The 70,750-nt window shown below is 41.2% G+C and overlaps 6 protein-coding genes across 7 annotated transcripts; 2 read left to right on the top strand and 4 right to left on the bottom strand.

The window, feature by feature from the left end:
- Positions 1-11,463: 11,463 nt before the first annotated feature.
- On the bottom strand, positions 11,464-16,188 carry LOC149380638 (uncharacterized). The gene is made up of 5 exons (XM_089630435.1): positions 16,132-16,188; positions 15,562-16,041; positions 14,998-15,186; positions 14,740-14,805; positions 11,464-11,511 (listed from the first exon to the last, which is right to left on the bottom strand). The coding sequence occupies exons 1-5, from the start codon at positions 16,186-16,188 to the stop codon at positions 11,464-11,466; spliced, it is 840 nt and encodes a 279-aa protein (XP_089486561.1).
- Positions 16,189-16,618: 430 nt separating this feature from the next.
- On the bottom strand, positions 16,619-17,101 carry LOC149380639 (uncharacterized). The gene has a single exon (XM_089630436.1). The coding sequence runs from the start codon at positions 17,099-17,101 to the stop codon at positions 16,619-16,621; it is 483 nt and encodes a 160-aa protein (XP_089486562.1).
- A 14,018-nt stretch (positions 17,102-31,119) lies between these two features.
- On the top strand, positions 31,120-34,929 carry ABCG11 (white-brown complex-like protein). The gene is made up of 9 exons (XM_089601016.1): positions 31,120-31,930; positions 32,424-32,885; positions 32,967-33,089; positions 33,185-33,313; positions 33,391-33,585; positions 33,749-33,835; positions 33,913-34,185; positions 34,273-34,380; positions 34,467-34,929. Exons 1-9 carry the CDS (start codon positions 31,499-31,501, stop codon positions 34,791-34,793), a joined length of 2,136 nt encoding a protein of 711 aa, XP_089457142.1. The 5' UTR covers positions 31,120-31,498; the 3' UTR covers positions 34,794-34,929.
- Positions 34,930-34,978: 49 nt separating this feature from the next.
- On the bottom strand, positions 34,979-43,515 carry LOC149380641 (phospholipase D zeta 2-like). The gene is made up of 21 exons (XM_089630437.1): positions 43,458-43,515; positions 42,983-43,212; positions 42,784-42,885; positions 42,597-42,712; positions 42,370-42,499; positions 42,126-42,296; positions 41,757-41,921; positions 41,428-41,670; positions 41,238-41,354; positions 40,951-41,090; positions 40,711-40,860; positions 40,482-40,638; positions 39,956-40,399; positions 39,752-39,862; positions 39,526-39,672; positions 39,241-39,438; positions 39,052-39,153; positions 38,772-38,903; positions 38,555-38,620; positions 37,819-37,880; positions 34,979-35,944 (listed from the first exon to the last, which is right to left on the bottom strand). The coding sequence occupies exons 1-21, from the start codon at positions 43,513-43,515 to the stop codon at positions 35,692-35,694; spliced, it is 3,294 nt and encodes a 1,097-aa protein (XP_089486563.1). The 3' UTR covers positions 34,979-35,691.
- Positions 43,516-48,403: 4,888 nt separating this feature from the next.
- Positions 48,404-50,310, bottom strand: LOC149380642 (Tetratricopeptide repeat (TPR)-like superfamily protein). Of its 2 annotated transcripts, none has more exons than XM_089600922.1 (8): positions 49,964-50,310; positions 49,826-49,892; positions 49,716-49,755; positions 49,485-49,617; positions 49,307-49,378; positions 49,074-49,154; positions 48,803-48,864; positions 48,404-48,700 (listed from the first exon to the last, which is right to left on the bottom strand). In XM_089600922.1, the coding sequence occupies exons 1-8, from the start codon at positions 50,240-50,242 to the stop codon at positions 48,634-48,636; spliced, it is 801 nt and encodes a 266-aa protein (XP_089457048.1). In that variant the 5' UTR covers positions 50,243-50,310; the 3' UTR covers positions 48,404-48,633. The 2 variants fall into 2 exon arrangements, 1 of the variants encoding a protein (XP_089457048.1); XR_016293792.1 differs by having other exon boundaries at positions 48,621-48,700; positions 48,803-48,981.
- A 16,424-nt stretch (positions 50,311-66,734) lies between these two features.
- LOC149380643 (F-box protein PP2-B15-like) lies at positions 66,735-69,161 on the top strand. Its single transcript, XM_089601694.1, has 3 exons — positions 66,735-66,989; positions 68,166-68,284; positions 68,596-69,161. Exons 1-3 carry the CDS (start codon positions 66,735-66,737, stop codon positions 69,071-69,073), a joined length of 852 nt encoding a protein of 283 aa, XP_089457820.1. The 3' UTR covers positions 69,074-69,161.
- The last annotated feature ends 1,589 nt before the right edge of the window (positions 69,162-70,750 follow it).

Genomic DNA, 70,750 nt, shown 5'->3' on the forward strand with positions numbered 1-70,750 from the left:
CATGTCTCATTTCAGGATTAAGGTAAGCATGATGCAATTCATACATAGTGACTTCGAGACATAAGAGGTTAAATGGTTTGTTCTTATATTGTCTCTAGAAGTGCACTGGTCAATTCAGTACCTTCGGAAGATACCTAGAAGAACTATAGAGTCCCCAACTCTCAATGCCTCATAACCAGACATCATAGATTCTTCTAACAATCATACTGAGGTCAATAGTCCTTTGACCCTAAGATTGCGAATATATCGTTTTAAGCAAACTACGAAGAGTTTGTTCATGCAAATCTACATTTGTCTCTTCGTAAGTTGTTAAGTTTGTTTATGGACTAAAAGACTAAGGTTTTATCATAAAGCTTCAAACAAAGAAAGAATGAATGAACGTTTCAACTTTATTAATAATGAATAAGCAATTACAATCAAGAGTCTTCGTAAGACTATATGACATCAAATGTACATAAATAGATACTACTACTCTTCTTGTGGGCACCATTGACAACAAACTCCCACTTGACTCAAAGAAGATGTGAGTAGTCCTACATGCCTAATCCCTCACGATGTTGGTCGAAGACCTTGATCGCTAGGGCCTTGGTGAATGGATCTGGCAGAGATCTACTTCACCTCCACGTCTCCGCGCTGCGCGATCTCTCGAATCAAATGGTATTTCCTCTCTATATCCTTAGAGCGCTTATGGCTTCGAGGTTCCTTTGAGTTAGCGACAGCCCCACTATTATCACAATAAATGGTCATGGGCTCGTCGACGTTTGGAACAACTTCCAAATACTTAAGGAATTTTCTAAGCCATACAGCCTCTTTGGATGCTCCACAAGCAGCCACATATTCTGCTTCCATTTTGGAGTTAGCAATGCAAGATTGCTTAATACTTCTCCACACAACAGCTCCACCATTTAGGATGAACACAGATCCCGAAGTGGATTTCCTGGAATCCTTATCCGCTTGAAAATCGGAGTCGGTATATCCCGTCATAGTCAGGTCAGTACCTGAGTATGTAAGCATCAAGTTCCTAGTTCTTCGAAGATACTTAAGAACATGCTTAACAGCAATCCAGTGCTCGGGTCCAAGGTTGGATTGGAAACGGCTAACTACGCCAACGGCGAAACATATATCAGGTCTAGTGCAAAGCATAGCATACATGAGAACCTACGGCAGAGGCGTAAGGAATCTTCCTCATGTCTTCAATCTCTTGTGCAGTCTTGGGAGACTGGTCCTTAGAGAGTGAAACTCCATGCCTAAAGGGTGTTTGACCCCTCTTGAAGTCTTGCATGGAGAAGCGATCAATCACCTTATCAATATAAGATGCTTGAGAGAGCGACAGGGTCCGGTTTTTCCTATCTCGAAAGATTTGGATTCCCAGAATGTATGCGGCTTCTCCTAGATCCTTCATATCGAATTGCTTTGCCAGCCAGACCTTAACCTCAGATAACTTACCCACGTCATTACCAATGAGTAGTATATCATCGACATATAGTACCAGAAACACAACTTTGCCTTCGTGTATTAACTTGTAAACACAAGGCTCATCTATTGACTATTCAAAGCCAAAGCTCTTTACAGTTTCATCGAATCTAATATTCCATGACCTAGATGCTTGCTTTAGTCCATAAATGGATTTAAGCAACTCACAAACCTTGGTCTCTTGACCTTTATCCACGAAACCGTCTGGTTGAGCCATGTAAATACGCTCGTCAAGATTGCCATTCAGAAAGGCTGTCTTGACATCCATTTGCCAGATCTCATAGTCGAGAGCTGCAGCTATGGATAAGAGTATGCGGATGGATTTAAGCATCGCGACTGGCGAAAAGGTTTCTTCATAGTCAATCCCTTCTTGTTGGGTATAACCCTTCGCCACAAGTCGTGCTTTGAACGTCTCGACGTTCCCATCAGGACCCCTTTTCTTCTTGTATATCCATTTACACCCTACGGGTTTAATCCCTTCAGGAAGGTCTACAAGTTTCCAGACTTTGTTGACATACATCGAGTGCATTTCAACTTTCATGGCATCAAGCCAAAGGTTTGATTCAGAACAAGCCATCGCTTGGCTATAGGAAACAGGGTCATCCATGTCGGAGACGGCTACAAGAGAGTCTCCATAAGACATGTACCTGTCAGGCTTTTGAGTAGCCCTCCCACTACCTCTAAGTACTACTTGACGAGATTCTGATGAGTTAGGTTGTGTTTCAGTTGGGGTAAGAACAATTCTTACAGATGAGGTAGAAGCTTCCTCACCCAACTTTTCTTCAAGCACAATTTTGCTTCTAGGTTTTGCATCCTTCATAAAGTCCTCCTCAAGGAAACGAGCATTCGTGCTAACGAAAGTCTTATCGTCCTCGGGACTATAGAAAGTAAAACCTTTGGTTTCCTTTGGATATCCCACAAACAAGCATAATTCTGACCTACTAGCCAACTTGCTAGTCTTTTGCCTCAGCACGTGTGCAGGGCAACCCCAAATTCGGATGCGGCCAAGATTCACTTTACGGCCAGTCCATCGTTCATAAGGAGTACCAGGAACCATTTTGGACGGCACTTGGTTCAGAATATAGGCGGCTATTTCAAGGGCATGTCCCCAAAAGGAAAGAGGGAGTGATGAGTAACTCATCATTGATCTAACCATCTCCATAAGAGTTCGGTTTCTTCTCTCTAACACTCCGTTTTGTTGAGGTGTGTGAGGTGCGGTAAGCTGAGAAGAGATACCTTCTTCTTTAAGAAAGTCATCGAACTCTCCAGACATATACTCACCACCTCGATCAGATCGAAGGGTTTTGATCACTTTGCCAGTTTGCTTTTCCACTAAAGCCCTAAAGACCTTAAATACGTTAAAGGTCTCGGATTTGTGTTTGAGCAAATAGACAAAACCATATCGCGAGTAATCATCGGTGAAGGTAACGAAGTATTCGTATCCTCCACGCGCCTGTTGGTTGAGCGGACCACATACATCAGAATGTACTAGTTCCAGCAACTCAGTGGCTCTTTGACCCTTATCGGAGAAAGGTCGCTTAGTCATTTTTCCTTCTATGCAGGATTCACAAGTAGGTAGTGAACCTATTGCAGAGGCTTGGAGTGGACCGTCCCTCACAAGTCTCTTAATCCTATCTAGACTGATATGACCAAGTCTCAAGTGCCAGAGGTATGTTGATTTTGTTAGATCGGAGGATTCTAAAGTTTGATCCTCTTTGGCTCCCTAATTAGATCATTATCTATTTCGGTGTCTAAAAGAGAAGGTTGAGTGGGATAGATGTAAAAAAAAGACCATTCTTCATACATGCATCTGTGACAAAAGAATTATCAGGAAACGAAATACGAATTCCATTCTTAATGAACTTTAAACAATAATCTTGCTCAAGAAGACGAGCAACAGATATTAAGTTCTTCCCAAAGGTAGGAACAAAATAAACATTATTCAAGTTTAAAGTGCAGTCTTCAAAAGACAGCGTCACGGATCCCACAGCCTTCGCAGACACCAGGCTCCCATCACCCCATTTGAAACAGAACTCGCCTTCCTCTAAGCTTTTGGTTTTCTTGAAACCATTCAAGGAACAACAAATATGGTTAGTAGCAGCGGAGTCAAGAATCCACGTTGATACATTATCAGCTACTAAGCATGCTTCAGTGACTAGTACAATACTATGTTCCTTTGCTTTGAGATAGGCAGGACAGTTCTTTTTATCGGCCTTATAAGGTCTCTTCACAGTTCCAGAGGCGGAGGCTTTTTGCTCAGTAGCATGTGCCTCTCCTTGATTCCTCTTTCTCTTAGTGAGACCTTTAGCAGTGTGAAACTCCTTTATAAGCTTGGTAACAGTGTACTCTAGCTTGTTTATGGAGTAGTTCATCTTGGAGGTATCAAGACATGCGGGGAGAGTTTCTAAGATCATATCTATGACATTCTTCCCATCAATCTCAGATCCTAGGATTTCCATTTTATTCAGAAAACTAATGATCAGTATCATAAAGTCTCCAACAGGAGTCCTAGCCTTCATGTGACAGTTCATAAACTGTTGGACTGCTTGTTGCCTTGTTTGACGTCCTTGCCCTCCAAACATCTCAAGGAGATTGTAGAGCATTTCGGTGGCAGTCTCGATGTCACGATGTTGCTCTTTCAGCATATTGTTCATAGATGCCAAGATATAGCACCTCACAATCTCATCGGATCGAAGCCAGGCCGCTAAGGCGTCATTGTCCTCTTGAGTTGAATCATCATTCGTCAGAGGAGGACACGGGGTGGTGAGTACCCATTTGTGCTTGTTAACGGTAGGTATTATGTCGAGGTTACGTTTCGAGTCTATGTAGTTTTCGTTTTCGAGTTTGTTCGAGGAAAGAAAGAAAGAGAGAGAGTTGGGAGACATATTGCCTATAAAAGTTGAAACTAGTTTATGATTAGTCTTTGGTTTAGGATTTAAGTTTGTTTAAGACTTTATAAAATCCAAAGGTGTTATGAACGAAATGACACTTTACTCCTTCGAGGGAAGGCCGCAACGAGTCTCCTTTCATAAGTAAATGACTCATCATTAATGCATAGCCAAGATGTCAATACATCAATTTTGACTAGCCACCTTGTAAATTGGTTTGATCACTCACATCCTTTCGCAGGGCCTCGAGGGAGGATTACTAGGGATTGAGTCTAAGTGTGTAACCAACCACTTAGTCCAAAAGATTGACTTTGAAAAACAATCCGCCGAGCGGAGGTCTTGTCATCATCGTCTCACTCTCGGACGTAGCTCATTGAGCAATGATCAGAGCAAAGCGCCCTTGATTACTCTCATTTAAGAGAGGGCCACGAGGGTGACTCTTAGTCCGGCGACACTTGCACTTTTCATTAGTGTTGGGGATCGTGGGTTACAAACAACAAGTATAACCCTCCCACTTAGTTTTTGGAGTTGGTTCATCGACTCTTTTAAGTTCGGAAACAAATTTCCTAGTTAGAGAGCGACAGAGCGGACAACTAGAAGAGAATCCTAGATCGACATGTTCAGAGCAGTATTAGTGCATAAAGGCACAAGGTACATACTCGATCTTTTCCTATTTTCTATTTCGGGAAAGTGCGTGAGGGAAGTGTGAACTTCAACTCACTCGAACACTTGAAAGTTTGAGATTACACATCTTTTTATTTTTCGGCTTGTCTACAAGGAGACCTCCCACTCAAATTTTCAAGAGCATATAGATTTTGAACATATGTGATATAGATATAGTTTTGAAAACATTTTGAAAACTTATTTGATTTGGGTGACAAAATATTTTCAAGTTTGAAAGTGAAAACGGTTTTTCAAAATTCAAACTACTTTTGTAAAAATTCAATTTCAATTAAACTTTCAAAAATCAAAACATTTTAATCTTTACACATCATGTTTATAATCATATGAAAAACATTTTTGCTCAAGAAAATTTTCTCATTAGAGTTCTATAACTCATGGTAGTGGGGTTTGAAAATCCGGATTTCTAAAAAACTGGAGTTTCAGACAGCCGCGTACCTCGGAGTAAAATCGCCATATCTGGCGGCTCCGATGTCCTTTTGAGCCGAAACCGGTGGCATTGGACAGAGGACAGACAGAGATTTAATTTGATTCAAGAATCATTAAATTTCGATTTCTGAGCAGAGAGTTATGCCACTTTTAATGCGGGTTTACTCCAGCTCGAAGAAAAAGAAATAATTAAAGCTTGGTCCTTTTAAGGTGCGAAAAAGAATCGAGTGTAACGGAACGTTTTATGAATGTTGTTAAAGCTTTTATTTGTGTTTTATTAGCAAGGTAATAACAAGGCATAAAAGAAATAACAACAAGCATAAAACGATTCAAGTAAAAATAAGAAACTAGTAAGATAACAAAACTAGTCACAAAATTTTACTCGAAATTTCTCAAACCTTTAAAACACGTTTTTCAATATAAAAAATTAAAAACTTTTAGAACTGATTCTAATGTGTTTTAAAAACATCTCAAACTCATAGAAAATCAACATGCTTTTTAATTTAAAGACAAGAGCAATAAATTAAAAAAAAATCTAAGATAACAATTCTAACATGTCACAAAATTAGTAAACTTTCGAAAACGATTTTCAAGCTCATATTTTTAAATACATGTACATGCATATCTTTGACCATAGCTCTGATACCATTTGTTGGAATTGATCTAGGGTTTAAGAAAAAGATTAAACGCTTCGGGAAGCGGCGGAATTTTAAAAAATTTCTTTTCAAGTAAAAACAGTTTTTACTAACCTAGACAAAGAGCAAGTACATGTAATTAAAACCTGTTATGAGTATAGAAGTTTACTAACCTTTCTTGAAGCTTGAACTTTGTAGAAGCTTTTGGAAAGTTTGCAACGCTCGTCTCCTCGCAGCACGTCTCTCTTTCTTTCCTCGGCACCTCGAGCAACCACGATAGTTTCTATCACTAAATCACTCGAAATAAAAGGAATCAGTGAGTGGGCACTTTTAAACACTACGACTTAAGAACGAGTCTTGAAGTCGCAGAGCTAAACTCTAGGTCAAATGAGGACCTAGGTGCCAAAACAAAATCGAAAATAAACTAGAGAGAGAGAGAGAGAGGAGTTCGGCCAAAGTTCTAGAGAGAGAGTCTCTCAAATCTCTTAAACTTGGATGAATGAAATGTGAGGAATGAGGCTCCTATTTATAGGAGGAGGATTACCTTCAAAAGGTAGTTTCCTCTTTTCCTATTGCCTTGCACGTCCAACATGCCTCATGAAGGCTTAGGATTTGTTTCCTCATTTGATTTCCTCTTAGTTGGCCGAAAATGCACTTTCCTTCTTAAGGAAATTTGTTTCCCCTTTTTCTTTTGGCAAGTATCTTCATACATCAATGCACAAAATAAACTCTCTTTCCCACTATGGCATGAACGAAATTCAGCCTTATTTTCCTTGGGTTGGACGAAATTTGAGCTTCTAGATGTTTCTTCATTTGTTCATGACAACATAAGAAAAGCCCATTAAGAATTTTCAAGTAAAATTCTATGAAATGAAATTAATCCTCAAGGCCCAATTACACTAATATGGCTGAGTAATATTTATTTCATTTGTCATCATATGACAATGTCAAAAAAATTTATTGACATTCTTTTCGTCCTATGTCCAAAAAGACAAAAATACCCTTTTGACAATTTTCGTAAAACTGTCTCGTTCTTGTTTTGACTTAGCTTCCAGTTTAACTATTCCTATCGATGTGATTCATGACAGTGACCTCATGGACCCAAATGAACAAAGCTTGAGCTAAACACTTGGACTCAAAAGTTCACAAACCTTTTCCAAGTTTAGCTTAATGCCAACTGACTCCACTAAAGAGCTGACACTGAAAATCTCTCGGTTCAAATGAATTTGTTTTCTACTCAAGAATTCGACCTAATTATGATGAGCGGATCCACTGAATATTATCTATGTTTACCCTTCATGAATGTCATCAGCTAGTCGGGATTTACTAAATTACCATTTTACCCTTCTAGCTGTTATTTCCTCAACTCCTTTGTCGCTTGTGAATAAGTTAGAAACAATGTATTGACGAGGAGCTAACAAGTCACATTGTTTCATCCAAAAGAGTCAGGACTCAATTTGGACACTGGCCAGTTCATTTATTCACACTCCAAGGAACAAAGCATGAGGTGACATACATTGCATTTCAGCAATCTTGTACATGAATTCCATATCTATGAGAACTTCACAAAGTTACTCATGACAGACTCACAACTTAGTACTTCACCAATAGGCCTTGTTCGGAATCACATAGTGAGTCAGAACTTTGACTTTCTCAAATGAGAATACTAAGGTGTGAAATGGCATGTCTCATTTCAGGATTAAGGTAAGCATGATGCAATTCATACATAGTGACTTCGAGACATAAGAGGTTAAATGGTTTGTTCTTATATTGTCTCTAGAAGTGCACTGGTCAATTCAGTACCTTCGGAAGATACCTAGAAGAACTATAGAGTCCCCAACTCTCAATGCCTCATAACCAGACATCATAGATTCTTCTAACAATCATACTGAGGTCAATAGTCCTTTGACCCTAAGATTGCGAATATATCGTTTTAAGCAAACTACGAAGAGTTTGTTCATGCAAATCTACATTTGTCTCTTCGTAAGTTGTTAAGTTTGTTTATGGACTAAAAGACTAAGGTTTTATCATAAAGCTTCAAACAAAGAAAGAATGAATGAACGTTTCAACTTTATTAATAATGAATAAGCAATTACAATCAAGAGTCTTCGTAAGACTATATGACATCAAATGTACATAAATAGATACTACTACTCTTCTTGTGGGCACCATTGACAACAAGAACTTCATTCATTTTGGCCTCCATTCGTCCCTCCAATTGCTCAAAACGAGAAATGACCTCTAGTCTCAGCACTTCAATCGCTTGATCTACTTTTGCCTCCGATGTTACCTTCAATTGATCAACTTGAGAAGTAACATGCAACTCTAGTTGTCTAGTTGCTTGAGTAGATGACTCAACGCCCACACCGACTTGTTCTTCTTGTTCATTTGTACCATCTCGCTCGTTACTTTCAGTTTGAAGAAACGTACGTCTTCCAGCAATATCTTCATGTAGTATATCCTCCCAATAAAGCTCAACTCCGGCTTCTAAGAGCGGGGCCCAACAGTCAATTACGTCATCAGATTTGTCAGGAAAAACCACGATATCATGTATGTGCGGTCCTTCATCCCCATCTTTGACCGCGAGAAAGCTTTTTATATCCTATTAATTACATATTTTATTACAAAAATAAGTAAAGAAAAATCAATTAACGTCGATATTGTATTTGAAAAAACTTCATACAATAAACGCTAACCTTTGTGTCTCCGAGTGCTCTTAAGACTCATTCCAATGGAGGAGATTTTTTTTTCTCAGACATCCATCGACAAATTTTAGGCTCAAAATCTGAGACCTCATCTCAAAGCTGTAACAATTCTGGAGAAAGTGATGGAATGCACTCAAAAGGCAATAACTGCATAAAAAAATATATTATTATATAATAAGATCCAATAAATTATCCACATAGCAAATATATAAACATTAATTTTTAATGAAACTTACTGTGAGTGGGAGAATGAAATCCGGTAAATTGCATGTAGCTTGCTCGGCTTTATTGTCAAAAACCGCAGACGATTTACCCTCCAAGTCCATCCTATGTAGATTGTCCATCAAATAGAAAAAAGAAAACGTCCCCCAAGGAAACTTTAAACAAAAATCCAAATCATCAACCATTCTCAAAATATCATCACCAATGTGGGCGCTATCTTTTTCCGGGTGCGCCAAAACTGAAGAGATGAAAAGCAAGACCGTCATCTTCTTTTTTTCCAATTGTAGTGCCGCGGCCCTCTTTTTTCTTGCAGCAGCACTTAGCTTCTTTTTTGGACTTTGACCTTCTTCAGAAATATCACTCAACTCTAACAATCTATCCCTCACATCCCTATACGAAATCACCTTCTTTTTGTCAAAATGCTTCTCCCTAAACGAGTTAGTACCGATCTTTTTCCATCCTTCGGGATATTTTGAACACGCTAAACCCGATATCAACGCATACTCGATCATAGAAAATCGAATTAGTTTACCGTTCACAAGAAACCATACTTCCATTTCCTTTTTTGATTGTATTCGACGACATAACATCATCCACAATGGCGTCAAATTCATGTCCAAGTATGTGGGGACTTCAATCAAGTGCCCAAATTGAGTCTCTTTGAACCAATCTCCTTCATTCTTCTCTTTATCATAAACTGTTTCGAAAACTTTAACGAACTCCTTCAATCGACATTTAGTTGATAATTTACACTTGAAGTTCATCCTCTCTGGAATCAATATCCATTTGGGCCGAGGAGCATCAAAAACCTACAAAAATACACCTAAAGAAAAAAAATTAGTACAATAAAATTGGATGAAAAAGTTACCAAATTTGTATCGTCACGAGTGCCATCACCTTCTCCATCTTGCAATGTTCGATCATTTTGCGGAACTAAATCCGTTTCTACTGATCTATCTCCAGATTCCATATTGCTTCTAGCAAAAAAAATAATAATAATGATAAAATTGCTTTTTAGTCTACTAGATCGGCATAATTTGTGGTTAACCTCTATAATTTCGTCCATGACAACTAGTCGACTATTCTCTAGTTAGCCAAGTTCTCAAGTTATACTTACATGATCTAGACTTCCTTCCCATAAACAAAACTCCTCCAAATTTTCATGCTATTCTATTATTCAGCCTAACCATTACTGGTTTGCGATTTCCGCATGATATTAGAAAGCAGATACAAAAAGTTACATCTGTTTTGACTTTGTGGTTGTATAGAGTTCTTATAAAGTCTCTTTAGTCACTTTTTAAAAAAAGAAAAACTTGTAACCATTCTTTCAAGTCAACATACAGCTTATTGGTCTATTTCTTCTCAAATCAAAACCATGAGTCCTTTTATTTTGATATTTATGAAGCCATCTCTTGCTCGAGTGAGAATTTATGATTCAAACCCTTTGCTTATATTTTAGAAAACAGGAAAAAGAGGCAAAAAGTTTCGAACTTTGCGGTGTATTGAGTTCTTTAAACTTTCAAGTCACTCTTGTCAGTTTTTGAAAAAATTCTCGTAACTATTCCTTTAAGTAAACATACAAGCACGACTTATTGGTCTACTTTCTCAAGTCAAAATAATGAGTTATGTCTCGGTGAAACGGTACTAGAAATCACAGAGGCAAAAAATTCGACTTTGAGTGGGCGAAATGGGACTAATACCCGAAGCTCACAAAAAGCAAGTATTTAGCCTAAGTATTATGTTTCATCTCACAAAAGGAGCTCAAAAACTAAGCATTTTCACTTCTCAAACAACAATAACTGCAGGAGAAATAGAAACAACATCAACCATCAAAACCGACCCAAATTTCATAATCCAATCCCTAGAACTCAGATTCAGATTTTAATAGAGGAAAATTTTGAATCCCGGACCTTATTATTGAAGAACTTGATCGTCCGACGACGACCACCCAATCCTTTCCGACACTCGAGACAGTCGTCCTTCGTGCGTCCAACTTCCGGCCGCTACTTACGCTTCTCCCTCTTCCTTGTTCTTCGCCCGACCGCACGCCTCTCCTCGTCAAAACCTCGCTCTTCTTCTTCCTCGGCCGCCCCTTCTTCCTCTGCACGACTTCGCGACCACGCTCAAGCTCGGTGTTTCTCTTTCTCCGTCTTTTTGGTTTTCCGGCCTCCATTTCCCCTCTCTTCGCTTCTTCTCTCTTTCTCTCTCTCTTTTTTTTCCCGTGTTCTTGGGTTCCTGGTTAAAAGAGGTTTAAAAGAGGAACATATGGATACGGCGGGATGGGAGAGCTGTACTAAAAAACCCAGTAGAAAAAAAAAAGGATAATTTAGTCTTTTTATGTCTTTTGTAATTTAAATCGAATAAATTTAATTGTAAAAGGAAATGAGGTTTATAACCGGTCCTTATACGCAAAGAGCAGTAAGGAGAAGGTTATTGGTGCAAAAAGTTCTCTTCTTCCTTCTTCTCCACGCACGCGACCTGCAAAACAAACGAACAAAGAAAAAAAAAACAACCAACGAGAAAAGCTTCAGCAAAGAACCATCACCACCACCATCCTCTTCTCCATCTTCTTCTTCAATCTTCGGTCTTCTTCTTCTTTGCGCGCCATCACCAGCCGTGACCCATCCTCCACCGCGCGCTTCAGGCCAAGGAAAAGAGACGTCGCCGGGAGTCGCGAGGACGCCGGAGCAAGAGCAACCACCAAGGAAAAAGTGAGTGGTTGCCGGAGAATCTAATTCCACGAAAATAAGGTGAGGAAGTCTCTTTCTCGGATGGATTTTCGAGCTAGGGTTTATAGCTCATAATTTGGGGATTTTGATTCCGGGATGATTTCTAAGCAATTGATTGTGTTTAGTTGATCTTTGGACCCGATTATTGATGTTGAGGACTTGAAATTGGTGATTGGTTTCGGATTTCTTGGTTGTGGTTTGAATTTGGCCGAATTTTTTAAAAAGAAAAACTGTTTGAACTGCCTCTGTAAATCGATGTGGACAGACCGATGTGATCTCAGTTCTTATTTTTGGATATTTTTCATGGATAGTAGACTGTATGAGCTTTCTAAAATGACCAAGAACATGTAAATCTATTGAGTATTGAATGAGTTATGAATTTCCAAAGTTTGTGTTTCGCAGCAGTAACACGGGATTTCCATAATTATAACAGTGAATTACGGGCTATTTTTGAGATAGCTATTCTTGTCGTATATATGCTTGTAATATCTCGTTAGAAAGCTACATGAGTCTACTTTCATTTGCCACTAGAATCAATCGATTTCAAGTTTTGTAGCTCGAGTTATGATGGCTTAAGTGCTAGTTGGTCAGGCTGTCGGGAATTCTTTTGACTTGTTTATGATTATTTATTTTACAGCGTTTAAGAATTTGATTTGATTCGCTTTGGAATTCTCGGTTACTTTTTATTCGGATCAATTTATTTGAGACTCATAAGCATGTTATTGGATTTTATTCCGTATTATTCTCGATACGAAAATAAGCGAGTCTTGAATAAGTTTGACTTCCGAAAAAACCGGAGAATGATAAATTAAATTCTCGAATTCCGAACCGACTCGAATTTAGTCCCGACAACGAGCCTTATCTTTTCAAGTAGTTTCGAATCCAATAAATAACGAGTTTCAACTTCGGATTTTAGTTCTCTCGACGCTTCAGGACGTGCTAAAGGTCTCGGGAAGAGTGTAAAGCAAAGAGATTCTGGAATTCATCTAGTTCTCCGACGAACTATTCCGGGTAAGTGGGATTTAGGTTTGAGGCTCCAAAAGGGGAATGGTGCCTAGTAGAATAATTGTTTATGTTTATTCGTTTGATCCTAAAACCAAGAGAAACCCTCAGTTAGACAAGACGACCGAATAAGGCTTCAGCCACTAACTAATAAGATGATGAAATGATAGGATTAAACGATTAGTGGGTTAAGAACCTTGAAGCCTTTAAACCTATGTTAAGCTTCTGTAATAGGTTTTACCCCTTCGTCCTGATGATGAGGACAACAGGAGGAGGAAAGACGGTATCCTCTGGATTCAATACTGAGGGGAACTGTTCTAGGAAGAGGTCCAGCTTCACGGCTGTTGACAATTCCTTCTAAAATACTTAAAGAGCCATACAGTGAAATTAATAATGTTAATGGCGGGTTTTATCCCGATAAAATCTCCTCATGTGATAAGATAGACAGGTAGGTTGTAGACTGCTCCTGTAAAACGTAATGAACCCTTGTCGGCAATGTAGCGGGTGGCATTTCCAAAGGCCCTTTAATGGGAAGTCGATGGGTGGCTCCAGGTGAGTCGACGAGTGGCTTACCTGTCCTGAGGAAAATATGAACCCTGGAGTAACCAGGGATTGGTGAGGGTTTGCTCCCCTCTACCAAGCACGCATTAAGGCCCTCCTACATGTGCTAGTGGATCCCAGACGTTAGAACTTCGGCCTTCCGATGACTAGGCTCAAGTTCTCGGAATGGTTTACTCATCTCTTATGAACAACTGCGGACTGAAGTGTTGATTGGCCAGTCCACTGATGTAAGGCGCCGGTATGAGTGAGATGGATGAGTTCCTAGGAAATCGGTTGTTAGCCGGATTCCTGTATGATTATGTGTTTGATTGTTTTAGAACCGAGTTCTAAAACTATTTTTGTCTCTGTTGATTGAGTAATCTTTTGCTATGCTGCTTGAATGATTGAACTTCTTTATTCTTCTGAATCTGTCATTTCCGTTCATCATCTGCATCTATGCATCTCATGTAGTAGTAGGTTAAATATCCTACTTACTGAGTCAGTGTGACTCACCCCATAAATCCCTCTCCTTGTAGATAAAGGAAAAGCTCAGGCGAACCAGGAGTGCTAGTCAAGGTAGATCTCATGACGACCTGTGGCATAGGAAGTGTCTTTTTGGGAAATGGGTATCAGGTTTTTGAAAACCGAGCTTGTATGCTCGTGGAACTTTTATATAACTTTTGAAAGAACTTTTATAATATAATAACGTTTAGATGATCGGCCCGAAACTCTTTTTACGTTTTGAAACTCGGTTAGCACGATTATGGGCCCGTGCTTATGAATAGCAAGCTAGGGTAGTCCGCATTTTTGTAACCCTTTTAGAAGCGAAAAATTTTACCGGTTTTTAGCGGACTAGCTCTAGAAACCCTTGTTATTCCTTATATGTAAATTAATTTTATTTCCGCTGTTGTTTAATAAACGTTTTGTAAATGACGTTTGAAAATGTTTTATGTTCATTTCGTTTGAAAATATAAATGATTATGAAAATGTTACGAGAAGGGTCGCGATTCGAGGGCGACGGGTGTCCTGCGGGTCGTGACAAGGTCTCACCATCTTTAGGCTTTGAGAGGAATGGGGGGGAGCTAAAGTAGGCATTCGTCTCGCGGAACGCCTTCTCGCATTCCTCCGTCCACATGAAACCATCAGTATTTTTTAACGCCTTGAAGAATGGTTAGTATTTTTCAGTTGCTTTAGAGTTTAGACACGAATCGCGTCAGGACGGCGATCCCGCATGTCAAGCTCTGTACTCATTTGACCCTTTGTGGCGATCTCATCTCTAAGATTGCCATGATCTTCTCGGGATTGGCTTCGATCCCACGTCGGCTTACCATGTAGCGCAAGAATTTCCCGGACTCAACCCCAAAGCGCACTTGTTGGAGTTGAGCTTCATCTTGTACCACCGCAAGATCGTAAACATCTCCCTAAGGTCTCGAACGTGGTCTTGGGCATTGAGGCTTTTGACCAACATGTCATCCACATAGACCTCCATCATTTTTCCGATCTGGTCAGCAAACATTCAGTTAACCAATCTTTGCTACGTTGCTCCCACGTTTTTTAGGCCAAAAGGCATTATCTTGTAGCAGTAAAGTCTGCGGTTCGTAGTAAAGATGGTCTTGATTCGGTCCGGCTCGTGCATGCGGATCTGATTGTACCCTGAATAGGCGTCCATGAAACTTAGCAGCTCATGACCCACCGTAGCGTCGACGAGTTGCTCGGTTCTAGGGAGAGGGAAGCTATCCTTCGGGCTAGCTTTGTTGAGATCCTTATAGTCGATGCAGATCCAACATTTCCCATTGGGCTTCTTCACTATCACCACATTGGACACCCACTTGGGGTGCTCCGCCTCCCTAATGACGTTGACGGCGAGAAGTTTGTCAGCTTCCTCTCCAATGGCCGGATATCTTTCTCTGCTAAACGCTCACCTTGGTTAGACGTGTTCGATTATCTTCTTGTTGTCGTTGAGGCGGTAGACCATTATCTCGGGGTCGATCCCCGGCATATCGGCGTGTGTCCACGTGAAGACATCCTTGAACTCGCGGAGGAAAGCCACGAGTTGCAGCCGGACCTTAGTCGAGAGTTGGGCGCCAATTTTGACTACCTCTTTTTGGCTTGGCATCGTCCAACACGACGGGAACGAGGTCGTCCGGTGTCTCCACCTTTTGATGCTCGACTTCGTCCCTTTGGTCTAGCTCCCCAAAGGTGCCTCCTTCCTCAAGCTTGCACGAGAATTTTCCTCGAGTTGATAGATGGTACTCACCATCTTTTCCTTCATTTTCCCGTCCACCCCTTGTACGTAGCACATCCTCGCCATTGATTGGTCTCCCAAAATTATGGCAATTCCCTTCTCAGTCGAGAATTTCATCATAAAGTCGTAGGTAGAGGTTATGGCCTTTAGCCGGTTCAGAGTGGGATGGCCCATGATGATGTTGTAGGCGGACGGTTGATCCACCACCAAAAATGATATGATGTAGGTGACCTCGATCCCTCCAGGAGTCCCGAAGGTCACCGGAAGGTCGATGGTACCCTCCGTCATCACCCTTTCCCCGAAGAAGCCAAAGAGCGGGGTCGAGATCCGGGTCGGCCTTAGCCCGATCAGCTTCATCATGTCCAAAGCTGATTCAAAAATGATTTTGACCGAGCTACCGTTGTCAATCAAGATTCTTCGGACGAGGTTGTTAGCGACCGGCACCGAGACGACAATCGCATCGTTGTGCGGGTGCAGCACGCGCACCGCTTCCTAGTTGGTGAAGAACATAGACTTGAAAGGGGTCAGGGATGGCATCTCATAGATGTTGTTGATATGGTGGGATATCTTCCCCTGAGAGACCTCCCGTACGTATTTCTTTCTCTGCGTGCTGGAGTCCCCAAGCTCGGGTCCTCCCATGATCGAGCCCACTATGTGCATTTGCGAGCTCTCAAGTTCGTTGTTCGCTGTGCAGTCGGTACTGTGACCGTTACTTGACCCTTCTTTTCTTGCCGCGTGTATTCTCTGCCTGCCTGGCCGTTCCGATCGTTCGAAGGAGATATTCTTTCAACTTTCCATCCTGGATGAGGACCTCGATCTGACGCTTGAGTTGGTAACATTCTGATGTCAGATGTCTGTGATCATGTTGGTACTCACAGAACTTTCCACAATCCCGCTTTGCGGGATCCTTTGTTAGAGGATCATGGCTTCCTAGCTTGTTGCGGTGCAAAGCTAGGATTCGCTTCGGCGGGGTGTTAAGCGGGGTGAATGCCGATGATTTTCGAAAACTATCGGCCAGCGGTGGCCTCGGCCTGGGAAGGGGCGACCATTAGGGATCTGGCCTCCTTTGTTACTCCTCTTTCGAGGGTCGGGGCGATCTCCGTCTCGGTTGTCTGCCAGCTTTTCGGCCATCTCGGCCGTCGAGGTAGTCCTCGTTCCCCATGTAAGTGCGGGCTCTCACCATGGGCTCCGCCATGTCCCTCGACACCTTGCCAACTATAGACTTGAGGAAGTCGCTCATACAAGCTCCCTCGGTGATGGCCGTGATGGCTTCCTTTTCATCGAACCCCTCAACTTTGTGGGATTCCTCGATGAAACGAGCGAGGTACTGCCTCAGGGTCTCGTCACTCTCTTGTCGGATGGACAAGAGGTATGTCTTCGATTTCTTTGGTCCCACGAGCGTGGTGAATCGAGCGAGGAATGCCTCTCGGAGGGCTCGGAAGGATTGGATGCTTTCCGGCCTCAAAATTCTGAGCCATTTAAACCCGGACCCGGTGAGGGTCAGGCGGAATGCCTGGCACAAGATGGCGTCAGACTGCCATTGCATGGCCATCCACGTCTCGTAGTGTTGGATGTGGAAGTTTGAGTCTGACGCTCGTCATACGGAGGAATCAAGGGCAACTTGAAGTTTCCGATGCATGGTTGTGCCAGGATTTGAGCAGTGAATGACGAGTAAGATTCCTCGACGCCGCCATAAGGTCTTTGGGCCCTCGATTCCCTCATCTCTATGATTTGATTTTGGAGGCTCTGGATCATCGTCACATGTCGAGCCCATTCGCCGGGCTAATGGTCGGGGCCACAGGAGTCACCTGTCGGTGCTCGTTGGATGCTTGGTCCCGGATTAGCCAGAGGTCGGCCCAGTGTGGCGGCAGGCAGCGCGTCCCTTTGCGAGTTGAGCCTTTGGCAGAGGTCCTTGCCTCGGGAGTTCCTCTGAGCCATCAAGTACTCTCTAGGATCCCAGCTTCGCGTTTGGCGGGGTGAGGCGGCCCTTGGTTGGGCCATCCGGTGAACCTCTCGGCTGTCGGCTCTGTCATTGACCAAAGCGGCTCTCTCCTCGGCGAGGGGCCGTGTCCGGCCGCCTCTTGAAACCGAGGGGGTAGGTCCCCAGGAATGGGAACGCGAGCATTAGCGCACCGGTGGGGCCGGACCGGCCATGGGTCTACCTTGATCTCTCATAGTCGGGATCGGAGTCGTCGTGGTTGGAACCGTCCTCGACATCGTAGCCGAGGTGGTTAGCAATGAGCGTGCCATCTACGCCCGGCCGATCTAGGAGGACGGCCTCACCGTCGGTGTCCGGGTCTTGACGCCGGCTCTCATTGTCACAAGGCTGCCCTTCCACATGGTGCACCAAGCTCCTTAGGCCATACCTCGAGCTAGTCGCTCGGGTTCCCGCGGAGGTCGTCGACACATGACTCATCTCTCGAGAGTCTTTGTTGTTGATTGTAGAAAAAAAAAAGGTAGAGAGAATGCGTCGCCAAGGTCGAGGCCTCCCTCCTTCTAGCGCCAAAATGTTGTTGCCATTTTCAGATAACTATTTAATACCCGTAACGGTTCAACCCAAGGCCGAACCAAGTGGTCGAGTTCGGGCTTCGAGCGTCTTAGACTTTGTATCCCAAGTCTACTCTAGCAATGGTGGTGGTGATGTCTGTCATCGTCGTACCTGAAATTAGGGTAAACGATAAGCAATCAAAGGGAAACAGAGGGGTTGCATCTGTTTACCTCTCTGATGCTCAACATTAGTGGGATTGAGATGTATACGAGGATTTAGGTGTTTAGAGGCCAAAGATAAGTGAAACGAGTGAAGTGTGAATTCGACAGCGTTTTGATGGTTTCGAGGCCGAGTGAGCCTGACCGGCCGACGGCCGAGTGAGGTTGGGTCCGCCAACGGCTGAGGGAAAGTGGGCCGGCCAATGGCCGAGGGAAGCTGGGTCAGCCAATCGCCAAGAGAAGACTGGGCCGGCCATTGGCTGGGTTAAGCCTGGGCCGGCCAATGGCCGAGGGAAGCTGGGCCGGCCATTGGCCAGGTGGGACTTAGGCCGGCCAATCGCCGAGAGAAGATTGGGCTAGCCATTGGCCGGGTGAGGCCTAGGCCAGCCAATGGCCAAAGGAAGCCTGGCCGGTCATTGGCCGGACGAGACTTGGGCCGGCCAATGGCCGAGAGAAGACCGGGCCGACCATTGGTTGGGTGAGGCCTGGGCCGGCCAATAGCCGAGGGAAGCTTAGTCGGCCATTGGCCGCGCGAGACTTTGGCTGACCAATGACCGAGAGAAGACCGGGCCAGCCATTGGCCCGGTGAGGCCTGGGCCGGCCAATGGCCTAGGGAAGGTGGGCCAGCCATTGGCTGGGTGAGGCTCGAGCCAAGCACTGGCCGGGCGAGTTTTTTGGCCGATCGATGGCTGAGCGAGGCCCTCGTCGTCGTTGGTTCGTGTCGGGCCGATAACAATCTTCGACGAAAGTTAGACACCCGGACGGATGAGGTGAACATCATACGGGGCCAACAGGCGTCGAGCAAGGCTGCATGTGTCTGGGTAGAGCACGAGCATGACTCTTTAGGAAGGAGGTTGCCCAACTGACTACAGAGAAAGCCATGGCGTATTTCGGTAGCTACACATCTTTTTCGATTGTTTCAACAAGTCTTCTACCTTGATAGGATTTGGCTCCAATTCCCTTAGCAATTTTGTTGGCATGTTTGCCGTTGCGCGGATTTGGCCTAAGACATGCGAACCGTTGTATGGTTCGCGTCCTTGTTCCTTAGTGAACGTGTCTCTTCTTTGGGTTGATTTTTCTCTCGTGCACGTGGAGGAGGATCCAAGTGTTGTCAAGCAGTGGCTCAAGTGGGCGAGGCGGGAGCGACTGCCCCCGTCACTCACCCTATGGAGCGGGATGAGGTGTGTGCAGTTAATTGGCGTTTCGTGGACGAGGGAGCCGATCGGCGTGGTACGCCAGGAGAAGTTGCGCCCCGCTTCGTGATCAACCTGGTTGATGGGGGGCGCGTAACGCGCCAAAGCCTAGCGCGCTGTGCCGAGTGTCCGGCTTGGATGCTTCAGGTGTGTCGGAGGAATGTGTTGATGTCGCTTTGCTGGATTGCTAGAGACAAACTTCCGATGATGGAGCACTGTCCGAGAATGCTGAACGGGGATGAAAAAGATTCTCCGGAGCCTTATCGCGAACGGAGGCAGCAGAGAATCATGTTGCAGAGAGTTGCCACCACGGCCTCGGCTTCTGCGTCAACTTCGTCGTCATCCATGGAGAGGCCTCCTTCGGTGGAGGAACAGGGCTCGAGGACCGGCAACGGAATGGCGAGCTCCTCGAGTAACAAAGCGGAGTGTTGCGATTGAAAGAGAGAAAACAAGAGAATGAGAGACTGAATTGGGAAAGAAAATAAAGAGAAAAACGAGGGTAAAAAATTAATATTTGCCACTTTATTGTTTTTGTGAGAAATGAGAAAAACCTTATTACATTATAGTACTTGTGACATAGTTCCTCATATTTAATAAGGACTTTTCACACCATTTTAGAGAAATTGTCTCAACTACCACCATTTGTTAAGTTTTTTTTTCCAATTTCTCACCTAAAGCATAATTTGGCCAAAAATACTACTAAGTCACTTGTACAAATACAATTTGAGAAATTGCATTAACTACCACCATTTGATAAGTCTTTTCCAATTTTCCGCCAAAACCTTAATTTGCCCAAAAATACTAGTAAACTACTTGTACAAATGCCGAGTTTTGGGTTCTCTGTTTGTTGATAGTGACAAGTCTTTTACAAATACTAGTGAGTCTTTTACAATGATAAGCCTATTGTTGACATCTGTGAGTTTTTGGTTCTCTGTTTGATGACATCTATGACAACAATTAACATCAATTGTTGACATCAATTGTTGAGGATAAAATTGTATCTGTACAAGTGGTTTAGTAGTATTTTTGGCCAAATTAAGCTTTTGGTGGAAAATTGAAAAAACTTATCATATGGTGGTAGTTGAGGCAATTTCTCATATAATTTTACCCTCAACAATTTATATCAATTGTTGGCATAGGTGTCAACAATACATACCAATTGCCGACATATATGTCAACAAACAGAGAACCCGAAACTCACATATGTCAATTAATGACATCTAAGTCAACAATAGATGTCAAATGTTGATATCATGTTGAAAGTAAAATTGTATTTGTGTAAATGATTTACAAGTATTTTTGGCTAAATTAAGCTGTTGGTGGGAAATTAGAAAAAAAAAAAACTTGTCAAAAAATAGTAGTTGAGATAATTTCTCATAATTTTATTGATAAGTTCGATCTGACTTGTGGTAAAGTATACATCTGTATTGACTTAAGCTACAGTATATTCTTCATATCTTGTTTTTTAGGCGATTGCTGACCCCAAATCAACAAGTTTAGTTTTACCCGGAGAAAAAAAAAATTTCCCCTTTCTTCTTTGATACCCAAACAATGGCTGTGAGCAAAAAAAAATATATATCAAAAAAGAAGTTGTAGACAACGGTAAGCATTAAAAAACAATACCGTCAAACAACTCTTTAATAATAATAAACGAAATTAATTCAGTATAAAAGTTGTGCGATAAAATGAAATATAAGTGAGCAAATTATTTCGAGAATTGGTGGTAATAATACTCAATGTTTAGTCAAAATACTACTTATATACTAAAAAAAAAAATATTTCCTTGACGAAAATACCACATATTACGTTATAATAGGTCCCTTACTACACTACTACAAAATTAGTTTTCTGATGCGCAAGACTATCAGATGCGACTAGTCGCATCTAAATAACTTTTAGATCCGACTAAGCGTATCGGATAGTCAATCAGAAGCCCAAAAAATTCGCTCAAATTGTCTTTTGATTTTGGCTATCCGATGCGATTTGTCGCACTTGAAAATATGTTGAAACTTTCATGTGTGACTTTGTAGCATCGGATAGTTTAAATTTTTAGGCGGGCCTTATCTCCCCCTCTTTTATTTCATTAATCTGACATGGCGAATAATTTTTTTTTTAATTATGATTCGGTGCGACTAGTCGCACCGGAAGAGGTATCAGGTGCGACCTAGTCGCACCTGATTATTAGGGTTTGTTTAAAAACTCAGGTCGACTCTTCTTCTCAGTAGCCGCTGAAACTTGTTTGTAAACTCGTTTTTCTCTCTCCTTCTCTGCGAATTTCTCTTCTCCGGTCAAGCTTACTCCGACCACTATCTCGTACGTCCCTCTCTTCTCCGACTCTTCCTTCGCCTGAGAAAACTTCGCCGACCATTCACCAGAAGCGCCTGTCTCAGGTCCTCCGCCTCATCCGGCCACCGGACCACCACAAGCTACCGCCTCAGGTCCGACATCCTCAGTCACCACAGCCACCGTCCTTGCTCCACCAGGTTATCTCTCTCTCTCTCTCTCTCTCTCTCTCTCTCTCTCTCTCTCTCTCTCTCTCTCTTTCACTCTATATCTCTGGCTCTCTCTTTCTCTCACTATTTTTCTCTGTTTCAGCCGTCGGAGCTGCGCCAGCTCCGCCACCGGACCTCACCGTCTCCGCCATCCTTGCTCCATCTCCGACAGCGTGTCAGCCACTGTACCTCACTGTCTCCGCCGGCCCCTGCTCAATCTCCTACGTGCGCAAGGTTAGTCTTATTTTTTTCTGTTTCATAACTATTGTATATATATGTGTAATAATATATGTATATATGTGTATGTTTAGTTTAGGTTTGTTACTAATTAATTTGTATATTGTGTTAAGTAATTTTAATTAGATTAGATTAGTTTTAATGTGTTACTTAATTAGTATTAATTTGATAATTTCACATGTTTAGTAATTTGGTTAAGTTTAATAATTCTATTAGTTTAGGTTAAAAGTTTAAATTGATTGTAAATTAATTACGTTAAAATTAGGTTTTAATTGTTTTTTGACATGTTTTGATATACTTGTGACGTTTTTAAGTTCTTTGCTTTTAATTAATTTAGATTAATCATAAGTAAATTATTACGTAGAAATTGTAATCAGGTTAATAATTACATTTATGTTGCTTAGTTTATAATTAGTTAATTAATTTGTGATAAGTTTGTTTAGTTGATTTAACATGTAATGAAACTATAATTTAAATAAGAAAAATAGTTTTGTTACATGTTTTGATATAGTTTGTGACATGTTTTGATAGTTTGAGATATTTTGTTTATTTCGGTTTTCATTTATAAAATGTTGTGACCGAACCACGGAGGTTCGGTTTAGGGCTGAGCTAATTTGTAGGATAGTTCTGGATGGTTTGTATATGTCTTTAAATAATTTTGCAGGTTTTTGGTTTGTCAGTATAATAGGGGTAACTCTGCCGAAATTTCAATAGAGTTTCGAATCAGTTAGTCTAAAAACTCCAAACTTATTCAATCCGACTTCAAAATAACATACAATTCATAATCTCTCTTTCATTTTGTTCTCCGTCCTTTATCAATAACTCTTCACAATTTTAATTTCCCGCTCTCATTCAGCGAAATGTCCAATCCTAGTGGAGATTGAATCAAGGAGAATAATCGGGTGACATTGCAGTTTAAAATCGAGGTTAACGAGTTTATTCGCGCTGCAAGAAGATTCCCTAACGAAAATGACAAATATCAGTGTCCTTGCCAGCCTTGCAACAACGTGAGATGGAACGACATCGAGGTTGTCAGGAATCATCTGCTGAACAAGGGGTTTACCTCAGGCTACACAAAATGGTATCATCACGGCGAGCTCGAGCGTGTCGTCCTTCCTCATGAAGAAGATTCCATCGGAGGAACAGATCAGAGAGGAATAAGAGGATTGCACGGTGCTGTGGAGGATATCAGGGATCACGAGGATTTCGACGATGCTACGGAGCCGACCCAGAGCGAGGTGCGTATAGAGGGGCAATTGGAAGATCTCTTCGCCAAGTTGGAAGCGGAATTCTACCCTGGATGCAAAGAGTTTTCTTCTTTGTCCTTCTTGGTTTCGTTAATGCACCTCAAATTCATGAACCATTGGACAAACAAGTCGTTCACAGAACTCTTGCAGCTCTTGAGGAAGTCTCATCCAGCTGTTAATCGAATTCCAGAGAAGCATTACGAGGCAAAGGCGAAGCTGAAGCGTTTTGGCATGGGATACGAGATGATCGATGCGTGCATTAACGAATGTGTCCTATTTCGAAAAGATCTCGCGGAAGCCGACGTGTGCCCAGTATGCAACGAGAGCAGATGGAAGCCAACTGGGAAAATGATACCACAAAAGATTTTGCGATATTTTCCCCTGAAAGATCGATTGAAGCGGTTGTACGCGTCTCGACACAAGTCGCTTCTGATGCAGTGGCACGAAAGAGATCGCGTCAAAGAAGTTGGTGTTCTGCGACATCCTGCGGATGGTACGACGTGGAAAAACCTGGACGAGAGATACCCAGGCTTTGCTGCAGAGTCTCGAAACGTGCAGTTTGGACTAGCTGCAGATGGATTCAATCCGTTCGGAGAAATGAGTCTATCATACAGCATGTGGCCTATGGTACTAACTGCGTATAACTTGCCAGCTTGGTTGTGCATGAAGAAAGAGTACCTGATGCTGACGCTTTTGATCCCGGGGCCTCACTCACCAGGAAAAGACATGGACGTGTTCTTGCAGCCAGTTGTTGAAGAGCTGAAAGAACTGTGGGAGACCGGATTCCACGTTCGAGATGGCGCCAACGATGAAGTGTTTCGATTGCGTACCGCGCTACTCTGGACGATAAATGATTTTCTGGTTCGATCGTATTTATCGGGATGGAGTGGCCAAGGGTATCTCGCTTGCCCTACGTGCAACCTTGACACGCCGTCTTTGAAAGTCAGAAACAGGATCGTATACTACGACCATCGTCGATTCTTGCGTACGCGTCACCGATTGAGGAAAAGCACCGATCACTACAAGGATCGCCACGAGAAACGTAGTAAACCCGAGAAGTTGACTCCGCAAGACATACTCGCTCAGTTGGTTAGTGTGTCTTGCACGATAACTGGCAAACATGCTGGCTCCATGGGCAGAAAACGAAAGCGAGCCGAGTGCGAACTAAATTGGGCCAAGAAAAGCATCTTTTACGAGTTGCCGTACTGGTCAGATTTGGAGTTGAAGCATAACATGGACTTCATGCACATAGAGAAGAACGTGTGCGAGAATCTTCTCGGAACCATGCTCAGCTTAGAAAAGAAGAACTACGACACCGATAAGGTGAGGTTTGATTTGATGGACTTGGACATACAGACCGCTCTCCACTTGAAAAAACAAGGGGATTCTTGGTACAGACCACGAGCATCGTACACTGTAACCCTTGATCAGAGGCAGCGATTTACCGAGTTCCTACAATCTGTCAAATTCCCTGATGGACTCGTTGGGAGTTTGAAGAAAAGTGTGACTGCTGACGGAAAACTCACAGGTTTGAAGTCGCACGATTGCCACGTGATCTTGCAGAGGTTGTTGGCAGTTGGTATTCGCCCGTTTGTGCCAAAAGAAATACAGCAGACGATCTCCGAGCTTTGCAATTTTTTCAAGTTGATAAGTTTGAGAACCTTGAGAGTAAAAGATCTTGAAAATGCGCAAGAGTCCATCATCGAGATCTTGTGTAAGCTTGAGATGATAATTCCACCTGCTTTTTTCACGATCATGGTTCACGTGGCGATTCATCTATCAGAGGAAGCGTTGTATGGCGGCCCAGTGCATATGCGGTGGATGTACCCATTTGAGAGATACCTTGGGACGTTAAAATATTTTGTCAAAAATAGAGCTAGACCAGAAGGCTCTATTGCGGAAGCTTATGTTGTAGAAGAAGCTCTAACGTTCGTTGCAAGGTATCTTGAAGATAAAAAAAGTGTCGATGAAGTTCAAGTGCGAGAGCTTTCTGTTTTTCGATCCGAGATGTGTGTGCATTATGGGATGATGAAGCCGATAGTATTAGACGATGAACAGAAAGAGAATGCGGAGTGGTACATCTATACCAACTATCCTGAAGTGGATCCATATTTGACGTAAGTTATCGTTGAGAATGCTTTTCAATTCATTCTTGTATATATTGCTATTTGAGTAATGTTTTTAACAACAGTGAGCATTTGGATCTCTTGAGAGAATCTGGAGTTTGCGATATTGAAGCGGAACATAGAAAGAGGTTCAAAATTTGGTGTGAGAAGAAGGTAATAACTCAATATCAATGCAATTTTTTAATAAATGCACAAGTGCTAATCAATGCTTTCTTTCGTAACCAGATTTTTGATATGAAAGCTAGTGGCTCTGACGTGTCTGACGAGCTCTATTCGCTTTCTATCGGTTCCCTTCAAGTCGCCTATCAATATCTGAGCTGCTTTGTAAACGGCGTGAAGTTCATCACTCGTCGTCGCGATAATCAACGAGTCACTCAAAATAGCGGTGTATGAGTGCTTGGGGATGATTTCACTTACTATGGTCGAATGGAAGACGTCATCGTGGTGAACTATAGGCATAACTATAGTGTTGTATTGTTCAAATGCATTTGGTACGGTGACAAGTATCATGCAAACCGATAGTGGTTTAAAGAGGAGCCGTACGCACTCGCGAATCAAGTGAAACAAGTTTTTTACATCGAAGATCTTGTTAAAGGCGGCGACTGGGAAATCGTCCAGGAATGCAATCATCGAGGGATTTGGGACATTCCTGAAGTTGACCCCTCCAACTCAGCCTCGATCCCATTGACAATAGAATTGTCAAACATCGAGTGTCTGAATCATCGACACGAAACCGATGAAGCTGAGTTAGTGACTATCGTTGACGATGATGAAGAAGACGATGAGGATAATGAGAGACAAGTCATTTTTGAGGGAGAAGATGTTGATGTCGATATAGAAGAGGATATTAACATTATAGGCATAGATGACGATGAATAAGTAATATCTTTTTAGTATGTTTATTTACTAGTATGTAACCACGGTTTTCCTCCACCATATGTGAGGTTTGTTAATAATAAAATCCGTGGTGCCGTCCACGTTTTTTTTAAATAGAAAACTAATATTTATTTACTAATATTGTTTTCATCTTACAGGATGTCAGATGCAAGTGGAGATGAGTCTCCGCTACACCGTTCAGGAGCATGTGGAGATGAGTCTCCGCTAGAGACACCGGGTTCCCAAGGTCCTAAGAAAACATGGAGACCAACGACCGGCTCTACTTCGGCAAAAGCAGCGCATGGGGTACCCGATGTGAAGGTTGTTAGGTGGACCCAATCAACCAAACCTTCTACCAAGATGTAAGGAAAACAATAAAAAAAAAGGTAGGAGTATTCAACAACCGTGTCGGCGCTTTGGTGACAGTCCATATCCCGGTCACAGAGTTTATTCTAATTTGAACGTAAGTTTATTCTAATTTTGTAATATTTATATTGCAATAAATACATTACTCATATTTTGATAAAAACTGCAGAGTAGGGAAGATGGGACTTTGGCCTCGGCGTTAGACACGTGGGAGAAAAAACACCAAGATGATCAAGGCAACTGGACGACAGATTGGGCGAAACAAGCATTTGTAAGTTGCTTGTGTTAATTACTTAATAATCAATATTCGATAATCTTAATAATTTTTTTAACATATGTTTGAAGGCGCGAATTAGAACTCAAGTCGAGGATATTCAGCGACAAGCAGCGGAGTCAGACCAAACGTTTGACATAGACCAGGCGGAGCAGTACGCGATGGATTCGTAAAGAATGGGCACCAAAGAAATTGACAATTAAGAAAAAACTCTTAAAAATCATGAACGAATAATAAAATGTAAAAAATTTATTTTGCATATTGATTACACTTTCATGGGTAAATAAGACTTGCGTTCGCTTTCCAATGAACTATGGAGACACATATAAGGTGGAGGGAAATAAATATCAAAGAGAAAAAAAAGAGAATTTGATAAATGAAATATAAAACTAACATACCCTCAAAATAATGTATGTTATTGATATAATATAATATAATATAGTATCAGTAATTATGATTATAAAATACATAAAATAATTATAAAAAATATATTGACGAGAGAGGGAAAAAAACAATATACATAAAAAAAAATTTACAAAATAGATTGAAAAAAAACTAAAAAAAACGATATAGTATAATTAAGAAAAACCCTTAAAAATCATGAACGAATAATAAAATGTAAAATATTTATTTTGCACATTGATTAGACTTTCATGAGTAAATAAGATGTGCGTTCGCTTTTCAATGAAATATGGAGACACATATAAGGTGAAGGGAAATAAATATCAAAGAGAAAAAGAAATAGAATTTAATAAAGAAAATATAAAACTAACATACAGTCAAAATAATGTATGTTATTGATATAGTATAATATAGTATCAGTAATTATGATTATAAAATACGTAAAATAAATTATACAAAATATATTGATGAGGGATGGAGAAAAAAAACCAATATAAATAAAAAAAAAATTTACAAAATATTAAAAAACTTAAAAAAAACAAAAAACAAAAAACGAAAGACAAAGAAAAAAGAAAAAAAAAACGGGAAAGGCAAAGGCAAAGACAAAGACACAAAAAAAAAAAAAAAAAAAAAAAAAAAAAAAAAAAACCCCTGTAAACGTAAAGGCAAAAAAAAAAAAGCCGCCACGTGTCGCCGCCTGGCGACGCCACGTGACGGCCTTAGGATGAAAAGGGGAGTGAAGTTCCTCTTTATTATCTATGTTATATATATATATATATATATTTATTTATTTTGCACATGCGATCCCAACTTTTTTGTAATACGATATACATTGACATTTACAATGCCTCCTAAACTATTCATCAACTTTGAAAAGAAAAATTATGGTGACTCAATTATGATATTTTAATTTCTATTTTGTTCATGATATTCGATTCACTGAGATAATTACATACTTATAGAACCATTTACCGGCATTAACTCGTATTGTTCAGCCTGTGGTATATTGATGGGACAACAATGCAAGGTAGTGAAATAAAGAGAAGCAAAATACGATACGATTATTTGCTATAACTATGGCATTTCCAGAGACAAACCTTCAAATAAATTTAGAGCTTAATAGTGCATGAAAGGTGATTAATTGACTACTTTATAATTGTAAATTAGTGTAATAAGGCTAACTTCTATAGTTGAGATTCTTGAGAAGATACTACTGACGCAATCTATAAATAAGAACAAAGGAAATGTGAAGTTCATAAAGCTCAAGCGCGAAGATGCAATGAAACAGAAACAAAACAAATAAGTTAGGTTGTGAGTGTTGGGATAGTGGTTGACAGCTGAATTGACCCAAAAATTTAAGCCCGAATTAAAGTATTCTATTTCTCTACAGAAAGAGCCGTATAGTAGTGGTTTCCTTCTTCTCACCCCTTTATGGCATGACTCTCCATCCCTCTCTTTTTTTCCCCTTTAATTTCTCCACCTAATAAGTTGCATTTATTACCATTCATATTTATATGATCTTTCGTTTTCTTTTCTTCTCTTATCCTAATCGTCCTTCTAGACTAGATACTTTATTTTCATTCGCTTTTAACAATGCTCAAATTATCTCCACACACAGAAACACACGCGTCATGTACTGTGACTAATTGGTTGACGATACATGTTCTATTAGTGTAGTAATAGTGCCTAATTAATTAGTATGCATAGATTATAGCTACAGCTACAAGTTACTTATATATATATATATATATATCGGAACTACAAGGCTTTCAAATTTTCAATATCCCCCACACCACCATCAAATTATATATCGAACTCCTTATATCTAAAGGAACTAACTCACCATATGTTTGTGGAAGAATCTAAAAACGTTGGTTAGAGAGAGAAATAGATTTGACATATTTCGAATTGATGGCTGGTTGGAGCGAATATGTGAAGTTTTGTATTATAAATGTTTTCTTTTGTGTGAAAATTATTTGAGCGAAGGTACATATGATGAGTCATATAACATGTTTGTGTGTGTACGATATCTTTTCCATGTTTTATGTAACAGTTGTTGGTGGAAGTAGCATCTCGTGTAGTTGTAGAACTAAATAAGCAAGGCAAGAAATGGATGTTGTAATTAAATATGTTAATCATTGCATTTTGCTTTTCAAGAAAGAAAAAGAAGATAAATCTTTTTTTTTTTTTTTTGAGAAAAAAAAGAAGATAAATCTGAGTACTCACTTTGTCTTATTTACGATATTGTATTAAAAAATATATATTTTATTTCTTTAGGAATGTCTTATCTTATCACTTAATTTATCGCCCCGATTTTGCTTGCTAATGATTTTTTTTTCATCAAAATAATTTGCCATGCAGATATTTATATAAATCTTCACCATCTTCATATTTTATCTCCGATCTAAATATATGCATCGGCCCATCAAGAATATCAATATTACAAATCTTCAAAGAATGTCTTCCAACATATATAACATGATTTTTTTTTTTGTGGGAAAAAAAATTAACCAGACAAATTAATAAAGTCAATACATACGCAAAATAATAATAATACAAACTAAATCAACTAAAAAGGAGTTCAATTTAATTTGAAAATCTTTCGAGATGACAAAGTAATGTAATTTAATTATACGGGTAATTTGTAATATTAGTAATTGGAAAAAATGAAAATATGCACGGTAATTCTCGTCTACACTAAATTCTGCTATTATGGGCGAGAAATATGAGAGCGAGAATTCACGCCAATACCAATAAATCATACCACTACGCGGGAATTCGAGCCTGATTAAAGTGTTTCAGTATGTTTAGACACACATACTACGACTTAATCGGGTCCAAAAATCGCGCCCATTAAAATTTTTGGGTATGTTTTTGATCTTTAGGCATGAAAAAAGTCGCGCCTAAAAATATGATTTGTTATAGTGATAATTAAGCCACTTAATAAACTTTTGTAATTAAATAATAACTACACCAATAACTTCTTCAATGAACATTGATATCATAAAAATGACATAATTAAAAAAATGATAGTAAAATATCGTCAATGATAGAATACCTCAATCATGTATGGACAGTGTTTTTTTTTTAGACTAAGATACTCAATTTTTTGTATTCTAAACTGGTAATATAAACAATCTTATAAAAATTGAAATATAGATACAAAACTGTCACGCAAATTAAAAAAGAAAATTGTTAGCTTTGGTGTTGTTATTTAAAGAAAGGCCAGCGATTTATCTATGCTTTAGTGAATTTGTTGTCTTTTAATGGAATTATATTAAGCCTATGGGGCTCTCTCAAGCACTCGACCTATTTCATTTCATGCTAGATTTGTGCATAATTGTAACGTGATTAATTGTGCCAACATTGTGCATGAAATTAAGGCAATTAATCATCAGCCGAAAATTCTACTCAACAAGCAAATAGCTAGTCTTAACGTGGCATGGGAAGTGGTTGTTCCGGAGTTAAATTGTGTCAACAACCATTCATATATATGAGAGAGAAAGAGAGAGAGTATGTGTGTGTATGTATATGTAAATGCATGTGTCTCTGTAGAAAAACGTTAACAAGGGTCGGTCCGCATATTAAATGCTTCTAACAACGACCACCCGAACCCATTAATTGACACCAAACATAAACCCCAACAAAAAAATACAACAAGTAATATGAAAATAAAATACCCATGAAGAAGAAGAGGAAGATATCATGATGATGATGATGAACATGATCTCTGTTCAACACACACACACACATCACAAAACTCTTCCCTTTTATTAGAAGAAAAAACAACAAAATCCTATATAGCTCAACTTCATGCAAAATCAAAATATTCCGTTAGTCTAACGACCAAGTACTTTATTTCTTCGCAACCCTTTTTGCATGGAACATTAAATCCCTCTCAGTCAAACTCACGCGAACCCCATTTTTTCAAACACTCTCTCTCACTCTTCAACCACATTTTCCTCTAGTTTCACACAAGTCACAGACCCATATATATATACACCACACATATATAGATACATCGTCCGGAATGGGATATAATAACAATCGTCACAACGGAGAAGAGGAGGAGAGAGAGAGAGCTTCACAGGCGGCGATAATGGAGATGGAAGCGGTGAAGCCGTCGGGGAACGGGATCGTGGTGGGACCGGGACTGAGTCCGCTAAGTGAGTCGCTGTGGAAAGAGACGACGAACACGGAGTTCTTCGGGGACGTGTCGGCGAGGCTGACGTGGAAGGATCTGACGGTGACGGTGACGGTGAGCAATGGAGAGACGCAGACGGTGCTGGAGGGGCTGACGGGGTACGCGGAACCCGGGACATTCACGGCTTTGATGGGTCCCTCTGGCTCAGGAAAGTCCACGCTCCTCGACGCGCTCTCTAGCCGATTGGCCACAAACGCCTTCCTCTCCGGGACCATCTTGCTCAACGGAAGGAAAAGGAAGCTCTCTTTTGGCACTGCTGTGAGTACACTTTATTTAACATCTCCTGATTTAGACTTATTATTTATTTAATTAGTGAGCTTTAGCGTCTAGAAAACTACAAAACACTTTCTTTTTTAAGATTCGAGTATAAAGTTGTAGCTGATTTGATTAACTGTTGGACGACTTTCTTCCTTGTACACTTTTTTTAGTAAAAGCTTATCCATATTTTTGTGTAAAAAAAAATGGTATGATAATCTTCATCACTTGATATGTTATGGGCAATATGAAATGATAATCTTCATTTTTTTATATTGATAAGATTTTTTTAATTAAAAACTGATCCATATTTTTGCTATGGGTAATCAGAAATTGTTGATAATAATAATCATCATTTTTGTTATATCGATGTTAGATTGAATGAAATAATATTGAAATTGGGGAGTATTAAATGGTATGAATGAGAGGTTGAATGGTATAGTAAATGATTGGTTGGTTGGTTGGTGGTGGTTTCATAAATGAAATGAAAATGAAGGCGTATGTGACACAAGACGACAACTTGATTGGGACGCTGACGGTGCGGGAGACAATATCGTACTCGGCGCGGCTGAGGCTGCCGGACGGGATGGCGTGGGCGGAGAAGAGGGCGCTGGTGGAGAGCACCATCATCGAGATGGGCCTCCAAGACTGTGCCGACACCGTCGTCGGCAACTGGCACCTCCGCGGCATCAGCGGCGGCGAGAAGCGTCGCGTCAGCATCGCCCTCGAGATCCTAACCCGTCCCCGCCTCCTCTTCCTCGACGAGCCCACCAGCGGCCTCGACAGCGCTTCCGCTTTCTTCGTCACCCAGACACTTCGCGGCCTTTCAAGAGATGGAAGGACGGTTATAGCCTCCATTCACCAGCCCAGCAGCGAAGTCTTTGAGCTCTTTGACCGACTCTACTTGCTCTCTGGGGGCAAAACTGTCTACTTTGGCCAGGCTTCTGATGCCTACGAGGCAAGCAACCAAATCAATTATTTCACCCTCCAACATTATACAAATTAAATGCGCATTAATTCACTGTTTCCTGCTCTGCAGTTCTTTGCCCATGCTGGATTTCCCTGCCCTGCTTTAAGAAACCCCTCTGATCACTTCCTACGTTGCATTAACTCCGACTTCGACAAAGTCAAGGCCACTTTGAAAGGCTCCATGAAACTAAGGGTATATACACTCTACATTGTCCATCTGACCAAAAGGATATATATTTGTGATGGTTTTTAAATCAATTAGTTGATTCTGGATAAAATGATGATCAGTTTGAGGCCAGTGATGATCCACTGGAGAAGATTACCACGGCCGAGGCAATCAGAACTCTCACCGATTCTTATCGAACATCTCAGTTCTCGTATTCAGCTAGACAAAAAGTTGATGACATATCCAAAGTCGTAAGTACTACTACTTATACACTTTAGTATTATGACTAAACTAAAGTGATTCATATTGAGAGGTGTTCAAAAAACAGAAAGGAGACGTGCTTGATTCAGGAGGAAGTCAGGCTAGTTTCTTGATGCAAGCTTGTATGTTGACCAAGCGTTCCTTCGTCAACATGTCCCGAGACTTTGGCTATTACTGGCTCAGGCTTGTCATTTACCTTGTCGTCACAATCTGTATTGGAACCATCTATCTAGACGTTGGCACCGGCTACAACTCCATCTTGGTACATAATCACACTCAATAATGCATCAAAACTAATAGGCAGTTGTCGGAAATCATCCTCGAGAATTTGATATTATGACATTATTGTTTCTGTTTTTGAATTTTGACACATTAGTTAGTATTGTAAATGAAATTTCTCTTCTCAAATCCCACAATCATGACAGGCAAGAGGTTCGTGCGCGTCGTTCGTCTTTGGATTCGTCACATTCATGTCAATCGGCGGTTTTCCCTCGTTTGTAGAGGATATGAAGGTAGCTTAATTTATTCTTTATTTAGAGATTTCTTGGTTTGTAAGTTATTAACCCAACCCGGGTTGTGGTTTTGATAGGTATTCCAAAGAGAGAGGCTGAACGGTCACTACGGGGTGACGGCGTTTGTGATAAGCAACACACTGTCGGCGATGCCGTTCCTGATCTTGATCACATTCCTTTCGGGTACGATCTGCTACTTCATGGTCCACCTGCACCCTGGTTTCACGCACTACCTCTTCTTCGTGCTCTGCCTCTATGCCAGCGTCACTGTCGTCGAGAGCTTGATGATGGCCATTGCTAGTATCATTCCCAACTTCCTCATGGGTATCATCATTGGAGCCGGAATTCAGGTCAAATTAAATTACATTCAACTTAACCTACCTAATTACCAGTTTGTTTCGACGCTAATTAATTTGGAAGGGCTTATTAATTTTCAGGGGATTTTCATGTTGGTGTCTGGATACTTTAGGCTTCCAAACGACATCCCAAAGCCTGTCTGGCGTTACCCAATGTCATATATCAGTTTCCACTTCTGGGCTCTACAGGTAAACAGTCTCTCCTACTTGGTATATTTTATTTGCTTACAACAACTTTTATATGGTAATTTTCTGACGTGTAATTGAAAAAACAGGGACAATACCAAAATGATTTGAAGGGGTTGATGTTCGACAACCAGTCACCGGAGCTGCCAAAGATCTCGGGAGAGTTCATACTGGAGAACATCTTCCAAATCAACGTGGGGCGGTCCAAATGGATAGATCTGAGCGTGCTGTTCAGCATGATAGTGATATACCGAATCATATTCTTCATGATGATCAAGGTCAACGAGGACGTCACGCCTTGGCTAAGGGGCTACTTCGCGAGGCGGGCAATGGAGCAGAAGATCAAGACCGCCGCCTCTCCCTCATCCCTCACTCAGTCTCCTTCCTTGAGGAACTATGTCGCTCACAAGAGATAAGGCACCGCACCACCGTCTTTGTCATTTGTGTGCCCACTTTATATATACTTTTTTTTTTTACTTAATGCCCAAAAAGAAAATCAGTTTGTATGTAATGCTATGATATAGAGTGAAGTGCAAGTTTTTTAATTCTTAATTTTTACCACATTTATTTTACGACACAATTACTATTGCTTTAATTGAGCTTTGACTAGAAATCACGCGGAACTCTTAACATTTTTTTATTACATCCTGCAAGGTTTTATGCCTACCTCTTATACCAGAAGCTTTATCGGACAAAATATTACACGGATGTTTGAAAAAATCTTGCACCACCGTGTTTGTGCGACAGATCGGTAACAGATTTTTCTTTCGAACAAAACATCAGTTTTATCACCCTGCACTAATAGTGTTTTATACTACGCAGCCATCGCTACTCTAATTGATCCTAATTTCTTGAACAAGCGCTCTCGAATACATAGGACTCGATAGACTAGTTAAAGATGCTATTTAAGTTGAATTACTTGCTTATCAGAAAAATAATCAGATTTATTCATCAATTTTTTTTTTATCATTTTTTTTTTTTTTTTCTTTTTTTTGCTTTTAAGATACTACAGAATAATATGTAGTAAAATAATTTCTAAGCTGAAAAATGTATGATAATAAAGAAGATAAAATGTATATTCTTAATAATTCAAAACAATCTTGTACAAGAAATACATCAATGTCAATGTGGCACAACAAGTAAACTTACCTAGCCAATTCTAATAAACACGTATTCCTCTTTGCTATAGTTTATCTTCTCCGATTGTTGCATCAAACTATATACAATTGCAACTACAACAACCAGTTCTTCCTTTTGTTTAATATTATACTAAAAATCAAATTCCCTTCCTCCTTTTCCTTTTTGTAAATATATTTAGTGAAACACTTGGGACGATGTGTAAAACTCGCTTTCATTAAAGCCGGGTCTCAAATCTTCTTGGCACATGAACTGCAAAGGAAAGCAAACGAGATGTCCCTTTACAGGCTTCAATTTCTCCACTGGATCTACTAGCTTTACATTCCGTTCCTCATCAAAATGATCTATCTTCTCAGGAGCCAATCCTAAGTCAATTGTCGTGTGTCCAATTTTCTCTCTCCATTGAAGTATGGATTGTCTAAGAGCAGCTCTGCAATAAATTTGCAGCGATTGAATATGTAATGAGCAGTGATTGTAGATTTATAGTTGCGTATACAATATAATATGTTACGTATTTAGAGTTATTAGTTAGGTAAATTATTAGGAGTTTTCAATTATGATATTAAGGTTTTATATTCTGTAATTAGGTTTTTAAATTCCGAATTTAGAGTAACTAATTAAGGTTACTTATATAACTAGGGATTATGATTTTGGGTCAAACCCATTAGGTTGTAAACTTAGGTTGTAAACTTAGTTCCATTTAAGAGACCCTAAGTTAATAAAAAAAAGCAGCCAATAATCAATCACCAAAAAGTGTAGTCTCTCTCAAAGGAGGGGAGTCTAAGCTCGATGAAAGATTAGCAAAGCTCCCGTTTCAAAATCGAATCCAGGGTTGTAACAATTTTGGTATCAGAATCGCTCGAGATGGGAAAAAGGATGGAAGAACTCATGAAAAAACTCACATCATTCATGGAGCAAATGAATGAGAGACAAGACGCACTCGAACGTAAGTGGGAAGCATGGACTGCCACAGCCACCACCACAGAAATGGTGAACCAAACATCGACGGAAAGACAAGTAAAGAAGACCGTAGGTGAAACCTCGTAGGTACTGTCGGACGTAGGGAAATCTGAGGGCACCCTCGACGATGTAAAGCTCAACACCGAGGATTTGGGCTTCGGTACTTGCAGTGACGGGAGAGTAGGCGACGACCGGAACAAGCAGATCAGCGGCAACCTTCGTTACCACGATCCAGATCGGGATTTTCGAACCCAAATTGAAAACCCTAAATCTGGGTTGCGAGGTCAGGGTTTCTTAGGAGCACACGGCATAGGGATGCATTTCGAGGGGAAATTATCGGCCGTGGAAGAAATCATGGCGGCGTCGAACTTGGGTCCGGAGATTTCCTCCGCGATTCGCGTCCAATAGATCCTCAAGGACAGCAGCGAGGAGGCCCTCCTACCAGAGAGCTTGAGTACGGTAGAGGCAAAGGAGAACCAGTGGAATTCCACGACGACTGGGTGACTTTTGAGAGATATACGAATCCCGAGCGCCGCATTCCTGATCGTTTGAGTTGGGATCCCGACATAACGGAATGACGCTGTCAACGAACTACTAGTCAAAGAGGCGTCCCGGAGTTTGAGCTTGAGGACAAGCTCAAGAGAAAGAGGGGAGTAATGTTACATATTCAGTATCTAGCAGAGTTATTAGTTAGGGAAATTAGGGATTTTCAATTATGAAATCAGGGTTTTATATTTCTGCAATTTGTTTTTAAATTCTGCCCATTTACTATTCCGAATTTAGAGTAATTATTTAAGTTTACTTATGTAACTAGAGTTATAATTTTGGGCCCGACCTATTAGGTTGTAAACTTAGGTCTATTTAAGAGGTCCTAAGTTCATGAAAAAAACAGTCAATAACCAATCACTAAAAGTTTAGTCTGTCTCAAAGGATGGGAGTCTAAGCTCGGTGAAGATTGGCAAAGCTCCCATTTCGAGATCGATCTCAGGTTGTAACAATTTTTGTATCAGAGCCGCTCGAGATGGGAAAAGGGATGGAAGAATTCACGAAAAAAAACACACATCATTCATGGAGCAAATGAATGAGAGACAAGAGGTACTCGAACGGAAGTGAGAAGCGTGGACTGCCACGGCCACAACCACGGCAGTGGCAAACCAGATATCGACGGAAAGACAAGTAAAGAAGACCGAAGGTGAAACCTAGCAAATGAGGGGAATCTAACCTCGGTGAAAGATTGACAAAGCTCCCGTTTCGTGATCGAATCTCGGATTGTAACAATTTTTTCGAGATCGAATCTCGGGTTGAAACACAATCACAGCAAAATGTAAAGTAAATAAAATGTACCTCGAGGGTATAAGGTCATTAGGGATGCATGAAAACACGTCTTGGTAGATAATTGAGTTTTCCTGTGGCAGAGAAATAAAATTTAGACATGGAGAAGATAAAAAAAGGACACAACTAAGCTAACTATGCAAATTTCATAAATGACAACTGTAAAAAATTTATGTCTCTACAGAAAAAAAGGGGAGCTACAACAATAATTCAAATCCCGTGGTTATAAATGTGCTTGCCAGAAAGCTTTAATTGCTATTCTAATGCTGTCCACGACGTAACCGTATATTTTCCCAAAATGCAATGTATAGCCATTAGGGGTTTTAATTAAAAACTTGGTCTATTCAAATATTATTTTAACTTATCCATGTTTATTATTATTATGAATTTAGGGTTTTAAATCAACTAGGGTTTAGTTACTTTATTTCAAAATTTTCCTTAGACTTACGTACAAATGAGTCTCCCTTTACTAGCAAAATAGCCTCCAACCAATTAACTTAAGGATATCTCTCTAAAAACTAGAAGCTATTAGGTTCCGTGGAGATTTGCATTCATAAGTATTTCTTGTTAGCGCTAATTCATCACAACTTCTCATATCACGAGATCAAAATCTTGGGTTCATAACACTGTGATATCCATTTTCTTAAATGATGGGTATAGTGAAAAATGATTCATTTATTAGAAAGTTCAAAAACTTGTGGAAAATAATTCAAACTGATCTAAAAAAATAAAAATAAAATGATCTCACCTTTGCAGTTGCTACCCACAGATCCTTGTATGTTGTGTCTGATACAGGATCACTGATTTGATTTATCTGAGAGGAGTCCAGGTTTTTGGAATGTCAATTTCATTATCTACGACTCTTAAATAGGACCAAATCAAGAGAACTAAACGTTTGTCTGTATAACAGAAAAATAAAATGGTGTTGAATAGCTATGAAGGTTCAATCAATATCAAAAACCAACCTCTCCTGCATGTAGACCCAAGTGTTCAGCCCAAAGGGAACATCGAAGACTATACGCGAATTTCCCTGCCTTCCATGGCTGTCCATTCATCGATGATTCGACGAATTCCTTATCTTCTATTAGCACTCCAATCTGAAAGCAATTTGACAGGTTTCATAATGGAAAAACTAGAAGAAAAATCTCTCCTTGGATCATGATCAGTCCAATGTTATGATATGAACTAGACATTTTTGTCTTCTAAAAAGTGAAGGAACTTTAATTGGAAAACTGGAAAACAGACCTCAGAGTCTCTTGATCCAAGCAAACTTCTGTCATTTATATTTGACGATCCAATCAAAGCAGCCCGGTCATCGATTATCAGTACTTTGCTGTGAACATATACCTGGAACACGATAAAATCGGGAGGAGTCAATGAAGTTCCAATGTCTCATCGAGATAAGAGAAAAGTGATCATATTTGTGAGATATACCTGGCTTGTAGCCATGGGCCCGCCTTCAAAAAGCCTGCCGTGAGATCTTAGACCATAGAAGGAGATATAATCGTGTGTTTTAGGACCAAGACGAGCATTGAGATTGTGCAGTATTGATGTGTTGTCCCAGCTTATGGTTCGATATTGCCAATGCATCAACGCTCTAACAGTCGCTGCACCGCCATCATCTATTCCACCCTTTTAGGTTTGATATACAAAGAAAATAAAAACGTTGTAATGATAACTTGCCGAGCAAGTAAGCAACGGTTTTGTGTCTAAACGTACCTGAAATCCAGGTAAGAGCGGTAGGACAACTACGACACGAAAACACTTTTCTTCTTTGTGTGCTCTTAGGATACGCCTATACAGCGCTTCGAGGACTCGGTTCTGTATGATCTCGTCCCCTTCATGGCCCGATATGAAGAATTGATTCTACCAAAACAAATAAAAAAATAATTATAGTAAACAAAATTTGATTAAAAATTGCAAATTTAAGTAATTTGGTTCTTACTTCAATGTAAATGAAGTGTTCGGCAGTGTCAATGAGAGAACAATAAGCATTGTGAATGCTTTCTTCGGTTTGGCTAGTTCCTGCGGACCACTGGCTCACGCTTCTGATGATCTGAAATCATATCCGACAGAAGAAAAATAATGTACAAAAACGCATGCCGATCAGCTTCGCTGAAAATATCACTGAATTAATTGCTTTACTGACCTGGCAACGACAAGTGCTCCGAGGACCAACTTGTCCGAAATCATCAGCAGCCAAAACATTCTTATTTCTCGCTTCTAGATTTTCCCACCACTCATCGTAACTAGTTGTAACATTCTTCTCTGGAATCAAGGTTTCGAATTCCTGAGAGTTGCCACGTGGCACCACGTTCGGGTGATCAATGTGACTCTTCCCATCGTGCGTTCCGTTCAGCAGGTTTGGATCAGAATCGATCAGGTCAGACTCTTGAGGCAGAAGCAAAGGAATGTCATCTTGTGACGGGGATAATGACGAGAAGGAGTTTTTCCTATCGATATCATTCGGGTCTTCCTCTGATTTGTTGGCCTCAAAGCCGATATCTCTACTTTTTCCCATGTAATGGGGAATTACCATGTGGTGGTGGGGCATGAGAAGAGGGATTGTTTCTTCATTCGGGGCCTTGCTTCTCTGAAAGACGGAAAAAAAATTAAGTCAACTCGGGTAAAAGAATGTTGCTTGAGAAGAGGCCAACGCATCCAAAGAGGTCAACCTTGGCGTGGTTCCAGCGCTGAACAAAATGCCTTGCGACATCACGGCACGGTGGTCCCCACAGAGCACATTGGACATCGTGCCACGGCATACGTGGATACTTCTCACGCTCTAGTTCATCTTTCATTGTCTCTTCCCAAGAATTCGGTTCAGATTCTCTAGCATAAGATTTGACTAGATTACTTGATGAAGAAGAAAACTGCATTGATTACCCGCAAATAAGTCCTTACCTTGGGTTGTAATAGTCCTTGCCCGGCCATGTCTGAGAAGGGAAATCGCCAACTTTGTGCTCGGTCGTATCGTAACGGCCAAAGCACAAATCTAGGCCTCCGATGAAGCAAATCTGGTAATCAATAATGACAAGTTTTTCATGGTGTGACCTGTGTGTTAAACAGCAACAGATTAACACAGAAATATTAACAATCTTCCTTTGTATATTTTGAAGATTTACATGAAAAGTTACTTCATACCACAGATAAACACCAGTGGAGAAATGGTCAGGATAGCGCAAGACCTTCACGTTCTCGTGAATGTCGAGAAGCCTTCTCTTACTGTATGAACTGTTGATTTTCAAAGCCAGAGCAACTTCTTTGTACAATAGAATGTATATCTTGCATATATCATCATAGAGAAACTGATTAGTCTCGCTAATTCAAGAAAATAGACTACAAGACAAAACGATCTTTATATCATCATAGAGAAATTAATTAGTGTCACTCATTCGAGAAAATGGACTATAAGAAAAAACGATCTTCACCTTAACCCCTTGCTTAGCACTGGCTTCAAGCAATTCGTCGAGCCGAGAGGAAATGTTGGTAGCGAAAGGACGTCTTAAATAAAGCTCTGGACAAACCCACCAGCCAGTGATGAAAATCTGCAGCAAATTCAAAATCATTCAAGTCAATATGACGTAAGAAGAAAGATCACTGAGAAGAGAAATTCAAAACCTCTGATTTTGCTTTCTCTATAGCACTAGCAATGGCTTCAAATGCAGCTTGGCCATCGACAAACCATTGTGCTTGACTTCCGTCTTCGGTCAAACCCCTCTGAGAAGCGTAAGAGCCGAATTGGTGGGAGTGACACCAACCTTCAGGAGGCTTAAGGCCAGCCTCGTTGATTGCACTGACCCATTTTTTAGCTTTGGAATTGCTCGTTGTTCTTATCTCTATACACCGATCTCCGCTCGTGACCTATCAAAATTTGACACGAAAAAATTGCTTCATCGGAGGACTAAAATTTTTGCAGGAAGACTTGAAATGAGAGAACTGGTTTTTACCTCAAATGAAGGTGCTCGGTCATTGACTTGATTTGCCAAATAGATTGGAGACCCTCCTTTACCTTGTGCAGATGGAAGTAGATTGAATACAATAATGTCCAATAACTCGGTTTCAAAAGGATCATCGAGTAAGGCTACGAACCCAGGTTTTAAAACGGCCCAAACCTGCACATTATACATTGTTTTGGGTACAAGAAAATAAACAGCGAGTACACAGGCCTAGTTCTGCTACAGTGAATTTGCTAAAGTACAATTTTTATAGCAATCAGATTAATCCGGTATTGAGTAACATAATGCTGAAATAGAGAATTTTTTTAAAAAAAAACCATTAAAAAACTGTAAATGAAATCTGCAGATAAAAAATCAAACCTTGTGCCATTTGTCTTGGCAGCAGCCAAAGCAGCAAAAAGGAAAGCAGTTCAAATTGGAGTCACTGCTTGGAACGTTTGGTAAATGTGTCACCATTACATAACCTTCTTTCAACTTTGTACCGTACTCCTGCAAGAACGACAATCTCGAGACCTCCAAAAATTTGCATACCTGCGGTTGTAAAAGCTACTTAAAGAGGTACTTTCGTAACTCACATAGACTGAAAAAAGGCACTCATCTGCACCTCTCGGGAATTCACGATGTCCAAGTTTCCAAGGAAATGGTTCAAATAGCCTTGCATTGCCTTCTTGGCTTGGTCTTGTCTACCTCGGCTCGGGCGAATGATGGGCAATGCAGCGATGGAAGGGACATTTCTGCATTACTAATCTCATTTTAGATCATTTTTCTGGTGGGGTTTAAAGTACGATACGTAGGAGGGTATAACTGGAATATATAGATAAATAAACCAACCTATTTTTGACAATGTCTTCATGATGTAAGGGAAGAGCTCCGTCTTCCGGTTCATCGGCGTCTTGCACAACTGCCGTCTGATCCATGATTCCGATGCTGTGAAGCCATTCTTTGACCTTTCCACAAATTTGCATATCAACTTACCTTGAATAAATATATAAATTATTGCCGAAGCCAGAATCCTCACCTGCTCTTGTTTCTCGTGAAATTCCTCAATAATTGCGCGTTTCTTTAGAGCAAAATGCAGGTAAAGAACTTGTGACGCCTTCTTTACTAATCGCCACTTGAACTGTTTATAGAAAGGCCAACCGACAAAAAATTCACACGAGTACATTTTGGACGATTCTGATTAATCAAAGAGAATGGAAAACGTTGAATAAAAATGCCTGTTTGTAGTGAAACTCAATGGTGTAGGAGAGAAGGATGGTTCTGAAATCTCCTGTGTCGGGACGCAAAACCGAGACGATTGAGGCCGTTGGAAGATCTTCGAAGATCCGGCCCCGTTCGTTCCGGTACGGGAATGACTGACACGCCCCTGAAACTCCCCACCATTGTGGGACCTCCTCGCTGATCAGCCTCTCTGTCTCTGATGACATTTTCCAACGATTATTTCGATCTAATTTCAACAGCCAAAGATGTGAAATGAAAGTAGTCAAAACATATCAGAGACAGGTATTAAAAATAAATGGTACAGAGAGAGCCGGAGAGTCTTGTTTAGCTTCAGAGAAGGAAAATTTTGAGAAAATATTGGGAGAGGACGTTGGAGTTTTTATAGTACTTTTTTTTCATTCGTTCATCTGAAATACCGGTTTTTCAGGTTTTATTAAACCGGGAAATGAGAGGCCTGGGCACTCAAGTTACAGGCAGTGACCATAGGCTTTTTGCCACTGTCAAATAGTATACCGCCACGTGTAGTCATATTTACACGTGGCACAAGAAAAATGTGGTTTTACGGATTTTGTGATGGTCTGGTGTGTACGATATTAGGATGCTGGACACGAATAGCTTTTTTTTATTATTATTATTTTTTTAATAAACACGAATTGTTTAATCGAGTGTTTTTTTTATTTTTTAAATTATGGTATATGCTAATATACCTCAATGATTTTCTTGGAGAGAGAGAGAGAGGGAAAGTTGTTTATGTTAGATTAATTATTATTTTTAGTCTCGTGTAGAGTTTCGAATATTTTCTTATATACGTAAACGGTTATTCTTTTTTAAGAATATCTGATTTGCCATCACCAGCTTCTTCACTAGCCGAATAATTATGAACCATCAATAATTGACTTGGGATTTGATGTTCTTCTTCATATCTAAACCAAAGGTTGCAAGGTTTCTGGTGGTTGGTAGATAAAACTAACCTAAATTATACCTTTAATTTTATTTTTTTACCTCACACATTTCAATATTAGTTTCCAGAAATAATATAATCTACCGCGGTACCGCTGAAAGAATGTCTTAAGAGCAGGCCACATTGTATTTTGCTGTATTAGGCTCACTACTAGATTATCTGATTGATTGAATTTCAAAGGAATCGTGGAGTATTTGGTGAAATAGACTTGAGTATGTATAGGGTTGAAAGAGACTTCAAACTTGGTATATGCTATAATCGGATCATTGAAAACGAATATTCATATTTTATGTGCTGTTACAACTGAGAATATGCTAAAACTTCACATTATTGGCTCGGTTCAATGGTATCCATAGACATTTTAGTACATATAATTTTGAGAACTTCATAGCATATGATTATGATTATAATATGACGTACTCGCAATGATATCAGTGTATTTGTTGTTTATGGACATTTGTCTTATAAGGAAAAGCATTTTGGCTTACGTCACATAACCACTTATTTGTTGGCCAAATGAAAGGAGTGAAAAAGAGAGGCATTTCTTATGGGATAATCATTTTACTCTGTTGCTATTAGACGTTGTTCCTAACTGGTTTGGCATATTCATACATATTTTCACTTTGCTTGGAAGTTTGTTCCTCCTTTTAAGACGGTTTATAACAAGTCAGTTTTAGCATATGCTTTAAGCTAACTAACATTTATAAGAACCGTGTACCAATATCATTAGTAAAAGGGAAGATAAAAAAAAAAACCGTCATGTAACCTTGTGTGGGTTCAAAAGGCACATCTATCACAACATTTCACCTGAATTTAGACAGTTATGACGCATGAAATTCAAAAATGAAAAAAAATAAAAAAATCTAAAATTATGCTAGATGGTTGTTCAACTATGTGAAAAGGCTGAAACAGAGCGCGCTCGAATGTGTTCATCACCGTGGCGTGGTGACATTCAACGTGCCGCGGTGACTTAAAGCACTCGAACACTAGCGCCTGTAAATCAACAAAAATTCATTTTCCAACCCGTTTCACTCATTTTAAATACTAAAATCCTTTTCTTCCAAGTGTAATTCTCTAATGTTGAACGAAAATCTTCATCAAAATCACTCCTTTTTGTAGTGATTTTCCAAAAAAAATCTAAAAATCAAATATTCGGAGGGATTTAAAGCCCGCTTAAAATTTTCAAACTTTTAGGTGCGACAAAGTCGCACCTAATATCCTTTCGCACCAGAAAACTTAATTTGTAGTAGTGATTGTAGTCGTATTTGCTGGAGATTTCTTTGTACTATTATGATGGTTGAGTGTCTTAGGGATGTTTAACATCTTTGTGAGTGAGAACATTTCAAATTTTTAGCTTGATTCTTTGAAATTTGGCATGCTCACTAAGTCTTCGTTAAAATTCTCGAGAGAGAGAGATTGATTTGATGTTTCTCGATTTTTGCGCGTGTTTTGGCTTATTTTGGACAAAATTGTGTAGTATAGGGTTCCTTGATAGTTTGTCTTGGAGATGTTTGGTTGTGGTAGTGATTATTTAACACGTTTAGAATCTTTGGGTATATTATCGAGTTTATTCCCGAACCTTGTTTGTTGTCTAACGTATATTTCAAGTGTGCATAGGAACGGCACTAAAGAAAATGAAGAGGTCATCTAGTTCCACCGTGTTGTCCATGCTTGCCTTACCCGATGCAACATACAAGACAAAATGAAACAAGTACTCGAGCCTCAACGATTCAAAGGGGCGTTCGATCAAGATGGTGAACAAGTTCTCCAAAGCGTACGTGCACTTCATCAACGCATCTATTCTCCCGAGCCATCATCTGCACGATATCACATTTAGTCGGCTCACCCTCATCTATTGCATTTTCACCGGACGATGTATCAACCTCGGGCAAATTCTCCATGACCATCTCTTCCACACCGCGATGAGAGGCAAGAAATGCCTACTCGAGGATGAGAGCTTGATCACATCGATGTGCCTCGATGCGGGGGTCAAGCTTCTCCCTAATGAGCCCATGGTCGAATTGAAAGACGTCATCAATCAGGCGGCATCACGAGACTTAAACAGTGGGAATGAGGTGACACAGAACCAAATGGGTGGGGTTTCATCATCCTCCGCCATGACGTGAACATGGTTGTTGAGCCGGAGCCCGAGGAAGGTGGAGAAGACAAAGAGAGCGACGATGACTACCAACTACACAAGGGAGCTGACTACTCCGAGTTATTAGATATGGTGGCCAACTTGGGCACGACTGAGACTGAGCTGAGAGACGAAGTGCGGTCGATTCGACATGTTTGGAGCGCGGGACACGACGTCGATGCGGCGTTCCAAGTCGAGGTCCACCACAACATCAATGTGATCGGGATGGGGCCAGAGCTCGGCCATGGTGTTCCAAGAAGCCTACAAACAAAGATGCAACGAAGAAGCCAACTACCAACGAAGCGTTTATGAGGCATGGACCGTGCATCCGGACCCGCCCCCACAACCAGGCGCATATCCGAGCGTTCCATTCTACCCCGTGAATTGCGTCTGCGGGGGTGCATTTGTAGAAGATTCTACAACGCTGGATTCTACAACTGTTTTTAAGCATTGTAAGATCTCAGTTTTGTAGTAGTGATGAGGTCAAATGGAGGAATTTCAAGAACCTTTTTAGGATCTTGAATTGTTTGGGGGTATTGATTATGGATCTCAAGGTGGCCACTTTACTTGGTCCAAGGCGAGGTGTTGGTGCTCGTATTCGGGAAAGACTTGATCGAGCCATAGTGAGTGGATAATTGCTGAGGATGTTCAAAAGTGCGGGGGTCCGTGTGCTTCCTTGGTACTCGCCAGATCATTAACCGATTCTTTTGGATTCATTTCTCCATTATGCAAAAGGAAAGAAATTATTCCGATTTTTTGTAAGGCGTGGGTGATTTTCTGGCATATAGCTAGGTGGTGGATAGAGTATGGAAGAAGACCAATATTGGTGTGGATGTGCTTATAAAGCTACAAAATGAGGGAATCTCGTGGGGGATATTCAAATGGAGGAAAATTTTCCAGTCGAGACTACGAATTTGTGGGGTGTGGTGGAGCATGTTTGGCGGAAAAAATCTACAGAGCTTGTGGCTCAAATCAGGGGGTACAAATTCCCAATTTTTTCAGTGCCACTATTATTCTTCAAAAGAAGAACTATATTGGATCGATTAAAAATGATCGGGGACTTTGGTAAGAAGGCCAGGAGGAAGTAGGTGGATACTTGATTTTCCTAGCGATCTTGAGGGCCTTACCAGATAGGTGTCTTTTAAAAAAAAAAAAAAAAAAAATTAGTACCAACTTTCATTCATAACTTCCTTTACAAAGGATCTTCCTTACAACACCAGGAGAAGCACAAAGGGTAAGAAAAGCAGCAGATTGAGTACATTCATTCCCAGTATGTGGAATCCAACAAAAGAAATACAAGTAAAAACTCTAACACTACTCAGGATGAGATGCCCGGTGTTGAATGATCTAAGACAACAAAGATCTAGTGAGATATCGGGTGGAGCGGAAGTAACGAAAAGGTGTGTGCAATGAACGAGCTCAAAGCACTCAGTCCCGATGGGCTACAAGGTATCTTTTATAAAAAAATATTGAGATATTATGGGGACCGTCCTTAATTATCTTTGTGAAAGACTACTTTTATATGGAAAGTTGAGTCGTCTATTTTGCACACTCCGTATATGTGGTACCGGGACAAGGCGCTGTGAGATCAATACGGCTGCGGATTTCAAGAACAGATTAGCAACAGTTGGGGTGATTGCACGGAACAACGACTAGGTTACCATCTCGATTTGGCGCGGCAGAGAGTTAATACCAAGTCTGCAATGGAGACTCTGCTGGTAGCTCGTTTCAGGAATTCGGGGGAGGTAGATACTGAAGAGAATAACAAGTGCATTCTAGATAGTCTGAACTCTGAAGTACGGTGATTATTCCGAATCGGATAGGAATTTCTCTTGGAACCGTAGAACTTTCATTGTTGTTGCTCATGCTCTCTGTCAACAGGCCATTAGGAGTGTTGATTCTGGATTCTGGATTCTGTGGCTTGAATGAGGTATTGGCCTCTGTCCAGGGCGTGATTCGAATGAGTCTGGAGTAGAATGAAAATACAAACATTCCTTTCAAATAAAATAAAATAAAAAATAAATCGAATAAGGTTGTCCATAAAATTGTTCTATTTTGTGGCATGAAATAGATTAGTCTTTTTCACGTTAGATGGTGTCGTGTTAGATCTAGCTTCTCTAAGCATAATCTTTTACTCTAGCCATGAGTGTGACCTTTACTTCAAAGCCATAAAAGTCTTCCAGTAGATCTGAATTCATAAAAAAAAAATAAAAAAAAAATAAAAAAATCCGAGTCTTTTATTCGATTTTACCATATATATATATATATATATGTATATATATATTGTCAATATAAGCAATACCTTTGTCCATAAGGTGATTGACACGCAGCTATTATGTGACGCCGTGGTGAAAAGTCTTACAGTAGATCTTAAAGAGTTATTATGAATATCAAGGACAACAATCCTTCTACGTTGGAGGCGAAGCTAAACAATCTTCGTATTCAACATTTTTTTTTAAATTGACCAGATTCAATGATTAATTAACATTATGAACGATATTATCAAACACTAAAATGTTCAACAAGTCAAATGTCTTAGAAAGTGTAGATCAAATGGAGCCCCAGTTTCGACATAAACAGTGAACCTTGGCCAAAGCCGCCATGTAATCGTCAGACCTAAATTCATAAAAAAAAAAAAAAAAAAAAAAAAAAAAAAAAAAAAAACCGAGTCTTTTATTCGATTTTACCATATATATATATTGTCAATATAAGCAATACCTTTGTCCATAAGGTGATTGACACGCAGCTATTATGTGACGCTTGGCATCCTCTTGTATATTCTAATCAACAATAATAATTTAGCTCAAAAGAAAATGTCAGTGTGTGATCGGGCTTCATCAGCAAGAATTATTTCAGTGGACGGCGAAAATAACTGGATTCACATGCTGGTGTAGTGGCTACAAGGAAATATAACTTTGAACTTGACCATTTCATATTGACTCTTCTTAATTAAGCCGAAGGATAAATGAATAGAAGTTTGAAATCAAACCTGAGCTTCGTAGTAAAGGCCAGCATACAAAGAGGCATAGAAATACTCGTGCTCTCGTCCATTTGAAAATGCAGCTACAAGCTAATTTAACACAAATGTTTCCAGTCAGAGACTCTTGTTTATTGATCATTAGCGATTCTAGAAATTAAAAGCTACTACATCATATCTAGATATTAAAATATGAGACTTCTAGCCCTGTGAAATCCATTCCACAGATGATTATTCTCACCAACCTTTTCTGGGTCTCCACCATCCTTAAACATATTATAAGCTTCTCTCATGACAGGTCTTCGATCTACTCCAACCTGAATTCGACGATCGTGCTATAGTTCATTACCCAGTTGTGGTTCTGAAGGTTTAATCCTGTTTAATTTGTTAAAAATTGGCAATAAATTGGGCGAGGAGAAGGACCTCGAGAAATCGATTGTGAGCTTCATCGACTCCGTAGAGCTGAGCTTCACAGAGGAAACACCAAATGGATTCCTCGGTGTCGTTTGGATTCTGTGCGACATCTAACCGAAACTGCTCTGCCCCGTCTTCAAATCTACGCACTCAAACTCAATGATGCAACTCAATTGCGCTTATAAATACGAAGCTAGACAAAAAAAAAAAAAAAAAAAAAAAGGTGCATAGCTATAGTACCTGTCGAGATAGTAAAGCGATAGTCCTCTTTGCCAAAGATCTGTCAACCACAATTTACATCATTAACTCGCGCAGATTTTCAACAGGCTTAGAGAATGTTTAAGACCTACATGCCTTTTGTCGAGGATCCAATTCAACGGCCTTATCAAACTCCGCTACAGAACCCAACACGTCACCCTAATACAGCGTAGGCAATAGAATCAAACGATATATATTCACAAAAGAACAAAAAAGGAAATATCGTTCACCTGTCTGAAGAGCAACATTCCTCGCCGGACCGCGAGGACAGCTTCGCGAGGCTTATCGCCGCCGGTTATGGCATCCCAAATTCCAGAAACGGAGGGAAGAAGGAACAGCCTCCTCGATAAGGACAGCGATGTCGGTGGTGATAATGGGTTTATGGAAGTTCTCGGAGGAATATTTGTGAACACGTGATTGGTTTTGAAGAGATTGAGGTTTGTGGTGCTTGAGAGCGAGGAAATGAAAATTGAGGGTTTGAACATGTGGGCTGTTTTTGTTGCAGCCATTGTTTCTTTATTCGCTTGTGAGATTTGAGAGAGCTCAAACTGGTTCACTGAAATAAAGAATTTGAGGTGCGAGTGAGAGAAAGATAAGGCGCGAAATGTGTCAGCTATATATATAATGGGTAATTTAGCAAAATAGCCGATTTAAACGTTGAAAATTACTAAATAGCCAACTTTTTGTAAAATATTAGGTAAATAGTCACTTGATTTTATTTACACGACTAATTTTACTAAAATGCCCCAATTTTGATTCCCACCAATTCATATTTGCTTATAATATTTAAAAAAAATCCCAATAAATCGAATATGGAATGCGAGAATCGAGAGCATTAAAGAACAAATTCATAACAGCACGCAAAAGCCGATTCATTTCCTCACCTTTAAAAAAAAAAGGATTAACCACAAAAATTGGAAGTTCTTCTTTCTTCGCCGACGAGCATATCCCTTCATCTTCCCCGACGATCATCTTCAGTTGCCGAAAAAACATACAGGTACGCATATACATAGATTAATATTTACTTTATTTTGAAAGAGATTTACCCACAAGTAAAAAAAAATCGGGGTTTGTTGGTTTCGATTATTGAATACTCGGCTGATTTTGTGTTAATCTTCTTCATCCGAGTTAAAAGCAAAAATATTTCGTGTTATCAAGTATTCAAAAACATTGATTTTTATCTTAAACCCCAGAAATCAAGGCCAACAGTAACGTATCATATGATTTTCCTTTCAGAAATGTGTCATCCATCGAAATGACTGGCCTACAATATTGGAATCCATGGACCGACGCACCAAGCGCCAATAAAAAATATTTGAATGATTTATCCGCATTTACTTTAGTAATGGAGTATAAACCCGTGATAATAGTAAATATAAGGAAAAAAAACTATAGCTGCGACAGTAAATATACGTTAAATTACAGGCAAAAATATTCAAAAAATAAAGAATCACTCTTTATTCCATCAAAGAAAACCCAGCCACCGTCTGGATCGGTGCAATTTCGAGAAGTTTGAATGAAAAAAAATGAGCGCTCGAAATACAACTATTAAGGAAATACAATTAATAAAGAAACAAAATAAGGAATCGAATTAAAAAAATTGAAATTAATAACGTCATATATATATATATATATAAACGATATAAGGAAACAACTAACCTACGTATTTAATCGGTTGCTAAAAAAAAAATCCGAATTAAACATTATGATTTTGTTCACTTTGAATTCCGGAATAATTGAAAAGCATCAAATTTTTAAAAATTTCGGATGCAAAAAAGGAAAGGACACTGGAAAGTGTAAAAAAGTCTGATAAGTCCACGTCATTCTAGTGACTGTTTACCTAATATTTACAAAACGTTGATTATTTAGCAATTCTCAACATTTAAATTGACTATTTTGCTAATTTTTTGATATATAATAGGAAAAGAGTGATTACATATTTACATCTTGGAGCGCATGTCAATGAATGTCAATATAAATACTATAGTAATGATTAGTTTCAAAACACGGTATCAAAATGTTCTATTCTGAATTGCATTGGAATTTCTGTCAAAATAAAGAAACACTATGATTCGATTATTTCTGAATTATTCACCTAATAAAAATTAAAATCCTAAAAATAAAATAAAATAAAAATAAATTGTTGACTAGTAATGGAATGGTATCGGAATTTCCAATTTTTCGAACGAAAACGACCAGAATTTTGGTACCGTAAATAGAGTTAGAAATCAAACAAATTCTAGTTTGTTATATTCCAATAGACAAGTTTAACTAGTTTGTTAATTAGTTACTCCAGTCTGTTATTTAATTGATTCTTATATAAGAAGAGAAAAATTAATGGGAGAATATTTTATCTCAATCATTTGTTTGAATCTCATCGCTCCGTCTTAAACTCTCTTTAGCTCATATATTTTTTATCACAACACCATAACCAATAAATTCCAAACGGATGTCTGATCTAATCGTTGCTCTTCAACTCGAGATGATGAGTCCACTATTCAAAAGAATATCATTTTGAGGGACATGTTCGGTATCTCACTTTAAAGGAGACTGAGAACTAATACTTTCGTTTTTAAGACCACAAATTACTCATCTCATTGTACACTGGTTCTGAAATAGAACCTCATGATATTAGAGTTTGAATTGTCGGCCATGGAAAAGTCCTCATCGGTGTTGTCGATGTTGTTGATGAGAAACTTTTTTTCATCAACAAAATCAAGATTAATTGTGTTCACTCATCACTATTGCTAAAGCTTAGCAACGGCCCAACACTCCCTCCAAATAAAAGCGTTTTTAAAGGAAGAAAAAAAATACTTTGAGCTATAGAGATTTTGGGCCTTTGTATAGATTAGAGTAAAAAAAGGGAAAAATTATATGAATTAGGTTACTTGAAACGTTGAAATTTCAAAATAGCCAACGTTTTAAATTTTTGTCAAAAATAGCCAATATACATGATATATACATATATATATATACATATATATATATATATATATATATGGTAGTTTTTACAAAGTTCAATACCAAATTTATCCGTGCTAATTAAAATATATTTAAAAAAAATTAATCAAATCTAATATATATATATATATATATATATATATATATATATATATATATATAAAGCACTTATGTCTTGATTCTTCATGACTTAAATACTAGTTATATATGGTATTTACTTTTTCATTACTTAATATATTGGCTGAAGCTGAAAGAAGAAGCATTGAATGTAAAATATGAAGGAATTGATAAAAAAAAAAAAGAAGAAGAAGCACAAGAAGTTCTGTTGTCGGTCGTTCTAAGAAAATCCAAAATATTAAATATCACGTGACATGCGTCGAATTTCGAACTCTTAAGGCTCAACGGGCCGGGCCACGAAAAATCCCATCAAGGCCCACATAAAATGGCCCAAAAGTCAAAGACCGAGCTCACACGCGAAGAAGGGCTCAATCGCGCACCACGCGTCAAACGCATGGCGCGTGAGGTGCCTGGTGCGCTGCGCCTACCCCTCAGTGTGCCGCCCCTCAGCGTGTCGCACCGCCAGCTCCTCAAAGGCACACCGTGTGCGCCTCAAAAAGCAAGTGCGCACGGCGCGCATAGGACATGGTGCACCGCACCATATACTAGGCGCGGCGCGCTATTGTGCGATTGCGTGCGCTCTGCGCTTTGTGCATGATCGCGCGCCCCAAATCCGCAGTACGCTCCATAAGGTGCGTCCAGAGGCCCTCATATGCCTCCATATCACTATAAATATCCCTCCTCGGAGAAGGTCAAGTACACATTCAGTCTTTCTCAATATTACTCGCGCTTAGAATTCTGAAACGCTGCCAGAGACTTTCTGCACACAGTTTTCTCTAATCGAGCATTTAATATTCCTCACACAGCTGCACCAAGAATTCTCTATGGAGAATCTCCCTCGCCTCCAAGACAAAAATACACATTCTCTCTTAGTTCACTCGATTCTAGAGTCTTGAAACATCGCCGAGGAATTCTCTACGCTCTCTGATTCCTCTGTCGAACACCCCTTTCAGGCTCCACGCCCCACATAGCGAATACACACGCATTGTACTACATTATGACTTGATCTTGCTGTGCTTAGGTACGTATGCTGGTCATAAGAAGCGCAGTCACACCCCCCCTCCCCATTCACCCCTTTCTCTTCTTAGAGAACGCCTCCGACCGAAGGAACGAGAACTCGAGACTTTCGAGTTCTCACACTTAGCTCGGGTGCAACCACTTGGTCCGGCCTTGGGTCGAACCACCCGAATCCTTAAATCGTTGTTCATTTTTGTGTGACAACATTTTGGCGCTAGAAGGAGAGACTTCGTGACTTACACAACCCAAAATCCCTTCTAATCATATTCTTCTGAAAACTCTACTTTATCAGATTTGAGAAAAAGATGAGTAATCAGTTACCCGCGTGTTCCGAGGACGTTAACAACCCCGATAACGCTACCGGGACTAAAGGCAACAAAGAGTCGCTCCCCAAAGAGAGCTCGACTTGCTCACCATATCGATCTCTGGATAGTCGGGATGATCGCATCAGAGAGATGGAGAAGGATATCTGCTGACTAAAGGCGACAAACGCAAGGTACCATAGCCGACTAGTTGTGAAACGACCTATGCATGACACAGTAATCCCCAACGGAGAACCCAAAGACCTCAATGATGAAGGTCGCGATCGCGAACTTGATTCCGAAGGCTTTGAGAATTCAGAGGATATCGAGACCTCTCTCAATAAGGATGAGGGACTCCCTGCTGTGAATGAAGCTGGTCCTTCGAACACTCACCTAAGACAAGGGGACACACATGCAGCCTCTCAAGAAGGGAACTCCCGATATTCGACCCATGACCGACTTGGTCATAGTGAAAAAGTTGCGAAAATTCAAAGGGAAAAAGGGAAAAACATGTTCCTAGCACGCTTCGGTACGTCTATGGTCCAAAAAAGGACCAAGATATACTTGTGGTCAATCAGGCACGAGAATGGCGAATCACTTAGATGATAACGTGCTTGATTCACTGAAGAATCGAATAATGTTGACCGTTTTTACGATAGGATGCAACTGCCGCAATCTGTTTTCGCTCTTTTCGGACAACGATTTAGACGCTCCGCCAATGGAGGCTCGCGATCGTGCGGTTTTGTTGCTCGATCCATTGAGCAAAAGCTCAATTCTAAAGCTCCATATGCTTGTCTTTTCGACCAGCATCAGCAGTTTATCTTTTCAACATGCATCTAATCTCCGTTAGATCCGCAGCTAAAACATTCTCGTCATTTGATGTATCTCGCCTAGGCCTTATTCCTTTTTATTTCCACTTGAAGAGGATGGGCATGGTTGAGCATCACAATCAACCGTAATGAGAACACATAACCAAAATGGACTATTCTCTCAAGGCCTAGTCGAACGAGGGACTCATACACAAACACTAGTCCCCTCATTATGAAACAAAAATGCATCAAACTCTCGTGATTTCCACGCAAACGTCTACGCAGCTGTGTCAGCCAGAGGCTCGGTAGGATTCTTCTCGGGATCCCCTTCATCATAGTCAGCCTTCCCATCATCATGTGGAAAAACCAGCGACAAAATATACTCAAATACCAAATGGCGTCATGACGAGGAACTTAGTCTGTATTCCCATGACAGAAAATAAAGGAAAATCAGATACCAGCATCGAATATCGAAGCTCTACACCCTGCCCCCAATAGTCGATACTTTGCTTGAATCTATCCTCGAGCACAACAGGCACCGGCCCACAATCTCTTGGAAAAATCATTATCAATATCGGACAAACAATTTGAACCTGAGAAGGTAGAATCCATAAGCTTGCTACTTCTATTCGTTCCTCTCCCCCTAGGCCCCGAACATGTGCTGCGTCATACTCTGGAACATTTCCTAATAATAGCAGCGGTGTAATGAGTCCATCGACTCAACATTTGTCTAATGAAGAGGTTCACCAAATTACTCATACGGAAGCGGTGAGGCATCGAGACAGCAGTCATCCATTCATAGGCCAGACCGATCCACCGGCCCCAAGTGATGGTGCCTCTCACGCCACTAAACGTACACGCGTTTGAAGAAATCTGAATGGCTGCCTCATGGTACGTACGAATCACATCAGGGAGGAGAAATCTAGCGCCTAACAGCTCATCATGTGCCATGTCGTACCTATCTCAAGACAGGTTGACTATAAGCACAACATCATCACATGGCATACTCACGACCTATACCAAAAACACGTATCCCAAGTCTACAGAAACGACTAAACCTGGGCTCTAATACAACAAAATCTATTACGACCCGCGAGCGATAGCTCTCCCACGAACCGCGACAATTTTGGATATAATCCGAGCGATAAACTCAAAATACTCACGCCAATCCTTTTTTCCGTGAGAACCTGCTAGGATCGTCGTCTCGTTTTTGTTGATGCACCTTAAGTGTACTCGTGAGAAACATGTTGTATGCATTGTGGGAGAAGTCTTGCGTGCTCATCGTGGACATCTTAAGTGTATTGCGCAGACGGCTTTGGTACGTTGGGAGAGACGGCTTTAATGCGTCTTGAGAGACGATCTATGTGCGCCGTTAAGGGCGTCTTAGGGTGCGTCGTGTTTGGCGACTTAAGTGGGCCGTCAAGGGTGTCTTTTCATTGTGTCTTATTTTATTGATTTATCGCGTTGCGTATCAAGTATCACCCTAGCCAAGCGAGAGGCGCCACACTTAGTGGCTTGAGTTCCTGTGGGCGCTGGCAAAACCAATTGGTCGCCCTGTGGATACTGGCCATTGTTTCCTAGATATCTCGTTGCTAGTCGGCGTGGGAGTCGTGTGTTGTGATTCTCACAAGCGAGACTTGTAATCTGATGAATACGGAACCTATAGGTAGGCGTGCCACACCTCAGATCAGGTCTGGCAGTTAGAACCTTGTTCCCAGTGGGCGTGACATCTTTTGATGCGTGTGCCGCATTTTGAGATAGGTTGGCTTGTGAAGGCCTTGTTCCCAACGGGCGTAGCATCTGTCGAAGCGGGTGTCACATTTTGGGTCAGACTGGATAGTGAGGGCCTTGTTCCCAGTAGGCGTGGCGTCTGTTGACGCGCGTGCCGCATTTTGGGTTGGGGGCCAAAACACCTTGTTCCTTGCGAGTGCGTTGCGTAGAATGCTTTGGTGTGTCTCATGGACAGATTAAGGTGCTATTGTCGCTCGTTTCTGGAAAACGATTTAGAGACTTCGAACGGTTTGAGCCAAGGCCGGAGAAAGTGATCACGTTCAAGACTGAGTGTCCTAAACTCGATATCCTGTAAGAAAGGGAAACGATGAAATACAAAGGAGAAACAGAGAGGCTGCATATATTTACCTCTCCGACACTCAACATTAGTAGGATTGAGGTGAGAGATAAATGTTTTAGATTTTTTTAAGCCAAATATGAGTTGAACGAGTGACTCAGAGGTTCGACAGCGTTTCAGGACTCAAATTTGGATTACCATGGAAATAGAGTCGGGGCCTCTATTTATAGGTGTGGCGTCATGTGCGTTAGGGCTGAAATTGGATCGGTTCGGTTCAGTTTCTTGTATTTTTTATATCCGAATCCGAATATTCGGTTTTTAAAAATTCGGTCCAATATCCGGTCCAGTTTAGTCTAAAATAGAAATTCGGTTATCCGGTTTCTTAAATCCAATATCCGGTTTTCAAAATTCGGTTATCCGATTCTTTAAATTTCGGATCCAGTTTTATATCCGGTTTAAACAAACCGGCTATCCAGTTTTTAAAATACATATCTAGTTCTAAAATTATTACAATGATTTAAATACGAGTACAAAACAAATCATATAAAACTCTAAAATAATAATTCATAGTCTAAAAAATAAAAGATAAAAGTTAGGTAAAAAATGTTGTGAAGTTTTTTTTTCAAAATTATAGTCTAGGTGGTTGTGAAAGACTTATGTTTAATTATTTTTAATTTAATTTTTTAAATAAAAAAAATTCGGTTATATAACTGATATCCAAATTTGTCTAAAATCAAATCCGATATCCGGTCCAGTTTTTGAAACCGGATCGGTTATCCAAATCCGAATTTCGATTATCTGACGTGGCTCCAGATTTCGGTTTCGGTTCGGTTTGGATATCGGTTTTATCCGATTTTCGATTCGGTTTTGTACAGCCCTAATGTGCGTGGATCTACTTGCTACTCAACAATTCACTGGCCTTCCAAACATTTTTCAATTTCAAGACACGAGTTTAATTGCAGACTGGCTATAAGATCAAAGCTATACAAATAGACTAGGGTGGCAAATTTACATCCCCCTAGCGGCCCCAACTAATGGGAACCGCCGCACGGGTCAAGGGTCCAATGAGAGGCGGCAGGTGACTCCTCCCAAATAGGGAGTCACTCCGTCTACCGATCTCGATGTGGTCACCATGATCCACAATCTTCGAAATGAAGTACGAGATCTCGGAGAATATGGAGTAGACGGAAGCGCCTATGGGGTCGTTGAGGAGAATTCCTCACCTTTCACGGCCCAGATATTGGCCGAGGTACGTACGAGAAATTTCAAACTCCTGAACCTCATACCCTATGATGGAAAAGCAGATCCCGCTTACCACATCCAGCATTATGAAACCTGGATGATGATGCATGGTGTCGCTCCCGGCGCCATGTGCCAGGCTTTTACTCTTAAGGCCGGACCCGGCTTCGAGTGGTTCAAGAACTTAAGGCCGGGAAGCATCCGATCGTTCAAAGACCTGAAGGACATGTTCCTAACACGCTTCACTACATCTATGGTTCAAAAGAAGACCAAGATGTACCTGTGGTCAATCAGGCAAGAGAATGGCGAGTCTCTTAGGCGATACCTCGTCCGATTCACTGAAGAATCAAATAAGGTTGACCGCTTTGATGACGGTGATACAATTGCCGCCATCATTGAAGGCTTATGCACAAGTGACTTCCTCAAGTCCGTCGTCGGCCGTGTCGCTTCTACCATGGCTGAGTTAATGACTTGAGCCAAGACCTTCATGGGAATCTAAGATTACCTCGACGGCCGCAAGAGCAACAATCAAGTTCTCGTCGTCGAGATGAACCTAGCCACGAGCAAGACAACTCCCGCAAAAGACGAAATAAGGGAGTTAGGCTTTCAATAGCCAACCCCCCGTGCCCCAGAAGCCGCGACTTGTGGAAGACTTTAACGGGCATTTGTCATTCACACCGTCGAACACGACACCGGATCGAATCCTAGCTTTGGCTCGTGACAAGTTCACTACCCCGACTCCATTGAAAAAAGATCCCACAACTCGCGATCGATCTACATATTGCGAGTTCCATCAGGAATACGGTCACCTGACCTCCAAATGCTACAATCTCAAAAGGCAAATTGAGGCTGTGATCCAATGGGGTGAGCTGAAAGAGTTCGTGTTGCGCATGATTAGCGCTGCAGGCCCCACCTCAAGCAGACCACAATCTAGCAAAGGAGGAAGAACAGGCACTTCTGCCGACCGAGCCACAGCTCTGCTGCCACCAATCCGTAGCTCCACGTTGTAACCACCATACTGGGAGGTCCACAAGGTGGAGATTCAGCCCGACAACGGAAGAAATTCCTAAGGGTCGTGGCCCAAGAAGACGCCGCTATGCACGTCAACCTTACATACAAGGAATCTCCATCCGTGCCTCACGAGACGATGTACTTCACTAACGAAGAGGCCAAACGAGTTGTGCATCCGCACAATGACGCGATAGTGCTTAAAGCCCAAGTGGCTAATAACCTGGTGAAAAGGGTTCTCATCGACAACGACAGTGCCGCCGATATAATCTTTAATACCACCCTAGAGCGCATGAAGCTCGGGGGGCTACAACCAACTCTGATCCAAACAACCCCATTTGGGTTCACTGGGGAGAGATTCATGACTGAAGGCATCATCGATCTGTCGGTCACCTTCGGAACTCCCGGAGGCATTGAAGTCGTTCACATGGTCCCATTCCTAGCGGTTGATCAGGAGTCGCCCTATAATGTCATCATTGGGCGACCCACGCTGAACCGACTGAGGGCCATTACTTCAACATATCACCTACTGGTGAAGTTCCCTACTGAAGAGGGAATTGGCATCATGGTTGGAGATCAATCCCAGACCAGAATATGCTACGTCCAAGTAGTCGACGACAAATCCATCGGAAAAATGGTTAACACGATCTTCCAACTGGAAGACGATTGTCCATGCGACCTAAGAGACGCAAGGAAATTCCGAGAACTCGACCCTCGGGACGAAGTCGAGAGACTTAAAGTGGAAACCTCCGATGATCTCACGCCATCGTGCTAGATGAATCTAAACCTGACCAGGTTGTAAAGATCGGGACCCAACTTCTACTCTCCATCAATACTCAACTCACCGCCTTCCTCCGGGAATTCAAGGATGTATTCGCAATGACTCATGCAGATATGCCTGGAATTGATCCCGAAATAATAGTGCACCGGTTAAATGATGACCCGAGTGTCGCTGAAAAAGTGCAGGCTAGTCGGATGTTCAATCGAGAACGATACCTGGCCATAAATGAAGAGGTCTAGAAACTTCTCACAGTGAACTTCACTCGAGAAGCTAAGTACCCCAAGTGGGTCACCAACGTGGTAATGGTGAAGAAACCTAATGGGAAGTGGCGCATTTGCATAGATTACAAAGATCTTAACAAAGCCTTCCCTAAGGACTGCTTCCCACTCCCGCGCATCGAACAACCCAATTATCAAATTTCTGGGAAGAGGGGAACTTCCCAAAGACCGCAAGGAAGCAGATAAATTGAGAGTCTTAGCATCCAAGTACACGCTTTGAGATGACATACTCTACAAGCGTGGTTACTCGACGCCGCTGCTCCGATGCCTCAATAGAGTTGAGTTGACTAATGTCCTCCGCAAAATACATGAGGGCATCTGCGGGAACCATGCTGCTGGAATCTCCATCGTGCTCAAAGCGCTTAAACAAGGCTATCTTTGGCCTACCATGAAAAAAGATGCATGTGAATGGGCGAGGCGCTGCTACAAGTGCCAGCGCTTCTCCGAAATCCCAAGACAGCCGCCGACCCCACTAAGCAGTATCGTTGTCCCATGACCCTTTGTTAAATGGGGCGTGGACATCATTGGCAAGCTCCATAGAGCGCCAAGACAATACGAGTACGCCATAATTGCCATCGACTACTTCACCATATAGGTATAAGCCGAGCCGCTTGCCAGAATCACCGAGGCAAATACGACGTACTTCATCTGGAAGAACATCATCTGCCAGCACGGCATCCCTGTGTCGATTGTGACCGACAATGGCACACAATTCGACAAGCGCGGGTAAGAGATATCTGCGATCAACTAAAGATCAGTAAGACATTCTCCTCGCCTCGTCATCCGCAGGTCAACGGCCAAGTCGAAGCAGTCAATAAGACTATTAAGAGCAATCTAAAAAAGAAGCTCGGAGACAAGAAGGGCGCATGGGCCGAAGAGCTACCTTTCGTTATGTGGGCTTACCGGACAACTGCACGGAATGCCACCGGGGAAACTCCATTCTCCCTCGCATACGGGATCGAAGCTGTGGTGCCAGTAGAAACCGAGATCCCCACATTCCGAGTTGAGGTGTTCAACGAAGAAAATAATGATGAGGCCATGCACCGCGAGTTAGACTTAATCGATGAAAAGAGGTCAGAAGCACTTACCCGCATCGCTGCACAAAAGCGCAAAGTCGAAAAATACTACAACTCCAAGATCAAAAGGTGAACCTTTGCCATCGGAAGCCTTGTATTCAGGTGAGTGTTTCAGAATACCCAAGTACAAGGCGCCATAGTCCTCGGCCAAAACTGGGAATGACCCTACATGATCCGCAAAGTCATACACGACGAGACCTATTATATCGAATACATGGACGGGACCCCGATCCGTCATCCGTGGAATGCGGAACACTTGCGGCAGTACTACCAGTAGCTAGCACTTCCCTACGAGCCAATGTTTTAGGATTTTTAATTTTTTGCAATAATAATAAAGTTCGAGGTTTCTTTTCAAAATCTACTTTATAAAAGTTTTTCGGTTCTCAAAAGTAAAACTTGTAACCCAAAAACTTGGGGGGCTAGCAAGGGTAAGGAAATCATCAAGAAAAACACGCTCCACGAAAAAACTTAAGTCTCAACCCAAACACAAACGGGAAAAAAGACACTAAGACGCCTACATGGCGCGATTAAGACGCCTACATGGCGCACTTAAGATGCCTACATGACGCATCTAAGTCGTCCCTCGCGACGCACGTAAGACGCCTACATGGTGCAACCAAGATGCCTACATGACGCAACCAAGACACCTACACGGTGCAACCAAGATGCCTACATGGCGCAATTAAGATGTCTACATGGCGCACTTAAGATGCCTACATGGCGCATCTAAGTCGTCCCTTGCGACACACGTAAGACGCCTACACGGCACACTTAAGACGCCTACATGGCGCATCTAAGTCGTCCCTCACGATGTACCAAAGCCGCCTACATGGCGCGCCTAAGACATCTACATGGCGCAATTAAGACACCTACATGACGTACGTAAGACGCCAACATGGCGCATCTAAGTCTCCCTCACGACGCACCAAAGCCGCCTACATGGCGCACGTAAGACGCTTACATGGCGCAACTAAGACGCCTACATGGCGCAACTAAGATGCCTACATGACACAACTAAGATGTCTACATGGCGCATGTAAGACGCCCATATAGCACGTCTAAGTTGTCCCTCGTGACGCACCCAAGCCGCCTACATGGCGCACTTAACACGCCTACATGGCACGCGTAAGACGCCTACATGGCGCATCTAAGTCGTCTCTCGTGACACACCAAAGCCGCCTACATGGTGCACTTAAGACGCCTACATGGCATATCCAAGTCGTCCCTCGCGACGCACATAAGACGCCTACATGGTGCACGTAAGACGCCTACATGGCGCATCGAAGTCGTCCCTCGCGACGCACCAAAGCCGCCCATATGGCGCACATAAGACGCTTACATGATGCAACAAAGACGCCTACATGGCGCGCATAAGACGCCTACAGGGCGCACCTAAGACGCGTACATGGCGCAATAAAGACGTCTACATGGCGCACGGGGTCATCTCACACGATGCACCAACCGCGACAAATTTGTCCTAATCCAAAGGAGCGTCACGTTCGCTCGGGAACAGGGACGCGAACCATACAACGGTTCACGTGTCTAAGGCCAAATCCTGCTAAGGCAGAAGACTTGCCAAAACTATAGGCGAGAGACGCGTATCTACTAAAACATACCATAGCTAATCGAAGTAGGAACGCTTGATCAAAATGAGCAGACATGTTCATAAAAAAAATCATGTTCCATAAAAAGAGGACAACCGCCCCATAAATCCTGGAAAGTAAGTGCTAAGAAAAGTGTGCTGAAAGGAAACTCATAAAGAAAGCAATGCGCTAAACAATTGTGCGAAAAGAAAAATTATTATCACTCGAACACAACGTGTTTGTCACCAAGAGGCTCAAACCCGTCGAGCGGTGGGAACAGAGAGTCAAAGAAGTGAAAGGTGATCCCTCGAGAGATGTTCTCAGTAACGATAACTTCCTGACACTCCACTGCCGCATCGTGCCTCGCCTCCTCGATCCCGACATCAAAGTCGTCTTGCAAGTCAGACGCAAGTTGTTCCGCCGCTGCCTTCTCCGCGGTAAGCCGAGCTACTTCCTCCGCCAAAGAATCACGCTCGCGCTCTGCCCGGACACGAGCAGCCTTGCTCGACAAAAGCTGACTCTGTAGGATGCTGGCCTCTTCCATACGCGTGTCCAACTGGCGTCGGAGGTCCCGCACCTCGCTCTGGAAAACTTTCGTCGATCGAGTTGCCACTTCTAGAGCTTGACGCTCCATAGACAATTCTCCAGCCATTTTCGCCATTGCTGACTGGGCACAATCACATTTGCCTTGGGCGACTCCCAATTCTATGCGAGTCTCTTGAAGCTGTTCGCGGAGACTCGCGAACTCCGCCTTTGAGTCTGGACCTCGCTCGGCCCAAGCTAGCTGAGACTTCGCTTGAGTAAGCTCCTCCTGGGCGAGTCCCATACGCCAAATAAGATCGTGCAGAATATTCTTGCCTCGGGTCGCACGCGCAAGCACCTGAGGTGGTTGGATGAGCAAGTTATCAAAAACAAGATTTTTGCGAAATGAAGCAAAATGATAAGCAGAGGGAAACTTACTCTCTGTGCGTCAGAGATGCCATTACGGAAGAACTTCACATCGCAGCTTGTCACGATGCCCTTCCACATCTTCAACGGGGACTGCACGAGCCCCTGAGAACACTCCCCTTTGACTTCCACAGCCTCCGCTTTGATCATCGAGTTTGCGCGCTTCGAATCCGAAGACGCATCCGGAAGAGCCCAGGAAGAGGGTCGCTTCAAAGAAGCACAGGGACCGCTCTCCGTCGAGTAACTGGTGTCAAACTTCATCTTGCCATTCCGCACTGCGATCCGAGGATGAATTACCGCAAATGACTTCGAGTCTCAAGAAGATCTCGCCAAACGCACGCGAGCCTTCACCCTAGCTGAGGAAGCTGCAAAAACAACAAAGATCAGAGCTCTGACTAAAAGACACTGAAACTAAAAAACCAAACGCCAAAGTACCTGGAAGGCCGACGCTCGAGGGAGATGACACAGTGCTAGGGACTCCTTCCGCTTGCTGAACATCTTCGTGACCGGGAGGGAAAGGCGAAAACCACCCAGTGGACGCAATCAGCTCGGTAGAGCGAAACCGCTCCCCAGCTTTCCGAGCCTCCGACATACCTCGGATCTCCTTCACGAATTCGAGGTCGTCGGCCCCTGCATCAGTAAAGAAGTCGGCCAAAGGACCAAATCGACATGGCGCATCTCCAAAGGCCTCAACCAAGACCCACACCCACGCCTTTCTGTTGTGATTCTCGGAGTCCGTGATCAGCTTGGTGTTCCGACGATCGCGGGCCATGTTGAAGTCGGGTTGTCCAAGCACTGGAAAGACCACAACAAGGTTGCGGAAGTCGCTTAAGGTCATCGCCTGCTCAGTTTGGCAATGCCACTCCATGTGGCACATCGCCACCATGCGATAAAACGTCGGGCTCATCTGACAGACATGCACCCCCAATCCCTAGAAGAGATCACTCTCCGCGTGCTCAGAGTCCTGAAGCAAGAGAGAGAAATCTATCTCGGGATCCTCAGTTGAGAAGGGGAAGGGAATATCCATCATGCAAAAGTGTAGAGAGAGAGAGAGAAAAAAAAAGTGTAGAGAGAGAGAGAGAAATCAAGTGGAGAAAATAAGAGAGTAGTGCTATTATTAATAGACACCCAGGGGGGTAGGAGTCCTAATCATACTCCCACAAAGTGGAAAAAAAGGAGAAAAGCCTCCAAAAGTCGACTTTTGCCGCGTAGACGTGTCACCCTCGCGCGCGGCATGCATGCCTTGCTGCGCGCCGCGCACCTCCCAAAAAAAAGGTGTGTCCTCGCGACGGCGAGGACTTTGGAAATAAAGTTTCCTCAAACACCCGGTTGAAATGACTAAAAGTTCATCGCCAGGAGCCTCCCGAGCGAAGAACTTGGGGTCTAATGTTATCAGTCGTTTTCGGAAAACCCGGAATACCGAGAAGACACGCCATTCAAAGGGCTGATGGTCAGGCCGGAGGTCTTGAAGAGTGACATGCCTTTTCCGACACGAGTCGACTGGCAAGTCATCGTGCCAAACTTTCAGCTCCTCGAGTCGAGCCATGCTTCTCGAGTCGAGTCATCCTCCTCGAGTCGAGATAACTCCTCGCGTAGAATCATGTGTCCACGAGTTGATTGTCGGATCCTCGTGTCGATTTTGTTTCCTCGAGTAGAGACTTTTATGTTTCACGCGACTAGCATGAAATCCCGAGTCCTGAAGGCCAAATGGGCCGGGTCATCGAAAGTCTCTAAGGCCCGCAGACGGCCGACGAGATGGGCCACACGCCCCTCGAGAAACGCACGCGCGCTCCTTAAAAAAGCGCCGCAACGAGAAGGCGCGCGCCATGCCTGGGGGGCTGCGCGCCGCGCACGCCGTCCGAAAAGAATTCCACGCGCGCGCAGCATGGGGTGCACCGCGCAAATCTTATTTAAAATAAAAAAAAAATAAACGGAGTTTCAAAATAGAGCGCCATCGACTGGAAAGAAATTGTATCTTCTTTCTGCAAGAGAGCTTCAGATAACATGGAGCGATGAACCGATGTATTGGTTCTGGAAACACAGTCCTCAATTAAGGTTTACTTACTTTCCTCTTCAATTTCAATTCTTATACTTACTATTATATTTAATACGACGACTTAATTGTTGCGGTATTATTCAGTACTAATACTATACAACGAAAATGACATTAATAAAAAATAAAATAAAACACATGTTCTTTGTCATTTTCAATTTATTAACGGACATGGACTGTCAATATTATCTCATGCACATGGTAGCATATTTTTTTAATAATCATAAATAAAAAAAGCATTTCGGTGATGAATAAATAAGTTTATTATATAGGTTCCCTTCCCTAAAGTGATTCTTTTGCTGTGTGTTGTACGTCAATCTTAATATGAAAAGATAATGTAAAGATAATGGAGATGAAAAGAAGAGGTTGTTGAATTTTTGAAAGGAAAATTGATATTCGGATTCAAATTCAATACACTCGTCGTAGTTGTGTCATCTATTGTTACGGACAAAGATTTGATGCCTAATAATTTGCCAATCGTTGGCATTCTCGTGGCCATATATGAATTATTCTTCACATATGTATTGTTCTTAAGACTAAATGCTCAGTTTCCTCTTGGATGTCCTCATGTGTTAATTTGATGTTGTCATTGTTGGACCATTAATTCCCAGAAAAGAAAATATGTTGTCATTTTTACGATATATATGCAACGGCAGGTATCCAGTGATGTGGTATACCAGGCTCTATAAATACGGTCTACCTATTGAAATAATATATTATAGCTTGAAAGAGTTTCAAGTGCCAGAGATCTAAAGAAAAAAATGGAATTTGATATTTTGCCCCATGATTGTTTGTCCCTAATTTTGTCCCTCACTTCTCCAAAAGACGTGTGTTGTGTGTCCCTACTTTCATCGTCTCTGAAATCGGTGGCCGAGTCAGATAACGCGTGGCATAGATTTCTACCGTCGGATTATGAGGCAATTTTGTCGACAATGGTGTCGCATTTCATTTTCTCCTCTAAAAAAGAGTTGTTTATCAAGTTATGCGATCCGTGTCTAATTCACGGAGGAAAGAGGGTAATTCTTTTTTTTATACTCCATTTATTTCCATTGTTTTCAATGCATAATCGAAATAGATATATAGAATATACATAATCTGCAAATATTGGACTTTTACTTAGATTTCATAGCTATAGATGGTGCCTAGATGTAACAGCTCTCTCTCTTTCTTAGAACTCCTCACTACACTTGGAATATGTTACCTCTCCACATTTTATACCTATTTCTCAATATAGCATATGCTACTTTCAGATCCTATTTCTATACAATGCCATAATAGTAGTTGAAATACATTAACTACTACTACCCATGAAAGTTGAAACCACCCTCTAACCCAAAAATAAATAAAAAGTTATAAGAAAAAAATAACCACAAAAAAAGGGGGTGAAGAGTAATAAAGCTATACATTCAGCTTTGCAATGACAGTAAAATATCACGTCGTCTCCCTCAAAAAAAAAAAAAATCACGTCGTCGCAGATGCGAATGTATCTATTAATAATTATGCGCAAGGGTATGGTTATATATGTATATAAAAAAGGTATATTAGAAAAATGTCGAGTAGCAAAATGGTCAAGTGCAGTGAGAAGTTCCTAGAAAGAGAGAGAGCCGTTAAATCTTGGCACCATTTGTAGCTGTAAATTGAGTAAAAGTCCTGTGTCTGCCTATTGTGTTAGGTCTAGCCACACTACACTTGCATACTTGTCCATCACGTATACATGTAACATATCTATGTACATGTTTTTTATGTACACATCACACACGTACGTACGTTTCTAGTTGAATTAGAGCTCACAGTACTTAACGCCTTCTCAATTTATGTATGGCCGTGAATCGGATGGCCATAGGATACTATATTCGTTTACGATCGTGGCATTATATTTTGAACAAGGACTAGCGGAAAAAAAAATATAGTTTTGTGTTAATAGTAAAAGTTTGCTTAGGGCATGGACAGGCGGTGGATCAAATATGAATTCTTGATATGAGACAGAGTTCATGTTTGATCTATCACCTGTCGATGCCCAAGTGACTATAGACAAAATTATGCGTGCGTATGTATCGATACACTATATGTATACATATATACGTTCGTGCATTTTTATCATTTGAAATTTTTGTTTCTGATTACGTCACTGCCTTGATTTTACCATTCAATTTATTTTTAATTTGTTAATATACTCTTGTAAAACGACTCAGACATTCTCAATAGAAAAATCAACAAGCAAGAAATGTTACATGTTGAGTGCAAGAGAGCTCTCAATTACATGGGCGACTCATCCTTTGTATTGGTCATGGAAGCCATTTTCTGAGTCAAGGTTTGATATCTTTTATATATCTATATTATACTAGTTAAATATGAATAGTATTTGCACTTAGTTATGACGAAATTATGTATCATATTGCAAAGTTAAGTTGATATTATAGAACAGTGTAAGTAAAGTAAGAATGACAAATGACTCAAATCTCTAGTACTGTACAATGGGTCCTTAAGTTCCACGTGTTTTGTTTTTTATCGAGCCAAAATCTTATGAACAGTAAATGGTACTTATACTCTTAATATCCAAATCAATGAACCTTTTTCTTCAATCACACAAGAAAATAAAATAAATTGCGACAAAATTTTCAGGTTTGCAGAAGTAGCTGAGCTCATAACCACATGGTGGCTAGAAATATGTTGCACAATGAACATAAAATTATTGTCTCCTAGCACATTTTATGCGGCCTATCTAGTCGTGAAATTTGCGGATCGCGCTTATGGATTGGACTTTCTTCCGTCTGAGGTCTCAATTGAAGTTGGCAATTTCAAGTCACAGCGCAAAATCTACTTGAATCCTAGTATAGGAAGAAGAAAGAAGACCTCATTAGTAAATGCATGTTTTTCGCGTAGCTGGGGTGAGACTTTGTTGATGAAGCCGACGGTGTTTCTTCAAGAAGAGGAAAGAGCTATTTTTCAGAGGAAAGATGGTTGGATGGAGATTGAATTGGGAAGATTTTTCAGTGATGGGAGTGACAACGAGGTCAAAATCAGTCTTAGTGAAGTGAAAGGACAACACTTGAAAGGTGGGCTTATTGTCGAGGGAATCGACCTCAGGCCAACAGATTGATCAAGTTAGTAGATGATCATCAAAGTCATGCAACTTTGCCCCTTTTCATATGATTGAGAAAAACTAATACTATATATAGTTTATCTTCTCGAACTTATTTATTATTTTTATTTATGTTTTGTCTTTTGTGTAAGGCTATTGTTAATATTGAGAGTGTTTATTTTAATCTCTGACACTACTACAAATCTGGGCATCCACAACGGGTGCCAGCTGTTGTGGAAGCCCCCGCTGTTGAAGGTTTCCACAACGGGTGAGCTTCCCGTTGTAACAGCTTCACGTTTCAACAAAGGGAGCTTCCCGTTGTGAAATCGGTTTTCTGATTTGATATTTCGTCGCGGTCATGCATGTTTCACGCCGCGGTGAATCTTCCACAATGGGAAAAGATCCCATTGTTGAAGACGTTCGCCGCGGCCAAGCACAAATTTGGCCGCAGTGAAGTATTTTTTTCTCCCTCTCTCCCACAACGGGACATCACTACTGTTGTGGAATGTTTCACTGCGGCAAAACGTCTACGTCGATGCGGCGACATTCAACAACGGGATAATGTCCCATTGTGGAATGTCAAACTTTTTTTGATTCCACAATGGAAAAGTGTTCCCGATGTGGAATCTTAAGACGCTTTCCGTTGTGGAATCATATAGCTTCCACAACGGGAGAGCTTTCCGTTGTGAAAGCCCCGTTGTGGTATCCAACATTTGTAGTAGTGTGAGTGTCGGGTTTAACTCTGGTGAAAGAAATAATATCCACTTTGAAATTTATATTTCATTATTACAATTATCTCTAAAATGTTTGATATGATTTAGTTGTAAAGTATATAATAAAATAAGATATTGCATAATACATTTATTATAAAAAGAGTTGACTACATGGGTTTTTTTTACCTATCATTTCAAATTTGGTAAATTTACAAGAACAGTATATTAAAAGGAAAATGGCATTCTTTTCTTTTTTTCGGTACGCAAAATCACTTAAGTCTGTTTTGGGTATCCTCATTACTCCTTACTATTAAGGCGTTATTTTCCGACACCAGAAAATGAGCCCTCCAAAAGCAAAATGACTCGTCTTGCTCGTGACTCGCCTCGCCGTACACATGACTCACATTGCCATGCACGTGATTTGCCTACACATAACTCGCCTCGCTGTACACAAGACTCACTGTGCCTTGTCCTTGACTCGCCTTGCCTTGCCCTTGACTCCTCTCGCCATACACATGACTCGCCTCTCCGTACACGTGACTCGACTCCTCGTACACATGACTCACCTCGCCGTACACGTGGCTCAACTTGCCTTGACCTTGACTCGCCTTGTCGTGCACTTGACTCTCCTGGTCGTGCATGTGACTGTTGGAATTGATCTAGGGTTTAAGAAAAATTATAATGCTTCGGGTAAGCGGCGGAATTTTAACAATTTTCTTTTGACAAGTAAAACAATTTTACTAACCTAGACAAAGAGCAAGTACACGTAAATAAAAACTATTTTTGAACGTTGAGAAGCTTTTGGAAAGTTGCAACGTTCGTCTCCCCTCGCAGCACGTCTCTCTTCCTTCCTTGGCAACACGAGCAACCACGACAGTTTCTATCACAAGAATCACTCGAGAGAAAAGGAATTAGTGAGTGGGCACTTTTAAACACGACGACTCGAGAACAAGTCTCAAAGTTGAAGAGCTAAAAACGCTAG

The sequence above is a fragment of the Urtica dioica genome, chromosome 11, assembly GCF_054948205.1.
Source record: "Urtica dioica subsp. dioica isolate 48M chromosome 11, U.dioica_male_clone48M_v1_H2, whole genome shotgun sequence".
In the NCBI taxonomy this organism is placed as follows: Eukaryota; Viridiplantae; Streptophyta; class Magnoliopsida; order Rosales; family Urticaceae; genus Urtica; species Urtica dioica.

Excerpts from the sequence above, each read along its gene's own strand:
- LOC149380638 (XM_089630435.1), bottom strand. The coding sequence starts at position 16,188 with ATGGGAGGACCCGAGCTTGGGGACTCCAGCACGCAGAGAAAGAAATAC. Across the intron at positions 16,042-16,131 it reads GAAAGAAATACGTACGGGAG|GAAGCGGTGCGCGTGCTGCA; the intron begins GTCTCTCAGGGG and ends TTCACCAACTAG. Across the intron at positions 14,806-14,997 it reads AGCAACTCGTCGACGCTACG|ATCGGAAAAATGATGGAGGT; the intron begins GTGGGTCATGAG and ends TTTGCTGACCAG.
- LOC149380639 (XM_089630436.1), bottom strand. The coding sequence starts at position 17,101 with ATGGCCATGCAATGGCAGTCTGACGCCATCTTGTGCCAGGCATTCCGC.
- ABCG11 (XM_089601016.1), top strand. The coding sequence starts at position 31,499 with ATGGGATATAATAACAATCGTCACAACGGAGAAGAGGAGGAGAGAGAG. Across the intron at positions 31,931-32,423 it reads AGCTCTCTTTTGGCACTGCT|GCGTATGTGACACAAGACGA; the intron begins GTGAGTACACTT and ends ATGAAAATGAAG. Across the intron at positions 34,381-34,466 it reads TCCACTTCTGGGCTCTACAG|GGACAATACCAAAATGATTT; the intron begins GTAAACAGTCTC and ends TTGAAAAAACAG.
- LOC149380641 (XM_089630437.1), bottom strand. The coding sequence starts at position 43,515 with ATGACTACACGTGGCGGTATACTATTTGACAGTGGCAAAAAGCCTATG. Across the intron at positions 39,673-39,751 it reads AACACTTCATTTACATTGAA|AATCAATTCTTCATATCGGG; the intron begins GTAAGAACCAAA and ends TTGTTTTGGTAG. Across the intron at positions 39,439-39,525 it reads CGCTCTTACCTGGATTTCAG|GGTGGAATAGATGATGGCGG; the intron begins GTACGTTTAGAC and ends CAAACCTAAAAG.
- LOC149380642 (XM_089600922.1), bottom strand. The coding sequence starts at position 50,242 with ATGGCTGCAACAAAAACAGCCCACATGTTCAAACCCTCAATTTTCATT. Across the intron at positions 49,756-49,825 it reads GGATCCTCGACAAAAGGCAT|ATCTTTGGCAAAGAGGACTA; the intron begins GTAGGTCTTAAA and ends TGTGGTTGACAG. Across the intron at positions 48,701-48,802 it reads CAATCACCTTATGGACAAAG|GTCTGACGATTACATGGCGG; the intron begins GTATTGCTTATA and ends TTATGAATTTAG.
- LOC149380643 (XM_089601694.1), top strand. The coding sequence starts at position 66,735 with ATGGAATTTGATATTTTGCCCCATGATTGTTTGTCCCTAATTTTGTCC. Across the intron at positions 66,990-68,165 it reads TAATTCACGGAGGAAAGAGG|ACATTCTCAATAGAAAAATC; the intron begins GTAATTCTTTTT and ends AAAACGACTCAG. Across the intron at positions 68,285-68,595 it reads AAGCCATTTTCTGAGTCAAG|GTTTGCAGAAGTAGCTGAGC; the intron begins GTTTGATATCTT and ends CAAAATTTTCAG.